Source organism: Hippopotamus amphibius, chromosome 10, assembly GCF_030028045.1.
Source record: "Hippopotamus amphibius kiboko isolate mHipAmp2 chromosome 10, mHipAmp2.hap2, whole genome shotgun sequence".
Lineage (NCBI taxonomy): Eukaryota > Metazoa > Chordata > Mammalia > Artiodactyla > Hippopotamidae > Hippopotamus > Hippopotamus amphibius.
This window is the reverse complement of record NC_080195.1, coordinates 115821906-115882044: the sequence shown is the minus strand read 5'-3', so window position 1 is coordinate 115882044 and position 60139 is coordinate 115821906. Positions and strand designations below refer to the sequence as shown.

General features: G+C 63.9%; 2 protein-coding genes across 7 annotated transcripts; both read right to left on the bottom strand.

The window, feature by feature from the left end:
- Positions 1-1743: 1743 nt before the first annotated feature.
- Positions 1744-28056, bottom strand: PFKL (phosphofructokinase, liver type). 6 transcript variants are annotated; one of them, XM_057696868.1, is made up of 23 exons: positions 27900-28031; positions 23901-24004; positions 22130-22203; positions 19592-19669; positions 17722-17911; positions 16915-17080; positions 16252-16296; positions 15893-16001; positions 13858-13953; positions 12890-12982; positions 11237-11362; positions 10145-10209; positions 9519-9582; positions 8209-8355; positions 7784-7854; positions 7237-7324; positions 6185-6337; positions 4547-4711; positions 4006-4067; positions 3684-3795; positions 2961-3060; positions 2769-2874; positions 1744-2296 (listed from the first exon to the last, which is right to left on the bottom strand). In XM_057696868.1, the coding sequence occupies exons 3-23, from the start codon at positions 22199-22201 to the stop codon at positions 2149-2151; spliced, it is 2256 nt and encodes a 751-aa protein (XP_057552851.1). In that variant the 5' UTR covers positions 22202-22203; positions 23901-24004; positions 27900-28031; the 3' UTR covers positions 1744-2148. The 6 variants fall into 6 exon arrangements, with proteins under 6 accessions (XP_057552851.1, XP_057552847.1, XP_057552848.1 ...); XM_057696864.1 differs by lacking the exon at positions 23901-24004 and adding an exon at positions 21332-21489 and having other exon boundaries at positions 16874-17080; positions 27900-27963; XM_057696865.1 differs by lacking the exon at positions 23901-24004 and having other exon boundaries at positions 27900-28056.
- A 9395-nt stretch (positions 28057-37451) lies between these two features.
- On the bottom strand, positions 37452-47498 carry AIRE (autoimmune regulator). Its single transcript, XM_057696451.1, has 14 exons — positions 47349-47498; positions 46688-46862; positions 46329-46484; positions 45916-45990; positions 45267-45380; positions 44319-44461; positions 44092-44172; positions 43074-43189; positions 41868-41982; positions 41118-41300; positions 40357-40478; positions 40113-40221; positions 38660-38728; positions 37452-37532 (listed from the first exon to the last, which is right to left on the bottom strand). The coding sequence occupies exons 1-14, from the start codon at positions 47496-47498 to the stop codon at positions 37452-37454; spliced, it is 1689 nt and encodes a 562-aa protein (XP_057552434.1).
- Between the last annotated feature and the right edge of the window lie 12641 nt (positions 47499-60139).

Here is a 60139-nt window from a genome sequence, read left to right as displayed (position 1 = left end):
ACAGGAACACCACGTGCGTCCCAGAGCCTGTCCTGGCTGCATCCCCGCTGAGCTCCCGGCTCAACAGGGCGCTGCGGCTTCAGGGGGGCTGCCCTGGGCCTCGAGGGGTGCTGTCAGGGTTGAGAGGGGCTCTGGGTTCAAGCCCTCGCATCCCTTCCCAGCCAGGCCGCCCTCGACCAGCGGGGCTGAGTGGGGCTGCAGGCGCAGGGGCTCCCGGCTGCTTCCCAAGGCAGTGGGTTCTCTCCCCTGCTCTGGACCATGTGGACGCTGGCCCAGCACCGCACTGCACAGTGGACCCCAATCAGGCAGCCTGAGAGTGATGCCCGTTCCCTGACTCACCCCATTCCTGGGCCGGCAGCACCCTCCTTCCCCAGCCATGTCCCCTGAGGCATGGCCTTGGCCTCACCCCCACCCCCACCCCGTTCTGAGAAACTGCTGTGCACATACGTTCCTGCAAGGGAGGCCCAGGAGTGCTGTGTATGGGGGCGGGACGCTCAGGTGGCCCCAGGGTCCTGGAGCCCTGGTGTGTGCCCCCTACAAGGCCCCCACCCCCAAGTGGAGGGCAGCATGTGACTGTGGTGGATATGCTGCCTTACGTGGCCAAGGGGAAGGGCTTTCACAGATGTAGTTAAGGCCCGTCATCAGGTGACTCTGAGTTAACAGAAGGCAGTGTCCTGGTGGGCCTGCCCTAATCAGGTGGCCTCAGCACCCCACCCCCATCCCCACCCCCGCCTCCCAGGACAGGGCTAAGGCTCAGAGCCCTGGGGCTCCCTCCACGGGGGACTGTCTCCCCTCGGCCCGCCCCAGGGCTGGCAGAGCACACCAGAGGGGCCCCAGCTCCAGAAACGGGCACCCAGGAGCCCCCAGGCTCTCGGCAACACCATGAGGCTGGCATGGGCCCCCAGCACGGGGTCACCCCGGCGGGGCCGACGGCGCCTGGCGTGAGCAAGGCTCCCTGCCAGGGTCTGAGGGAACATGAAGGCAGCCGGAGAGATGGTGGGCCCCAGCCTGGGCCCAGCCAGGAGGCCCCCACCCAGAACCTCGTCCGGACCTCTGTGGGTGCCGAGGGCAGGCGGGCAGGCGGAGCAGCCCTGGACAGGAGGCCCACGTGATCTTGGTGGCGACAGACGTGGATGTGCAGCCTGCCCAGGGGTGATGGGGACCCGTCAAGCCCATACCATGGGGTCGACCTCCAGCTCATCCTTCCGGGGACCCTAGTGCCAACACCACCGTATGGAGCGAGGTGCTACCTGCCCCAGCAACTTCCAGTGGACCAGCCCGCGGCCCCGGTGGTGGCAAGTTTCTGGCTGCCTCCCCTCCCTTCAGCCACCCCACCAGCGCCTCCTGGCTGGTCCCTCCCATCATCACCTGCCCCGGGATCCTTGGCTCTGCTCTGAGACCCAGCCCAGGCTGAGCTGGGGGACGTTCCAGGTCAGACTCGGGGCCCGGGGACCTGGCTGAGAAGTCCTCCCCAAACGGGGGGAGGCCGGGCCTGTCACCCCGCAGGATGCGGGGAGGGGTCAGGTCACCCCTCAGGAAGGGGGGGCATGGGGGGCTCAGGTCACCACCTGGACAGGGTGGAGCTGCGGGTCCCGAACGGGAGGGCAGCCCCAGAGGGCGCATGTCCCTGAGGCCAGAGGAGGGTCCCGGACCCGTGCGTGCAGGTGGGGGGCTACCAACCACCCGCCCATCCCCTCCCTAGAAGGTTCCACAGGCCCTGCTTTCCAGAGACTGAGGGCACTCCACAGTCGGGGTGATTTTATTTCTAGAAAAGGTGACAAGCTGTGCTCAGCCCCAGGGGCCAGCGCACACAGGGGCAGGGTCCCGGTGAGGCCCACGGGGGTGCGCCCCCCACCCTCCCCGCACGGAGACCCGGGCTCCGGCCCCCCCAGGGCTGGTGAGGGCGCAGGGCCGGCTTGAGGAGAGGCTCGGGGCCACGCGGGGTGCCGAGGCAGCGGGGCGGCGGTGTGGGAACCCCAACGCTCCACACGCCCCGCCCTGGAAGGTGGGTGTCCGGGGGGCGCCGCGCGGACAGCAGAATGGAACCGGGCGCCCCGCAGCCCGCGCGCCCCCGCGCGCCCGCCCGCAGGCTCCAGGCGGCGGCAGCCGGGACCCGAGGAGGCGGCGGGGCGGGGCGGGGACGCGGCTTCAGAAGCCCGTCTCCATGCTGAGCGTGCGGCGGGTGACGTGCTCCAGCTCCCCGGACACGTAGTCGGCCATGCTGATGCGGTAGTGCGCCAGCATCTTCAGCATGAGCCGCAGGTTCAGCCACCACTGCTCCCGGGGCATGCGGTGCCTGCGGCGGGGCGGGGCGGGTCAGGGGCGGGGCCAGGGCCAGGGGGCGTGGCCAGGGCCTGCGGCGCCCGCGGCGGGGCGGGGCGGGTCAGGGGGCGGGGTATTCGGTGCCTGCGGCGGGGCGGGGCAGCTCCCTGGCCGCGCCTCCAACCTGGGCCCCAAACACCCCCTCGAGACACCTGGACCTTGGGACATCTGGATGCTGGCCCTGGCCACTGCGCTTGAGAGGTGCCGGCGGGTGGTGCCTCGGGTCCCCGTCCCTCCGGGGCCGCCCCCAAGAGGGCTCGGCAGATCACGTGGGCCCTGGACCTGACCATCGCTGACCCCGCCCTCACCCTCTGCCCTGTCAGGAGGGACCCGGGGTCAGCCCTGGGGGGGGTCAGGGTTCGAGGGTGGCCACCCCGCTCTCCCGGCACACCCGCGCCAGGCAGGTCTGGGCCCCGCGGTCCACCCCTCTCTTTGGAGGGACTCACTCAAAGTCAGTGTCCATCTTGAGCTCGGTGACGGGGCTGAAGGCCACCGCCTTCTTCTGCAGGCCGATGACGCAGGCCGAGTCAGGGGCGTTGGCGAACACCCGCCCTGTGGACACAGGCACGTGCTGGCAGCCTCACACCCAGGGCCCCGGCAGAGGGCAGGTCGGCCGGCCTCCGGGTCCCTCTACGTACCCTTGCGGTAGACCGCCCGCAGCTTCTCTGACATCCAGAGTATGGCCTTCACCCCTAGCTTGGTACCGTAGTTCCGGTCAAAGGGGGTGGGAGCCCCGCCCTGGAAACACAGTGGGTGAGGCCAGGTTCTGGCCCTCGGAGAGGGGCTGGGCCGCGGGCAGCCAAGCCCTGGCCTGAGCCCAGCAACCGACCCTGCCGTGACCTCAGGGGAGCCCTGCTGGGCAATTCTGACACCCCACCCCCTCAACCTGCAGCACCCCGGCACCTTTCTCCATCCCAAATCCGGCCTGAAAGCCACCTCCAGGGGCCGGGCAGTGGGCTGCCTACTCATTGAGTGGGGGACCTCCGTGGGCCACTGCATCCAGCAGGCAGGTCCCCCCACCAGTGAGGGGAGGGGAGCCCTGGGGGTGCACACGGCCCTCCTGTCTGCCTGGGAACCCACAGCTCAGGCTTCCCGTAGGGCCACCTGGAGGCGGAGAAGGGGCGGGGCCGGTTGGGGTGGAGGCGGCCCAGCGGTCTCGGCCCCGCCCCTTCCTCGTGCGAGGCCTCCTGCCTGCGCTATGTGATGAGCCCTGCCTCCGGGGGTGTGAGGGCCAAGCAGCGCCTGCGGCCAGGTGCCCCACCAGGATGGGCACCGAGAAGGGTCCTCGTCCCGCCGCAGCCTCCTGGGGCCCCTCGGCCCAGGCGCAAGAGAGCGGCCTTCCGGGATCCACCCCCCCATACCTGCTGCAGGTGGCCCAGGACGTTGGTCCTGCAGTCGAAAACGCCCTTCCCCTCCGAGGAGTACAGGTTGTACAGAAACTCCGTGGTGTAGTGTTCGTGGCTCTTCTCGTTTCTGGGAAGAACGGGGTGGGGGGCCGAAGTCTCGCCCGGATGCTGAGCCCCGCTGGGCCGGGCCACGGGCTCTCGGGGAGGCCCGACCCCACCCACTCCTCCTCAGCCCCCCAGCCTCGCTCCTCCCAGCGGCCCCTCGGCAGCCCTGACTCGCAGCCTGGGGGTCTGGAAGCCCCCGCTGGGCCCGGGTGGGCTCGCCCCGCAGGCTCACCGGAGCACCAGGCCCCTCTGGATGTCCGTCTTCATCTTCTCCGTCATGTGCTCCACGTTGGCCTGCGGGGCGAGGACCGGGGTGAGAGGAGGCGGGGGCGGCCACGGCCAGCTCTGCACACCCCCTCCCCCGGCCTGAGGCCACCTGGGAAGGAATATTCCAGACTGACCAGCAGGCGGGCCGACACGACCCAGGTCGGCCTTGGGTGGGGCGGGCGGGGTGGGGGTGCCGGAGGCCTGTGAGGGGTGGCGTGGGTGAGGGCCTGCGGCTGGGCCGGGAGGCCGGGTGGGGAGGGCCGGGGCCAGGAGCCACGGAAGCCACAGGGTGGCGGGGGTACTGCACGGGCGTGGGGGAAGCGGTACAGGGGGTCATGGGCTGGATCCCCTCGAAGGCAGTGAGCCCCCAGCCTGCTGGGCCGTGGCTCCTTGGCCAGGGCCCCAGCGCCTCTGCCGGACCTGCTCCTGTGTGCCTAAGGAGGGGACCCCCTCCCCTCCGCCTGGCTGGTGGTCTGCAGCAGGGGAAGGGTGGGGGCTCGGCTCACCTTTAAGTCCTGGATGTTGAAGGGGTCCTCAAAGACATAGGCAGCGTCGGCGCCCACAGCGATGCCGGCCACGGTGGCCAGGTAGCCGCAGTAGCCCCCCATGGTCTCCACGATGAACACACGGCGCTTGGTCCCCGAGGCCGACTGCTTGATGCGGTCACAGCTCTGGGGGCCGGGGCGCGATCAAAGCCCGCCCCTCGGGCCACGGGGACCCAGGTCTCTCTCCCAAGTTGACTGAGGATCGGGAGGGGCAGGGACAGCCCTCGCCCCACGTGCCCAGGGCGCTGACAGCCCTGACCACGCGCCCTCCATGCGGCCACACAGAATCAGGTCCCCAGCGCGGGCATTTGTGCACCCAGGACAAGGGGGGTGTCACTAGCATCGAGTGGGTGGAGGCCGGAGATGCCCTCGGAGGCTCTCTCTGACCTTGGGCCAGGGACACACTGGGCCTGCCAACAGGGAAGACACCCCTGCCACTGCAGGGTCTTTGTAGACAGGAGCCGGGCCGACACATGAAGTGCTCAGCAGACACGAACGATAACATGACACGAGATGACAATCCTAACTCTGAGTGGTCCAAGGAAGTTAGAGCATTAAATAAAGAGTTGAGGAAAGAGACAAAACAGATAAGCAGGTTACTGGTGTCTGAACTATGAGGATAAGCCCCAGATAACAGATGAAGGGCAAAGTGGAGGAAACAGCTGCCATGTTGGGCAAGGGGTGCATGTCCCACATATGTAAAGAGTGCTTACAAATAAAGAAAATGTGCCCAGAGAAAAATAAGCAAATGATAGAAAAAGATAATTAAAAAAAAACAAACCCCAACAAATGGGCAATAAACATATAGAAAAATTTTCAACTTCACCAGAACTCTGAGCTTAGAATTAAAACAGAACACTGTCCTCCCCCAGCTGGTGAGGGGCGGGGCACCAGAAGGTTCACAGGAGCTATGGGTGACCCACAGCCGGTGCAGATGGGGGTGAATTCAAAGAAAGCCCCTGAGGATCATGGGACTCTGGGCAGGGAGATGTGGGGTGGGGGGGGTCTCCTTTAGTTTCTCGTTTCACTTATATTTTCTCCCTTATCTAATAACACACCCCCTTCCAGCTTCAGACCCCCCAAAACAGAGGTGCTGAACCCCTGGGGGAAGCTGGGCTCACGTGGGGTCACAGACGGGGATGGGAAAGGTCTAAACGGTGGGGAGAGTGTCGGGGACGCCCCCCTGGAAGCCCCTGGTGGGGCCAGCCTGCTGGGACCCCTCTAGGAACAGGGCTTCCACCTCCCACCTTCCCAGGCCCCAGTTGGAGCCCTGGGTTTCCCCCAGAGCCACATGTGGTTGCTTCACCAGATAGAACTGCGGCCCGCTGTCCACACCAGTATAGCAGCCCACTCAGGTCAGCCGCAGCCCTGACCGCCGTCATCCTCACACCCCGGTGATCCCAGAACCACACCCTCCCTGCCATTCATGAGGCCTCGAGGGGCGGCCAGGCCCTGCCCACTCCCCACGCAGGCAGCCAGCCTCCGTGGGGGCCCCACGCCCCGTGCCCCCCCGTCGGCAGCCCCTCTGGACGCCCTCCCCTCCCGGCCACCCCGTCTGCCTGCAGCTGACCCGCGGAGGGGGGCGGCCCCGTGCCCCACCTCCATGGCGGCGTTGACGGCGGTGTCCGAGCCCAGGCTGAAGTCCGTGCCCGGCACGTTGTTGCTGATGGTGGCGGGGATGACGCACATGACGATGCAGAGCTCCTCGTAACGCCCGCGGGCCTCCACCAGCTGCAGCACCCCCTCGTAGGCCTGCGGGGAGGGGGCTCAGCGTCGGCCCGAAGGGGCCGGGCCGCCGGGCGAGGCAGGAGGAGGGGCCCCCGGGTCCTGCTCCCCGCCATGTGCCTGGGGCTGGGCGTCTGGGCGCACCCGCCCCACCCCAGGACCAAGACCAGGCGGGCCCCGCCAGGAGCCCTGCAGCGCCGTCACCAGGGAAACCGGACTCCAAAGAGGACAGGAAGGGGGCTCGCCCGCCCTGCCTCGACCCTGACCCACTCCATGCAGCCTCTGGGGGCTCGGGCTCCTCCCGGAAAGGGCAAGAGTGGATGCCTGTCATTTACGGGGGCGGATCAGGCACCAGCATCACACCAACGTGCCCCCCGTGACCCGGAACTCCGCCGAGAGCCGCTCTGAACCGCCGCCTCGCCAGCGGGAGACTGAGGCCACTCAGCCCTGGGCTCTCCTGCCTGGGCTGCCCCACCCCCATCCCTCTCCTGTGGTCAGACGTGCCCCCCCCCCCCCCACCTCACCAGCCCCACCACACTTATCCCGGTGGCCCCACGCTCTGGGTCTCCTACACCCCCGCCTGTCCCCCTGCGGTGGCCCCTGCACCCCCGCCTGTGCCCCTGCAGTGGCCCCTGCACCCCCGCCTGTCCCCCTGCGGTGGCCCCTGCACCCCCGCCTGTGCCCCTGCGGTGGCCCCTGCACCCCCGCCTGTGCCCCTGCGGTGGCCCCTGCACCCCCGCCTGTGCCCCTGCGGTGGCCCCTGCACCCCCGCCTGTGCCCCTGCGGTGGCCCCTGCACCCCCGCCTGTGCCCCTGCGGTGGCCCCTGCACCCCCGCCTGTGCCCCTGCGGTGGCCCCTGCACCCCCGCCTGTGCCCCTGCGGTGGCCCCTGCACCCCCGCCTGTGCCCCTGCGGTGGGCCCCTCACCTCGAAGCCTCCGATGACCAGCAGAGCGTGGATGTTCCACGTGCGGACGTTTTCCACAATCTTCTCCATGTGGCCCTTGGGCAGCGTCCTGCAGTGGGAGATGAATCAGATGGACACGCCGTGTCTGCACAGACCACCGGGCTGGAAGGACACGCATGCGCACTGACTGACTGCGGGAGAAGGCAGGCCTGGGGCACGGCGGTACAATTCCCAGTTACACGTGGAAGCAGAGCTGAGGTACCCGGGGGCAGCCGGGCCCACCGGCGGGGCAGGTGGCCTGGCACCCACTCATAGTCCTCGCTGGGCACTGGCCACTGCCCTCCCGACAGCCTGGCTGTGAGCCTCACTTCCTGCCCGAAGGGAGGCCTTCTGTAGCGGTGGGGCCACCCGAGCACTTCCTCTACACAGGTGACCTCAGGGAGGCCCCAGGCAGGAGGGTCTGTGTCCTGCTCCAGACAGGCCACAGCCAGAAGGAACCCAGTCCGGGGCCAGAGGGATGGCTCCCTTGCGTCCCACCCCCAGCTGCCCACAGCGGCCAGTTGCTCACCTCTTGGTCCCCAGCATGGAGCCACCACGCCCCAGCCAGCCGGCCACGTCATGCCAGCCCACTTCTTGCACCTGCGGTGGGGAGGCACAGCTTCAGGGGGCAGGCCTGGGCACGCTCCACTTCTCCTAGGAGGGACCTGTGCCCAGGGAGAGCACGTCCTCGGGGCGGTGGCGGGGAGAGGCTGTGCCAGGCACTGGCCGTCGCGCCACAGGGCAGAGGGAGGTCTGGGGCCAGGGCTGGACTAATGTGGACCCCGCAACTCCCCTGCCAGCCCGGGGAGCGGACCTGGCCTTTCCCTCCACCCACGTGGTGAGCCCCTGGTCCTTGTTTGTTTGTAAGCAAGCCGCGGCGTGTCATAAACCGACCCACGACAGCAGGCCCACCACCTCCCCCGCTGCCGCAGACCCGGGCACGGCCGCACCTACCTGCCCCTTGGCCAGGCCTTCAAAGCCGTCGTGCACGACGTACACCGTGTGACCCTGGGAGATGCCGGTACGCACGGCCGAGCGCACAGCTGCGTTCATGCCGGCCGCCGGGGCCCCCACGTTCAGGATGGCCAGAGAGAAGCTGGTCTTCGGAGAAGGGGGGAGACCAAAGCATGAGCACGGGGCTGGGCGGACGGCCGGCCCGGACGGACGTCAGCGGAGAGCAGCTTCCGGAGCAGGGGCCCTGGTCCTCGTGCCAGCCTGGACACCACCCAGCAACAGCACTGCCCCGGACATGACACACACCCGTCCTCCTGAGGCCGCGAGGCTCTGCCCGAGACCGCGTGAGCTACGGTGCCGGCCCCGCTCATGACCGCGAGGTCCTCGGCAAGGGCAGGGGCGGGAGTCCGGCCGCTGCCCGTCAAGCGCGGCTCATGGGGGCAGCAGCGGCTCGGGCCAGCCTCCGCGCCTGCCTGGAAGCCCGCAGCCACCACCCCGCGGCGCCCCAGAGGGTCCCTGGCCAGCAGCACGGACACGTGGAGGGCGGGGGCCGCCGCAGCCACGACAGGAAAGGGCAAGGAAACCGGCGATGCTCATCTAACACCAGCGTCGACGGAACCCGACGGAACCGACACGGCGGCACCTCGACCCGCAAGCGATGTAAGAAATGACGATCGGGCTCTTTCACACCCGCGTCCCCCGCCGCTCCTCAGAACCTGCGCCGCGTGGCCCGGACGCGCACTTTGCTGGGGACAGCCACGTTCCCAGACGCCGCAGCCGCCTGGAGCCACTGGCTCCGCTGGGCAGCCTGGCTCTGGGGGGTCCTGGCAATGCCAGCCAGATGCCCGCGAGGGGGTCACGCCCCAGGCGGTTCGGGAAGGGGACGTGGAGACCGCTCGCCCTTGCCAGGGGCTGCTGCCCACCCCCGACCAGCTCCTGGGATAAAGTGGGGGCCAGGACCCCACCGTCCAGGGGTCTTGGTGGGACCCTTTCCTTGTCCCCATGACTTCAGAAACGAATCCCGCTGTCCCTGTGTTGAAGAGGGCCCGTTTCCGGAGGAGTTTAGCTATTGGGGAGCGCGTCACAACACTGGAGCCCTCCCCTCCTGAGTGACGCCCGTGGCCCTGACTTCGTCTCCGTCAGCCGTTTGGTGAGCCACGCGCCAGTGCGCTCCCCAGGCCCGGCCCGCAGCTCCCAGCTCAGACCCACACAGGAGGCGGGCTCCTGGCTCAGCGGGACCCTGGGCGGGGGCAGCAGGGGGGAGGCGGCGGCGGGCACAGCCAGGCGGGGGGCCGCGGCTCACCCCTCACCTTCTCCTTGGAGATCTTCTGGTGCGCGAGCAGCTTGTAAATGTTCCAGTTGTTCTCGAAGCTCCTGGAAAGGAAGCGGGTGGTGCACAGCGCAGCCTGCAGCCCAGCTCAGCGCACGGCCCACAGCGCAGCCGCGAGGCGGCGGGACACAGGCGCGGCCCACCTCCCCACTCCTGGAGTCACGGGGAGGCCCCACAAACACGCAATGCCAACACCCCTCAGCAAAGCGAGCGCCCCCGCGGCCTTCAGCCTGAGCGGTCACGGCGGGGCGGGGCGGGGAGCAAGGCCACGGGAACCAGAGGAACCAGACAGGCGGGTCCAGTCCGCCCGGTCCCTCCAGCCTGCCTCTGCTGCCTCCTTCTGTGGCCCCCCTCCCCCCCCAGGTGCCTTCCGTGTGCGGTGTCCCCTCCGCCCGCAGGCCCCGCCCAGCCCCACAGGGCACATCCACAGGGACCGTGGGCCCCACCCGTCCTGCACAAGGCACGCTCCAGGAGGGGGTCTCAGAGCGCCACCTCTGCAGGTGGGCACACCCCCACGTCCAGGGGTGGCCGTGTGCGAGCCACGTGGGCTCTGCCGTGGGCCCGCCGGGCACACAGACGCCCGACACGGGCCGGCCAGGCCCTCACCTGCCCCGGAGCTGGATGGCCTCGTCAAACCTCTTCTCGTCCATGGCCTTCTGCACCTCCTTGGTCTTAGAGGAAACAAGAAGCACAGGCTGGAGGCGGAGGCCCGGCACACGCTGGAGGTCTGCCCCAGGCACGCCCGGCACTGTCACTGCCCTCGATCGGGGGGCTGAGGAGCCGAGGGGACCCCACCTGGCCTGCCTGGTCCTCGCCTCCCTGGCAGGGGCACCCGGGCCTCAGTCCTGCTCAGCCCTGGGGGCAGCCAGCGCCTAGGGACGAAGGGTGAGGCTCCTCTGGCCCCCAGACCCACCACCCACCGACGACCACCCTGCCCAAAAGAGAGGCCCGGCAGAGGTCACCACGGAAGATCCTGCAGGAGAAGCACCAGGGAGGCCCCTCTTCCATGCCAGCCCACCTTCCCTGGGCAGTGCCCGCTCTGCCCCCAGCTGCAGGGCCCCCCAGACCTACAGAGTGGGAACTGGCACCGCCATTTCAATCAGCCTCTCAGCCTCTCTCGGCCTCCCACTCCCGCCTCCCGTGGTCCCTGCCCCAACCACATGCGACGTCCCAGTGGTTCTGACCACCCACTCGGCTTCCCCTCCCACCCTGGCCCCAGTGCCCCGCCCCGCCCAGGGTGCAAGGCCCGTCCCAGGCCGCTGGCCCTGGGCAGCTAAGTGACCTTGGCCCCCCCAGCGCCCGCCAAACCCTGGCTCCCCAGGCCGCCCCGCGGGCTCCCCCGCTCCCATGTCTCTCTTGGGGCTCATGGCACCTTGGGGACGTGCTCCCCCACCCGGGGGACTGCAGGCCTTGGAAGCCCTGAGGCCCGCTGGGGGGCAGAACACGCGGGAGGGACCACAACGGGGGGGGGCAACGCGTGTGCCGCCTGCTCCGTGTCACACACACGGAGGGGCAGCGGGACCCTGAGAGGGAGCGGGAGGGGACGTGCTGCAGGCCTGCTGACTGGGCCCCGAGAGGCCTGGGAGGACGGGGGACTCCGGGCTGTGGCCGGAAAGGGGGCCCAGCAGCGCCCAGCAGAGCACGAGGGCCCCGGGCCCCTCCCTGGGGAGCCCCCCCCCCGCGGCAGGCGGTGCTCACCATCTGCACGCACTCCATGAGGGGCAGCCGCACCGACTGGTTCCCCGAGAGGCTGACCACGCAGGCCGGCGTGTCGGGCGTGGCCTCCAGCAGCGCCATCACCGCCTCCATGCCCATCTTGCTGCTCTGTGGGGGAGGGCCTCAGGCAGGTGCAGCCAGGACGGCGCACGAGCCCCCGGCTCTCAGACACACACACGCACGCTCACACACGTGCACCAGAAGCTACCAGAGTAAGTGGCACCGTTTACTCTAGAAACGGGGACTCAGCGGGACCACCTCTCCCAGCAGCCCCCCGGCGCCGTTTCACGGGGTCTCGGCCGGCCCTGCTGGGGGGGCGCGGCCCCTGCAGCCCGGCTGCAGGCAGCAGGGCCAGGGCTGGGCCTGGGCTTCCGGGGTTCTCTCCACGATGACGCGGTTTCTTGCCTGGGGCTCCTCTGTCACAGCTGGCCTGGTGTGTGTGCACACGTGGGCGTGGGCCGGCGGGCCGGGCCGGCGCGAACAGGTAAGGACGGCCCTCCATGGGGACAAGTCACAAACCCGGGTCCTGGCACAGCCGACGGGCACAGACGGGCGCCGGGAGAGCAAGGTCCGTGACTCTGCTCAGGGAGACGGCGCGTCCCCGCCGCCGCCGCCCCAGCCTCCCGCGCTGCCCAGGTATGTCGGGAACGGCCTGGAAGGATGCTCCTGTGTCCCTCAGGACCCCCTTGCCCAGCGGCCCCTCTCCTGTAACCCACCGTGTGCGGGTGTCGCCCTGCGGGACCCGGGCTCAGGGGCCAGCACTCAGCTGCGCTCTGGCGGCCCTCTGTATCCAGGCCAGGCACCCTGTGTCTCCGCCCGCACCCGCCAAACCGGCAGACGAGCCCGTTCTCCTGCTCCTGGGGTCGGGGAGACCCCTGACCCGTCCTGGCACTCAACACCCCTGTCTGTGTCCCAGGCCTGGTGCAGGACCAGGGCTTGGCCCCGCTGCCCCAGCCCCCCCGCCAGGAGGCTCCCCGAATGCACCCCTGAAGCCTCACACGGGGGGGCAGTGGGACGGCAGGCCCTGGATACCCTGGGGCTCGCTGGGGGGGCAGCGACACCCAAGGGGGGCCACACGGAGGAGGTGGCGAAACCCGTGCCGCCCACTCCGTGTAACACACTGAGGTCCGTGTCCCCGCGGCTCTGTCCGGGATGGCGACGCACTGGGGCCTCCCGGGAGAGGTGCGGTCCAGCAGCTCCCCCAGGCCACGCGGGCCACCCGGCCTCACCCAGCACAGGGGCCTGGGCACCGCTCCCGCTGCCCTGCGGTCTCCAGCCCCCAGCCCCCAGCCCCAGGGGACCAGCGCCTCACGGGCAGGTGCTCTACCACCTGGGGACCCCCGGCCCTGGGCCCTGTCCCCGTGGGGCTGCAGCACGACTCCCACCCTGCAGAGGGGGAGGCGGGACCGGCAGTGGTCAGGACCCGGCACCCACGGGCCAGGCTCAGGACTCCCAGACATCAGACCCACTGCTCACCCCGCCCTCCTTTCCCAAGGTCCTGCCAAAGCCAGCACCAGGAGGGCCAGAGCCTGGGCTGCCAGGCCTTGGTCTCAGCCACGAGCCCGGGTGGCAGTGAAGAAACGCCCACACACACCCACGCACGCACACCCGGCGCCAGGGCGACGCCCCACCTACCAGGACGCGGTCGAATGCCGAGGGGGTCCCTCCCCTCTGCACGTGGCCCAGCACAGTCACACGCGTGTCGAAACCCAGCCGTTGGACCACCAGCTGCTCAGTGGGACAGAGAGTCAGGGGGTCCTGGGGTTTGTCACCCCACCCCTGCGGTCCCACCGCCCCATGGCCCCCTGCCCTCCTCCCCCCGCCCCCGCCTCAGGGATTTCAGGGTATCAACCCCCCAGGGGCCCCACAGAGCCGGCCCAGGGTTCATGTCTACGGCCTGAGCATGTAGGGGGCTGTTTCGTGAGAGTGTGTGTGGGTGTGTGTTTCCACAGGAGTGCCGGGGCGTGTTTCCATGTCACCGTGTGGCCTGCAGGAGCTCGTCATGGCCTCCAGCCCCTGAGGGTCAGGCCTGCCGGGCACTGTGGCAGGAAGCACAGGGCACAGAGGATGGGCACCTAGGCCGGCTCCTGGCAGCACCTGGCCGGGGACTCGAGGACACGCTGGATGGCCACAGGGAGGGGCACGGGGGCCCAGAGCCCCGGCAGAACCCGGCAGGTGGGTGCTGGTCACAGGGATGAAGGATTCCCTGAAGCCCCAGTTGTTCTGTGATGAATCTGGTACCAGAGAGGCAGTGGGCTGCCCTGTCACTGCGGGGCCGGCAGCGGCTGGACCCTGTCTCTGGGACACTGCTGGGACTGGACAGGGCCTTTAGGGTGCGGAGATGTTTTGATTAAAGACTGGAAACCAGAGGGTTGGGGACTGCCAGCAGGTGGGAGCCACACCTCAGCCCCAGGGGGCCAGGGCTTCTCAGGGGTCCGGGCCACACCCACCCCCCATCTGGCCATCGGTGGGGACAAGACAGCTCCCTCCAGGAGCTGGGGGTGGGGCCCCAGCAAGAGCACTTGGGGACTGGAGATAAGGGGAGCCCCCTGCCTGAGGCCCCGACCATCCCGCGTGACCCAGGGCCCCGGCCCCGCACTCACGTCCTTCACGTAGCGGGACGAGATGGGCTTCCCGCTGCGGTCGATGGCGCCCTCCGCAATAATGATGATGTTCAGCCGGGACCCTCGGCTCCGAGTCTAGGTCGGAGGCAGCGCGGGGCTCAGCCCCCTGCAGACGCCCGTCCCAGCACGCCGCCACCCGCGAGCCCTCCCCGGGGCCACGCCTCGGGGCGCGTGTGGGCGAAGGGTGGACTGAGGGGGCGCGCCCAGGCCCCGCTGCCCCTCCTGGGGGTGGGGGTGGGGGGGGGAGCTCGGGAGGACTGGGGGACTGGAGGAGTCCTCCTCCCCTCCCGCTTCCCGGCCTGAGGGAAGACTTTCTACATCAGCTGGTGATGCATGAATTAGCATCACTTACTAATTATTGCAAAGCCAAAGCTCTTTGGGGATTTAAAAGTGCTTTTCTTACTTCTCTGTTTCCTCAACAAACATCCGCAGGATTCACTCTGATCCACCAGCCCCATATTTGCCCTACAGCATCCAAAGAGACTTAGAGAGACTTAGGATCAAAGCAGCTCCTGCCAAGGCCTGGGTGCAGAGGGGCGGGGGAACTGGGAGGGGAGGGCTGCCTGGAGGAGGTGGTGGCGGTGCAGTGAAGTGCGACAGCCAGAGCCCGTACCTCCCTCAGCCTCACTCCCTGCAGCCTAGGAGGTGGGCGGGGCAGAGGGGGAGAGCTACACATAACAGGTGGGGAAACTGAGGCTCAGGGACCCCAGAGGGGGGTGGGCAGTGAGGGCCTTACACAGAGCAGGAAAGAACCAGAGTGTGCGAGGCCAGGCCTGAGTCCAGGCCACTTCCAGGAAGACCAGCCCCAAGTTCTCAGCCAGTAAGCCAAGGCCAAGGTCAGCCAGGGACCGTCACCATCAGCTCCAACCAGGCAAGGCCACCCGGGGGTGCAAGGACTCCACCCACGGAGAAGACAGAGGCCTCTGGCCAGCTTCACCGCTGGGCTCAGCTTGGCCCTACCCCTGTCTTCACTGGGGAAGGTTCCAGGAGTCAGTCGTGACCCTCGGCCTCGGCCCCTCCCACTGCCCCGGGCAGGGACACAAAGCCCTGGGGCGCGGTGGCGGGGGGGGGGGGGGGGGGGGGGGGGCAGCGTCCGGCAGGGGATGGGAGTGACGCCACCTCCTCGGTCACGTGGGGACCTGGCGCTCAGCAGCCAGCCCCAGGCCTCCCACCCCTCCCTCCGGAAGCCGAGGACCCGGCCCTGGCCTTCCAGGACTCCAGAACAGAAGGCTCAGCCCAGGCAGCCTCCTGTTCGTCCTGCCCTTGGGCTGGGCTGCAGAGGACACTGCGGGTGCACACCGCCGCCAAGGCCCCAGACCGGCCCGGGTGTGAGCCTGGGGCCCAGTCTCAGAGGCTCCCCTGCCTCACATACAGACTACGGCCCTGGAGCCTCCGGATCTGAAGGCGCCTCTCACCCCCTTCACGGCCCTCCCATCCACCACTGGCCTGGCCGAGGGGCCAGCCTATCCGAGCTGGGGGCCTTGGGGATCCCCAGGGCAGAGTATCCGCCTGTGCTGTGCCCCCAGCTCCATCTCGAGGGCCGGAGAGCCGCGTCCCAGGCTCCCCATCCCAGGCACCCCTGCTCACCTCTCCGGAAGAGGCCTCGCCCGCCACCCGCCCCCACCTCCACGGCCTCTTCTGCTGGAGCCAATGCCCACGTCCCCGTCCACCCGCATCCGCAAGGTCACCCCCCGCCCAGGCTCCGCGGTCAGGCCCCGGACAAGCCAGCTTGACCGCATCCCCTCTCCCGCCCCCGCCCCAGGTCAGCGCGGAGCAGGCGGAGCCGAGCCCGGGCAGCAGCCTGAGTGTCCCCTCGGCCCTCTGCCCTCCGGGGCTTTCCTTCGGTGTCGGCACGGAAACCCCTCCGCTCCTCGCGGTGCCGCCCCCAGGGGGAAGCGCACGGGGGACGTGAATCGGCCGAAGCTGGCCACGTGCCCCCAGGGACCCTCTCGTGGGGGACACGGGCCGCACGCTCACGGCAGGGACCCTGGGAGGAGACCCCCGGGCCGCTCACCTCGCCGAGCCGCTCGCACATGAAGTTCTCCCAGCCGTCCTCGGGGGGCGCCTCGGGAATGAACAGCCAGTCGGCCCCCGAGGCCAGGGCCGACACCAGGGCCAGGTACCTGCAGGGGCGGGACGGGCAGGGGCTGCGGCGGTGGGGCCCCGACCGGGCGCCATGGACCCCAGACCCTGGGTCAGGGAGGGACAGCTCTGAGCAGCACCCAGCCCGAGAGTCAGGCGTCCCCACGCCCCGGCCCTCACACCCACAGCGTCACGCGCGCACCCGCCCCGCTCCAGGCCCCGTGGAGGCGCCGCGCCCTGCGCCCACTCCCAGAAGCCCCGGGCCCCCGGCTGACCCGGGCAGCCCCTTACCCGCAGTGCCGCCCCATCACCTCCAGCACGAAGGTCCTCTGGTGGCTGTGGACACGGAAAGGGCAGAGGGCATCAGTGCCGAGCCGCCCTGAGCGGAGCTGAGCCGTGCGGCCCAGCCTCCCGTGCGACGCTGCCCACGGCCCCGGCTCCACCAAGGCCGTGCCCAGGAGACACAGAGGACGTGGGAGCAGCCCAAGGACAGACAGCTCTTGCCGTTCCCAGGGCGGCCAAGGCTCTGTGCTGAGAGCCACCTCTGTCTCGGGCTCACGAACAGCTTCCGGCGGTCTTCACGGATCTGCTCCCGAGGCTGGAGGCCGTTCACCCAGCCTGGGCCTGGCTGCCACCAGCCAGCAGCCCGCAGCCCCCCGTGGGGGACACCATCATCCCAGGGCCGTAGGAGGCCGGTCAGAGCCGCGGCCCACCTAGGGCGCCAGGCAACCCGGCAGGGTGGGGACCAGACCCCCCAGCCCCTCCGCACACCCCGCTGGGCCCCTCCCCCTAGCCGGGGGCCGGGGGCAGCCAGTACAGGCTCCTACGGACGGAACGCTGGCAAGCCACTGACCCTGAAGAGCGGTGGCCTCAGCCCCTCGCTGCCGGGGGCTGGGGTCCCAAGCGCGCTTGCCTGGCGGCTTGGCCGGGCTGGGGGCGGCGGGCCTCGCGCACCTCTGGGCGGTGGTGGTGATGGCGTCGATGACCTCCATGATGCGGTGCAGGGCCGAGTCCGTGCCGATGGTCATGTCCGTGCCGCAGAAGTCGTTGTCGATGGAGCCCACCAGCCCGGCAATGTTCAGGTGCGAATAGGTCTGCGCCGTGCTCTCTGAGATCTTGCCTGGGAAGGAGCCGGGGCCCAGGTGCAGCCTCCGCGGCCCCACCCGGCTCCCTCGGCCATGCCTCGGGGCTCGGACCCCGATCCCCACCCCCGCCCCCAGCCCGCCCGGCAGTGCAGCCTGCTCCGGTCCCCAGGCTCAGCCTCCCCGGCCCCAGGTGCTGCAGCGGGGGTCCCGGGGGTGGGGGGCCGTGGCTGAACCGCGGATACCACGTGCAGACCCGTCACCCCTCCGGGAGACGACCGGGGGAGCCCTGGAGAGCGCACCCCTCACCTCTCAAGCGGCACAGAACCAAGGACGCTCCAACAGGTCACTTTCCAACCAGTGACCCCCAGGGCTTTGTGTCTTATGTTACCAAATCGTAACTATCACACGTCTGCAAACTGTGACGAGTCCGTGGCCCACATCCGGGACTGAGTCACACAGCCCAGGAGCGTCAGCCTGGGAACCGCGGCCCGGAACCAGGAGGAAGGCACCGCCTGGGGGTCCCTGCCGCCGGGTCCCCAGGGGCCTCACTGCCGGCCGAACCCGGGCCCGCAGCTGCCGGAGCCGTCCGGGGGCGGCCTGACCTTGGGCACCGCGCCTCCCCCGCCCGGCCCGTTCCCACGCCGAGCCCCTCCGTCCGGCGGGGCCGCCGACCCACCTGCGCTCAGCAGCTCCTGCAGGAGGCCGCCCCACTCGCTGCGGAAGACGCTGGCGCCCGTGAGGCTGCCGTCGCCGCCGACCACGCACAGGTTGGTGATGCCACGCTGGACCAGGTTGTAGGCGGCCGCCCGGCGCCCCTCCCGCGTGGTGAAGGCCGTGCAGCGGGCACTGCCGATGACGGTGCCGCCCTGCACGGAGGAGGGGGGGCCTGGGTCCACGGGGCACCGGAGGGACCCGGGTACGGGGCGGAGGGGCCTGGGGGACCCCAAAGCATGGAGAGAGCCGCGCCCAGGGGCTCCCCGGAAGCCTGGGCAGGTGTCCGCCTCGCTGGCCTTTCTCCTCACGTGTGCGAGGGGGAGACGGTCCACCGTCGGGCTCGGGGGGGCTCGAAGGGGTCAGGGGCGAGCAGGCGCCGAGATCTGTAAGGCGCGCACGTGCCTACACACACAGGCACACACACACGCACGTACTCTCACGCACACGCCTGGGCACCGACGCAGGGACCTGCCTGGGCAGCTCACGCCAGCGTCCACAGGGCCCCTCCCTGCTCGGCCTCGGGCCGGGCTCCACAGACCCTGTCCGCAGGCACGCCTGCCGGCCCCCCGCCCGCGGCCAGGTAGTGAGCACGTGGCCGGGCCCCACCGTGCTGCTCCCGAGACCACCAGGCTGGGCCCCGCGCCCCGGGCTTCATGGAAAATGCAAATCAGAGCTGCCCCTGGCGTGACCCAGCTCCCTCTGGGAGCCGTCCCTGCCCCGCCCCCCCCCGCCCCCCGCCCCGCCCCCATGCTCTGTGCCCCTCCCCCCTCCCCAAACACCAGCCCTTCCCTGCATCCTCACCTGCCCACCTTCCATGCAGCTACACACCCCGGCTAACACTTGGCCTAAAGCCCCTTCCCCGGTGCTCTCTCAGGACCGAGGCCACAGCCATCCTCAGACACAGGGTCAGAGCACAGCAATGGCCGGATCCAGGCCTGAGCAGGACAGCCACCCTCCCTGGGGCCCTGGGGTGGAGGACGAGGTACCCAGGCCGCAGCCCCACCATGACAGGGTCAGGGAGCCCCGTGCCAGAGCAGAAGGACATGTGGTGGGGGGTCTGATGAAACCCAAGGACAAGGCCCGTCTGCACCCCGCTGGACCAACCAGGGCTCGACACACTGGCTTGTTCCCACGAGCACCTGCAGAGCGTGGTCCCTTGGGGACATCCGCCCTGGGTAGCATGGGCAGCTGGCACCGCAGGGTTGGCCATGCCTGGATGACTCAGGGTCCAGGCCCGTCGCCCACGCTCCGCTGACCCATACATCGCATGTGACGATGACAGGCTACTTAAATAAGCAGGTGTCAGCTGGTGGCCTGGGATACACAGGTGACAGGTGCCCCACAACAGTCCCTGCTCTGTGGGAGGACTAGGGCCTCCCCAGAGACCTGGTTCAAAGACCCCCCCCCCCCCCCGGCTAGGAAGCTCTGGCCCCAGCGCTCGGCCCCCTGCCTTCAGTGAGCAGGATGATGAAGGGGAAGGCGGGGGAGGCAAGGAGAGGCCGCCGAGGCCGGGCACACCTCCTCCAGGGTGTCCTCTCCTCCTGGAGCCCGCAGCAGGAAGCTGAGACATCCCGGGGCCCTCCCACCCCCGCAACCTCCCACCCCCACGACCTCCCACCCCCATGACCTCCCACCCCCAGGACCCCAAGGCAGCTGGACCACATGGTCAGCCTGGAGCCAAGCCCCTATGGGATGGTGTGTGTGCCTGTGTGCCCGAGTGCGTGTGTGTCCCTCCGTATGTCTGTGTGCCTGTGTGTGTGTCCCTCCATGTGCCCGTGTGCGTGTCCCCGGTGCGCACACGCTCTCGTGGCGGGAAGGGTCGCGGGCCTCACCAGCTGGATGATGTTGGAGACGCTGAGCCAGCTGGCCGGCCTGATGTTCTCGCCTCCCTCCACGAGGCCCTCGTAGCCCTGAAAGCGAGGGGACAGGCGTGAGACAGGAACCTCGGCCAGGGGCTCGGATCAGACGCGGAGAGGACAGCACAGCGTCCACTCTGCGCCTGGCCTCTGTCGCGCGGCTGGGTGTCTGCGAGGCCCCGTGGGGCCCCGTGTGGCTGTGTCTGCGCGCGCTGCCGCGCGGGAGCCCCCAGTGCACCCGCGGTGCATCATCTGTCCGCCACGGATGGGCCCTCCGGAGGGGTCCGGGCTGGGGCTCCTGGAAACCATGCTGCTCGCCTCCCGCGAAAGGACTCCAGGGTCGCTGGGTGTGCGGCCGGCCGCGGACAGCACGGCCACACGGTGCCCCCAGGTGCGTGTGCGCAGGGCCTCTGGGCGGCCCACCCCCCGCGCCGGGCCGTGCGGGTCACCAGGCTGCAGGCTGCATGTAGTGCCTGCAGGGCATCTCCCCCGCTCTTCCCAGATGACCACACACTGCTCCCTGTGGTGTGAGCCACCAGCCACCCGGACAGCCTGTGTGAGGGTGGCCCGTTCCAAGTGCTGCCCGTTTCTGCTCTCGTGTGGCCGACCCCTTCATGTTAGCAGGAGCTCTTTATACAGTCTGGGTAGAGAACGTGTGCTTTCACAAATGGTGAAAAGACAAGGCACCACTGAGCCGAGATGAGCAGGGCCACCTCCTCTGTGCAGCCCTCCCGGCCCCTCCAGTGAAGCGGCCATGAGCTCCTGCCAGGGGCTCGGCTCTAGGCACCTGCTCTGCAACCTGCCTCCTCCGTTTCCACCCCTGTCATTAGATCAGCCGGGGCCTGCAGGGTCCTGGGCAGCGGGGCCCGGGGGCAGCTGGGACTGGAGGCGGAAGCAGCACTCGGAGAAGGTTCTCAGGGCCACAGGATGAGGCCCCTCCCCACATGCCTGAGGGACTATCAAGCTACCTTCTCCAGCTCAGGCCAGGCCCGGTGCCCGCTCCCCCCCGCCTCTGGTCATGAACTTGGCCCCTAGGCCACACGTCACCACCCCCACCCCCACCCCGGCACGGAAAAGCAGGAGGCTAACCTGGAAACCCACGGATGTTGTGCAGGCCGAGCAGCTACAGAAGAGGCGGCCCGCAGTCTGCAAAACCCCAGCACAGTGCCAGCCTGGCCCCAGCCCCACTGTGCGCCCCCGCAGTCCCCGGAGAGCCCGCGACGCTGGCCTCCCAGCTCAAGTCAAAGTCTCACAGACACCACCCTCCTTTCCTGGCCCGGGAGCCTTCTGGAATGTCTCTGCACACCTCCATCCACGTTGTGTCACCTCTCCCCTCTCCCCTCCCTGCTCCTGTGCCTTCTCCACTCCCGCCTGGCAGGGCGCCCAGGCAGCCTCAGAACTGGCCACAGGCCCAGCCACTTCTAGAAGTCGTCCTAGGGAAGCTCTGAGCCCACAGGTGCAGTGTGGGCTCTTAGGTGAATAAGAGCAGCCCCGCTCCCTGAGCCCTTCTTGGCGCCAGGGGCTGTGAAAAGTGCCTTAACTCTCCATGCTGCGTTAGCTTCTGGCCCTAAAATCCCCACTTCATAGAAGAAGAAACCGAGGGTCAGGGAGGTGAAGGACGCCCTGCCACGTGCAGGGAGCCAGGCCTCGGACCCGCCCCACCCTGACTGGAGGTCACGTGTCCACAAAAGTAGGCCACTCCCTGAAGAATCTCACCCTGCCCTTCAGAAGGTTCTAGGCCATTCAGGGTGTGGGCTCCATCTGCCCGGCTCCTGAGGCCACAGGTCCCTGAGACTGAGGAGACGTGCTCCTCAAACATGGCCCGAGGCTTTGCAGGGTCCTGGCCGTCCAAGCCTGGTCTGAAGGTCCGGATCCTGCATGAGGAAGGGGCCTGCAGAACTGCCCGCCTGTTGTCCATTCAGACAGCCCTGCACATCCAAGGCTGGGCTGGACAGGCCTGACCTGGGCCAGGGTGAAGGGACAGGGACCCGGACACGCCCAAGGTGGGGAGGAGGGAATCTCTGGGGAGAGCAGAGCAGGCTGGGGTTTGCCACAGTCTAGCAAAGAGTGAAAACAAAGTAACACACAGTGAGAGAGGGCGAGAGACAGAGAGAGAGAGAGAGTATATGCACACGCCCCAGATCTGAAACAGGGGTTTGGGGGAATAGGGATTGAGGAGGATGAAGTAAAGGGGGCACCAGCTTCAGCCAGAACAAAACAGAACCATGATTCTCTGTTGCTTTGCACAAGGAGGCTGTTGGCTGCTGTCACTAGGGTAACTCAAGGTCGGGTTAGGTGATGAGGGTGCAGGAGAGCTGGGGGTCAGAGGATGGGCGGGGACCGGCCTCTCTCTGGGCCTGGGCCTCAGGGGCTGAACAAGGACCAACGACCGCGGTGGGACAGGCTCGGCCGTCCCTTCTCCCTCCCCTGCCTCACCCCTCTCCCCACCGCCGCTCCCGCCAGAGCACAGGGCCCACCCACCAGCGCGTGGGGCGAGGACCCCCCGCACCTTACCTCATAGATGAGGAAAACCTTGGCCCCCACGTAAATGCCCATGCGCGTCACGGCTCGGACAGCAGCGTTCATGCCTGCGAGGGGTTGGGGAGACGGCCATCGGTGCAGACTCGCGGCGTGGGGGCCCCGGCCCGTCCCCCCCAGCATCTCGGGGGCGCCCAGCCAGGAGCCCGAGTCCAGACCGGGGTGAGCCCCCCAGTGTTGTTTCAGCTTCACATTTGGAAATAAGTCCCCCACCCTGAGTTGAACTGGGAACGTCCCCACCGGGGCCTGATTCCTCCTGCGCCTGCAGCACAGGCACCTGCAGACCTGCCACGTCATTTCCAGCCACAGCCTCGTGCCCGCGCTCACACAGCCCCCCACCCCGGCCCTTGACCTGGGGGCATCGGCCCCGAGGTGAAAGAGGGGGCAGGTGGGATGCAGAGGCAACTGCCTTCCAAACCCACCAGCATCCTCTGCTAGACTCTCGGGCCACCACGTTGTGGGGGCAGCTCGGGGAGCACCCTGAGGCCGGTGCCTGTGGCCCTGGGGCCCTGAGCCCCGACCCTCGGCCTGGAGGGTGGGCTCTGTGGGGCAGGAGAGGAGGACAGCACCCGCTACGGCCATGGTCTGGCTGCGGAGGGTCTGGCAGCCCCAGGCAGTGCCGCTGAGTGGGCTGGTGGCCCTGCCCCCCGGCTGCACTTGCACACTGGGGCCACCAGGCTCAGTGGGTCGCCCCTCTGCCCTGTCCCCTAGCTCCAGGCCCCTCAGCCCCCCAGCCCCGTCCACAGCAGCCACCCTGCAGTATAGGCTTCCTGGAAAGATGGACATTCATGGGGCGGGAGGAGGGGCAGCTTGCGGGAAATGCTCAGAAGAGCCCAGAGGAACCTCAGCCCCCTGCCCTGGTGCTCAGTTCTGAGACCGAGACCCACAGAAGGCAGAGGTGCCCCTGAGGTCCCTGCACAGGGTGGGGGGCTTGTCCCACTGTCCCCAGGGCCCGGCGCACAGTCAGGCTCACAAGGCACAACCTGAAGAAGCCCCCACGGGCAGCCCCGAGAGCCACGAGCACCAGCAGTGGCCCCACGCGGGGCCCCTGCCGTCGTCTGTGGGTGGGACGAGGCCTCGCCCAGGAGCAGGGCTGCAGCTGCTGCGGGCCTAGACAATGCCAGCTCAGGTACCAGGCCAGGGGCCCTGCGCAGGCACCTAGGGCAGGCCCAGCCCCACACTGGCAGCTGGCGGGCAGCCAGACCTGGGGCGCAGAGACGGGCAAGGGGCTCGGAGCCCAGGAGCAAGAGCCTGGAACCAGTGACTGCAGGCACTTTGCCTCCAACCGTCTTGCCCATCACAGGAGATGTTGGGGTTCAACACAGAGGGGTAGGTGGGGCGGCCCCACATCCTCAGAGAGGAAGACAGCTGGCTAATCACCTGCCCTGGGCCCCAGCCTCCGATGCAGGCTCTGGGGGCCGGATCACGGACGTGACCTGTGCTTGGCCTGGCCCCAGGAGACCCTGCTCCCCCTGCCCCCCTCCCGGTGGTCCTCCCGGGGGTCACAGGTACATCCCATGGTCTGTCCCTGAGCTGAGAAAGCCTTTCCCTGGAGGGGGCGGGGCACCCGCCAAGGGTGGCCAAGTCCCCAGGAGCCCTGCCCCCGAGGCCCCCCTGAGCTGGGGGAGGGGCAGTGCCCACCAGCTGCGGCGTCCTGCAGGAGTGCCATCACCCCTAGGGTCCCCGGTAGCACGTGTGATCCACTGGCGACCCCGAAGTGATGACCCTCGACCTTGACCGTGCTTACCCAAGTCTCCCCCTGTCTCCAGCCTGGAAGGTGAGCCGAGGGGGAGCGGGCGGCTCTCACGGGACCCTCGAGGGCTGTATAGCGCGTGGCGCCTCAGGAAGAGCCTGCGGGCAGAGCCTACTCTAGCGTGGGCTCACAGCACAGGGCTCCCAGGAAATTGGTCAGGGCATTTGTCACTGTCCCCATTCCGCAGACGAGAAACCAAGGTCCCAGAGGGAAGGCAGGGGAGCTGCTGGAACCCCAGCAGGTGACGGCAGTGCCAGGATGTACCCTGGACCCCTTCTTGGACACAGCAAGCTGCCCTGTCCCCACCCGGCAGCGGAGGCTCCTGCTGTCTGATGTCCGGAGCCAGGGTTTCCCAGGGCAGGGGCGCCCAGAGGTCACGGCTGGCAGAACACTGGCCACACTCATGGCTTACACACTTGCCTTTAGCAAGAAAATCCCATCTCTAAAGAAAGCATATCTCACATTCCCAAACTGGATGGAAGTGGGGTTGCCGTGACTGAATTTAGGGGCAGGAGCCCAGAGAGCACACACCCCCCACCCCCAGACAGCCGGGCTGCCCCGGAACTGGATCTTAGGGGCTGACGGTCCTGCTGCCTGAGGTCAGGGGGCTGCGGCCTGCAGGCTCCCTGTCCTGCCTGCCCTCGCTGGTGGGGGCAGGGAGGGAGGTGGGACAGCTGCACAGCTGGCCCCCGCCCCCCAGCAGGCCCTGGATCCTGCGGAAGCCTTCACCCAGCCCAGGCTTTTCACACTCAGGAATCTGCCTCCTCGGGCGCCCTCGCTGGGCTCACTGCGGGCCCAAGGTCCAAGCTCCACCTCTGGCAGCAGGGGGGAGGCCAGCAGTTCCAGGTGGGGGGTGGGGTGGGGAGGGCAGTGGCCAGAGACCCAGACCACCATCCAACCTAGAGGTCACGGCCATCTCACTAGCCAGCCTGGTGGGCTTGTCTGGAGCGCCGGGGACTGCAAAGGGCCCCAGGCTTAGGGTAATGTTTTCAGGTTTGCAGAAGAGAACAAATGACCAAATTACAGGAAAACTCTGGAATCTCAGAATGGGATCGTGCCAGCTGCCATGGAGACAGAGGCCTGAGTGTGGGTTTCCCTGTAAACCTCACTGTAAGCTGCCTTCCTAAAAGCGCCTTTTAGATTGCCCTTTAATCTGCTTTTCTTTCTCAACATAAGCCCGGGGCGGCAGCCACAAGCCCCACAGGGTCAGAGGAGCGGGGAGGAGGACGGCCGCATCTACTGCTGACGGACCAGCCTGGACCCCTCCACCCTCCATCCTTGAGTGGGCCAGGGAGACTGCAACCCGTGACTTCCTGTTGGAGGAAATCGACACCACAACCAAACTGTTATCTGAGGTAGATGCGTTTGTTCAGGTGACTTTTCATCACAATTAGTTTCCGGAAAAACAAAACGTACAAGAGAGAGGTGACCCTGGGAGCACACGGGGCCCAGCAGATTCACACTTAACCATCAGTCAACCTGAAGAAGTGGGGCCCGGCTGGGACATGGTGAGGTGCGGGGTGTCCTCACCGGCAAACACAGGACCTCAACGTCCACACGATCAACCCGGGAAAGGCAGGTCCTGCGCACTGCTGAGGGACAGGGCGGGGGCCGCCCCAGGTGCGAGACTGAGGGGTGGGTCCGGTGGGCGGCCTGGCTATTTTATAATCTTCTAGCCACTTTTGCACAAAGTAATATCCTTAACAACCACCTTCCCTCAACTCACAGACACCTACTCCCGGCAATGGGAAGGGCAGAGGACGTGACATCCAGGCTGGCTGGAGGGAACCCACCAGGTGGCTTGTCTTGCCCCCTCCCCACTGTTTACAGAAGGGGAAACTGAGGCCTGAGAGACATGCTCGGGTCAAGTCACAGAGCTGGTCAAGGCCGGCCCAACCAGGATGGGGTCTGGCATCCCCACCACGAGGCTGGCTGGTTTCCGCTCATTTCAACAAATGCAGACTTGAGCATCTGAGAGGCAAGTTCAGGGCAGGGTGGGTACCCGTTCTCCACCCTGGCTCTCAGCCCCGCGCCCACACGGGATGGCACGCGGGGAGGGCCCACCTGGCACCATCAGGTCCCCAGAGGTCGGCCTCTATTTGGAAGGCAGTGGGGGCCCCTGAGGTCAAACTGAGAACCCAGCGTCTGGAGCCAGTTCCCCGGAGCGGTGCTGGCGAGAGGGAGCCGGCCGGGGGCGGACACCCACGGGCTAGCTTTCAGAGCTTACAAAACAGAAAGGCTCCCTGCTCCCCAGAGAGCCAGCTGGCCCCAGCATCTTCCCCCCAGGCATCAGCCTGCGCCCTAAACTGGGGAAGTGTGTGGAGTCCTCCTCTCCTGCAGCCCCAACCAGAAAACCACATTACACGCAGGGGTCTAGGGAAGCGAGGGCATGCAAGAGGCGAGGGGGCCAGCGGCCAGCCCAGCCCGTGGTGCGCGGATGGCCACGCTCCACGGCGTCCAGGAAGCACTGCCTGTTCCTCGTGGGGCACCAGGGCCAGGCTGGCCGAGGGGAGACCCTCAGCTCAGACAGGCTTTGCCCTCTGCGGGCGCACCTGTGCAGGCCGGCAGCCCCTTCCTCCCTGGCCCTTCAGCTGCCCCCACTGACCCCTCGTCCTGTTTAGTCTGCGCCACCCCCTCGGCTGGGCCCCCTGCCTAAACGTGCGACGTTTATCTTGCCAAGCCCTCCCTCCAGTGCTGTTGTCTGCATGGTGCAGACAGGAGCCTGGGTGGAGACCCCTGTGCCTGCACGAGCTGGGGCCTCGCAGAGGAAAGGCCTCTCGGGATGTGTCTGTCCTCCATACACTGGGCCTTCCCATGGTCCAATCTCATGGGACGCTGCTTCCCCACGACCACCCTCCAAGCCCACTCTCCTGCCCGGCCCCGGCCCACCGGCCACACTCTAAAAGGGAGCCGCCACTGGACAGCAACAGGCAACGCGCCGTAGAGCACCCTGCCCGCCCGCCAGGCCAGGTCCGGAGGGCTCAGCCGGCACCCGCAGGGGCCCCCGGCCCCCCACCCCCCCCCCCAGGCTGGGATGCAGACAGAGGCTGATGCCTCCTGCCTTCTTGGGCTTGCTTCCTCCTCCCGGCGCTTCCCCGCTTCCGAGTGGGGAGGGGAGTCAGGGGAGCCGGGGGCCTGAGGCAGGGGGAGGAATTTCTGATCTGGAAGGAGGCAGGTCAGGCCCGGCTGTACAGCCTGCGGGGGCTGGCTGGGTCCCTTCCAGGCCTGCTTCCTGGGCTACTGAAGAGACGTCTCTTCTGGGGTTCAAGGTGTGTGGTGTGGCCTTGTGGCCAAGCCCAACAGGTGCGACACTGGCTATCCTAGACGAGAGGCGCTGGGGAGCCGCAGTCAGGACAAGCCCAGGGCGCCAGCACAGACCCCAGGTACACCCCCAGGCTCCGCCAGGTCCTGGCTGTAGGCCACCCCCTGTAGCAGGCGGATGAGAACAGGTCTGCCCTGAAGAAAATGCCCCAGTGCCGCCCTGGAGGCGGTGGTTTGGGGGAAGTTCTGTGCCCCCAGGTCGTGTTTCAGAACCAGGAAGAGCCGGTCTCTCTGGGCCTGCGGGGACCTGCCCAGCCCTCGGCGGCCTCCGCGCTCAGCGTGGCCTCCAGGAAACGGGGTTTCTGACACGCGCCACCAGGAGGGGATGCGGGGAGCGCCTGGGGCGGCAGGAGCAGCGGCGAGAGAACCGGGTCCCCTCCCTGGCCACGGCCACGGCCACGGCCACGGCCGGCCGCGCAGACACACCCCCGGCGGGCGGGCGGGCGGGGCGCAGAGGCCTTGGTGGGAGGCACGTCCGCGGGCCCCGAGCGCCGGGGCGGGTCCAGGACGGGGCCGGGGCCGGGGCCGGGGCGGGGGCTGGAGGCGCAGCCCGGCAGGAGGACCGGCCGACCGCGTGCCCCAGGCCCCAGCCGAGCGGGGCGGGCGCGCCCCGGGGACCCGGGGACAGCAGAACCCCCGCCCGCCGGCGACCGGCCGCGCGCCCGCGCCCACCTTGCGCATCGCCGCCGCTGGTCAGCACGCCGATGGCCTTGCCGGCCCCGCACATCCGCAGCTTCTCCAGGTCCACGGTGGCCATGGTGGCGCCGACTCGGCCGCGCTCGCTCTCCCGCCCCGCGCCGCCGCCGCCGCTGGTCCGTCCCCGCGCCCTGCGCTCCGCCCCGCGCCGTGTGAGGTCACCGCTGCCCACGCCGGGGGCGGCCGGGGCGGGGCCGGGGCGGGGCGGGGCCGAGCGGGGGCGGGCGGGGCCTGGGGCGGGGCCAAGCTGGGGGCGGGGCCGGGGCCGGAGCGGGGCCGGGGCCGAGGGGGCCGGGCCGGGGCGGGGCCGAGCAGGGGGCGGGGCCTGGGGCGGGGCCGAGCGGGGGCGGGGCCGAGCGGGGCCGGGGCGGGGCCGAGCGGGGCCGGGGCGGGCCGGGGCGGGGCCGAGGGGGCCGGGCCGGGGCGGGGCGGGCGGGGGGCGGGGCCGAGCGGGGGCGGGCGGGGCCTTGGGCGGGGCTGGGGCGGGAGGGGAGGGGCGGGGCGGCGGGGCGGCGGGGCGGCCGGGCCGGGGCTGAAGTGCACCCGGCTCCCGGGAGGCTGGACTGGGCCGCCGCCGACCGTGCCAGCCTTTTTGTTCAAGTTTCTAAATCTGTCCAGTCTAGCAAGGGGCGCGTTCACTGAGGGGGCGATCGCGGCCGCCCAGGTCTGCTAGACACAGCCTGAGGCGCGGCTGGTCAAGCTCGGTGAGCAGACCCGAGGGAAGGTCGGCGGAGGGAAGCCTGACGGGTCCCGTTACCAACCGCCGCCCGCTGCTCGCAGGAGTTTGTGATTCTGGGCGCCTGTTTCCCCTCTGCTCGTCGCGGGAGCCGCAGGAGCCCCACCCGCACGCAGGGCACCCGCGGGGACCGCCCTCCCGCCCGGAGGGGCGCGTGATTAAGATGCGAAAGGAATTAAGACGAAAGCCAGCCAGCATGCATCCGTTCATCCCTTATGTCAGTAAATGTCTGCTGGACCCGTGGAAAGCCTGCACGCCGGGTGTCGTGTGGGGTGGGCCCCTGGGTCAGGACAGCGGGCTCGACCTTGGATGGTCGCTGGGCCAGTCACTCGGAGCCACGAAGCCCCTCCCCTGATCCAGGCCCACCCACCCACCCCCAAGGCCGGGATCCAGCCCAGTCACCAGACAGACTGGACCCCTGCCCTCAGGGAGCCTGGTCGCCAAATCAGGGGCTTGGAGGAAAGGCACCCATCCTGACAAGGGCTGGCCCGGGGCTGGCACTCGGTGGGCCCAAGACGCCCACTGGGAGGCTGGGGGGCGGTCACATTCTGTTTCTTGAGCTGAGTGCTGACACAAGCGTCTGCTTTGTGAAGATTCAGGAAGCTGACCACCTATGATTTGTGCGTTTTTCTTTATATATGCTGTGTTCTAACACAACGTTTACCTAAAAATATTCCATTGTGGGGGGAGGGGAAAGGGGAGGTGTTAGTCAAAGCGGGAGAGTTTCAGTTCTGCAAGATGAGTGTGTCCCAGAGCCCACTGTGCAGCCCGGTGCTGGAAGTCACTCTGTAGCGGACACTTAAAACGTGGCGCAGAGGGTGGACCTGTGTTAAGTGCTCTTATCACAAAAAACAAAAAACTTCTCTCAAATCACCACAGAGGGGAAAGAGGGACCTCGTTAAGTCACGGCTGTGTCAAGTCAGGCGCACATAAGGATCTGGGCCACGTGACTGGCCTTCTGGCCTCGGGTTAAGAACATGGAAGGATGGCGGGGATTCACAGACAGCCCTCAAACGGTCTGCGCCCCGAGGCCCCCGCCCCGGCGTGGATGGTGGCCTCGCTGTCCGGCACACAGCTGTCGTCCTGGGGTCTCTGTCACCAGCAGTTTCCCTGTGGACCTCGTGGTCACCAGGTCCCAAAGTGTCCTCCTTTGTTTGGGTGGGGCACATCCTCCAGGAGCTTCCTGAGGAACGGCTCCGGGCATTTTTTGAGATTCTGCATGTGTGAAACTGGCCTTTCTGGACCCTGGCACTTGATTGAAGACTTGGCTGCATGTGGAATCTTGGGTGAGTAATCAATTTCCTACAAAACTTTGAAAGTGTCTTCCATCGTTCCTTGCTTCCCGTGTTGCTGTTAGAAGTCAAAGCTGCCTGACTCCTCCGTGTTTGCACAGGACCTGATGTTTCCTCCCTGGAAGCGTCCAGACCTTCCTTTTGCGGGGGCCGTGAAATTCCACCGGAAGTGCCTTGTGCAGTCTGATTCCCAGTATGGGGCCGGGCACGTTCTGGGTCCTTCCAAGGCACCACGCGTGTTCTGTCTGGGACGGGTCTGCACCATTTCCCTGACGGTTCCTTCCTCTCTGCCTTTTCCCTTTACTCTTTCTGGAACGCCTGGTATTTACACGTTGGACTTGCCAGGCTGATATCCTATATAGCTTTACTTTCTATTTTTAGAAAGTCTTATCTTGACTTTCTTATTTTATAACTCATTTTTGCTGTACCTTCAGAGAGCTTTCTTCAGCTTGCTATCCCAACCTGGTGTAAAGTTCTCTGTTTCTGCCGTCATGGTTTTGATTTCCAACAGCTGTTCCTTTTAACCGTCTTGTTCTAAGACGCTTCTAGTTTTGTTTGTTTGTCTGTAACATTCATTCAGAGTCTCTTTTCATCCGTGCTGCTTTCTTTCTTTCCATTTGTCTTGTTCTTGGACACCCTCGGGGCTTCTGTCGTGTCTGGGAGTCCTCGGCTGTCTGTGATTAAGAGGCAGAACTTCTGAATGTGAAGGGGACTTTCGGTTGTTGAGTCTTGCTGGAGGCTGAGCTTGCTGGACCATTTTTCGGGTAACCCCCAGCACCATTGTCCCTTTACGTTGGTCAGATTCCAGAAAAGAATCTTCCAGTCTCTTGTCTGGAGAAGAAATTGGGTCAAGAGCTGAATGAAGAGGGGGCGGACCCCCGCACACCGCCTTCTGCCTGCAGGGACCTGGCCATGGGCTCTCCATGTGGGACCCCTCCCTCAACTGTGGCATTCCCAGGTCTACACGCTCTGCCTTGCCCCGCCCCCCCACCTCTGCTGGGGCGAGGGAGCGGATGTGAGGCTCCACTCCTCAGCCAGCCTGACCCCTCCTCTCCAGCTCCCTGGAGGTTCCTCCACAGAGCTGGGGTCTCCACCAGGCACATCTGCTGAGGCCTCAGGACCTCTCAGCGCTTAGCCTGGGGGGGGGGGGGGTGCTGCGTTTATGCCTGGGACTCTTCTGGAAGACTGTGGTGAGTAGGTTGGCTTGCATCCTGGGGGACCCTGGCCCTGAACTGGCCCAGCCTGGTTGTCTGCACTGGCTGCGAAGCACCCCGGATCCCAGCCCATCAACCACAGGGAAGACCCCCTATCCTGGGCTGCCACCACAAGCCTCGTCTGCCTGCTCCGGGCTCATGGTCTGTGGGCCCAGGAGACACAGGTGCTGTACACGGGGAACAGAGCTGCACAGAGACACAGGGCGGTGGGCGAGGGGGTAGACCTTGAGCGCTCAGGACAGCTGCCCTGGGGAGGGAGACAGGGCAGACCTGGCTGTAGCAGAACAGAGGTTTTTATCATCCCCCTGTAACTTGGGAGAGCTTCAAAGGCCTGTGGTCTGGGGTTCATTGGCTTGCTTTTCCATTTTGCCGTGGAGGATTCAAGCGTGCACTTAGGTAGAGAGACCAGTAAAATGACTCCATGTCCCCACCTCCAGCCCCCCGAAGCGTCCATGCAGGACAGGGTCTGCATTTCAGGAAGATGGCTCTGTGTGGAGGATGCAGGGAGGGGCGCGTCTGGGGGCCACGAGCAGTGATGGCGGTTCCAGGGGTGAAGGTGGAGACATGCACCTGTGAGGTGCGCCCGTGAGGTGTCTCGGATGCCCAGCAGGAGGGCCTGGGCACGGGGGTGGGGCACGAGGGAGGGGCCCTTCACGCCCGTGGGAGGCGCAGGGGCAGCCAGGGCTGGGGATCCTCTTCCTGAGGGTCTGCTCCCCCTGCCGCCCTGCCCTCCTGGGCGCCGCCTTAGCTCTGCAGCACCGCTGCTCTGCCTGTCCCAGCCGCATCCCTGGGGCTGCCCTGATCGCCCCCGAAAGGAATGCCCACTCCCCTTGGGATCCTGGAGCCCTTTAAAGGCAACAGGGTGCCGGGAGTTCTGCCTCCTTAGGCGGGAACGCTGCCCTTCAACACGTGGGAGGAGGATGCCCGTGGCTTTCACACACCCCCTCACGCAGGGATCCGCGGGGCCGGGCGGCCTGGGCTTGGGGCAGAGGGGGGTTGACCGCCGGCTCACGGTCATGGAGCACACAGCCTGCCGGCCTGCAGTGACACAGGGACACGGGGGAAGCGTCTGTGCCTTTCAGAAATCATACTTTTTAAGTTATTTAAAAGTTAACTAAGTGACAGAGCAGTTTACAAAGGAAAAATCATTTGCAATCCCTGTTTTAACACAACTGTCTTCATCTTTTCCATGTTTTCTTTCAGTATTTGCCTCTATACACACACACGCATATACACGCACATATATACACACGTACATCTATGTACATGTGCTCTTTTATATATATTCTGCCTATATAAATACACACATAAAAATATACACTTTCTAAATGTATTGGGTTGGCCAAAAAGTGTGTTCTGGTTTTTTGACAAGCTGTTACAGGAAAAACCAAATGCACTTTTTGGCAAACCCCCATATATGTGTGTGTATCTATCTATCTATATATAGATAGATAGATAGATACACACAGATGACCCTTGGGTACATTTATATGCAGATTTTTTCAATAAATATATTGTAAACATTTTTTGAGATTTATGACCATTTAAAAAAACTTGCAGATGAACCACATAACCTAGAAATACCAAAAAAGTTAAGAAAAATTTAAGTACATCATGTATGCATAAAATACATGTATATATACATATAACATACAAAATACATGTTAATCAACTGTTTATAGTATCGGTAAGACTTCTGACCAACAGCAGACTATTAGTACTTGTTTCAAGGGAGTTGAAAGTTACGCTCAGGTGTTGGACTGCGCGGGGGTAACCCCTGAGTTGTTCAAGGGTCGACTGTACATACTCTGTCATTCATAGGTAGACAGGTAGATAGATAGATAGGTAGACACTCTCTAAATACACACGTACACGCTCTCTTTACATATAAAGAGATAGGGAGATGGATAAACAGTGCATATACATATATATGTACTCTGCGTGTATACATAGATTTTACATATATATGCATATCATTTGAAACGTATCTGTTCACCGACCGGGCCTGTGTTTATCATTCTTACTGTCTAGACAGCACCCCAGTCTCTGGGACTGTTTCTGCTTGGATACTGAGCACTTAGTTCCTTTTCAGAGTCGGACTCACTGATTCTGCGGCGCTGGCCGTCCTGGGCTCTGTGCAGACCTGCTGCCGGCAGACACGGTCTGGAGGGGACGGTCAGAGAGCAAGTGACCAGACAAACAGGGCCGTGCCCTCCTCTGGAGGGGAGGCCACGGTAGGAATGCGGGGCTTCCCTGAGACGCGGGTGTGTTGTGCTGCGGACAGGCGTCCTCTGGCGGCCGGTCTTTGTTGGGGGGCTGGGGGGCCGCAGCGGGGCCCGTGCAGTGCGTCGTTGTGGACGTCGGTTACCTGGCAGCTTCGAGCCGGGCTGCGGGTGGAACGGAGTGGCCGTCAGAGCCCCCAGGGCCCTGGTCCCCACTGAGCGCTGGTCCCCAGGACCCCTGTGAGACCCCTGCCTGCACGGCCGCCACCGACCTCCCGGAGGGCCTCCGCGTCCCAAAAGAATGAACGGAGGTGGAGGTGAGGGCAACTGTCCTGGAAGCTGCAGGTTGACAGACGACGGGCGCTCGGGTGACGGGGTGTGAACGAGGCTGGTCCAGTCCAGTTCGGAGCATGAGTCGGGAGGCCAGCCCCGCTGGGTCAGCTTGAGTCTGACCGTGTCCGGAGCACTGTCTGCTCCCGAGCCCCGCGGGCCCCACGCGTCCGCCCGCACCAGGCTCTTCAGCGCTTGTTAGCGGTGACCTCCGACCCCGTCCAGGGGCCCAGCACAACGCAGGCCGCAGGTCACACCCTTCGTTCACAGAGTGTTAACCATTTCAGAGCAGCGACAGCTGAGCTGCCATCCGAGTGCGGGTCAGTGAGACCTGCACCAGCCTCGTGCGGGTGAAAAGAGCCACGTTGGTGTCGTGGCCAAATCCTGTCCCTGTTAAAGGAACAGGTGCTCACGACGACTGCTACGGCGGTGAGAGCTTTGTTCTGGGGGGACCTCCGCAAGGGGGTTTGCAGGCGGGGAGAGAGGTCCAGCTCCACTCTGAGTACGACCTGGAAAGTGGGGATTTATGGCCAAGGAGCAAGGTGGGGCCCGTGGGTGGAAATTACAAAAAAGCAGACATCCAGGCGAGGGGAGTCAGCTAAGCCCCCGGACAGGACTCTTCCTGAGGGCGGGCCCGGTGACCAGCTGTCAGGGTGGGCATAAGAAAGGGATCAGATACCGAGAGAGAGCAGAGTCCGAGGCTGGGGGGTTCCCCTCAACTGACTTGGCAAGATTCTTGCTAAAACTAAGGACCAAGGACAGAGACCAAGGTCGGGCCAACTCAGAGGAGCCTGCCTAGAGTGTGGTCAAGGAGAGAGGCCGCGTCCCCCCGCCCCCACACCCAAATTCACATGCTGAAGCCCCAGCCCGCCGCACCTCGGAACGTGGCTGTGTCTGGAGACGGGTCTCACAGAGGCGGCCAGGTTAGATGAGGTTGTCAGGATGGGCACTGGCAGCCTCATGAGAAGAGGAGGTGAGGATGCAGACGTGCACAGAGGGACGACCACGTGGGGACACAGCCATCTACACACACAGGAGAGAGGCTTGGGGAGGGACCAGCCCTGTCACACCGGGATCTCAGACTTCAGCCTCCGGGACTGGGAGAGAATAAAGTCCGTCATTTGAGCCGCCTGGTCTGTGGCACTTAGTCACGGCAGCCCAGGAAACGAGCCCGGGGACGGGATGTACACATGTAACCGCTGGCCGGTGCCGCTCACCCACCGGGGGACACATGCTTCAGGTGTTACGTGGCCAGCCGGCACTCGGTGCTGGATGAGCAAGGCCAACTTCCAGCCCCACAGAGAGACAGACAGGAGCAGCGGATGGACGGCCAGCCCCTGAGGAGCAGAGCAGAGCGCGGGGGCTGCGGAGGGGCAGGCCTGCTCTGGACGGGCTTTCTCGCGTCCTCGTATCCACTACGCTTAAAACGCGGGACAAACACGATGCCAGCACGCAGGCTGCTGCAGGCGGGCACAGCCTGGAGGTGCAGCTCACGGCCCCCCCCCCCCCCGCCTCCCCCGCCCTGCACCTCCCTGCACGCACACCATGGGTGGACCGACGGGACTCGGGGCGGCCGAGCGCCCCCCTCCCCGCGCTCAGCTCCTGAAAGTGACATTTCCTGAACTTGAGGGAAGTGACACAGGTGCCGTGGAGGTCACTGGGCCACCAGTGGGAGCACTGAGCCCCCGGGGGAGGGTCTCCATGGACCTGTCCGTAGAGGGGGTCTGATGTGGCCGGCTCTCCAGAGCCCAAGGTGAGACCCTGTGGTCTGAGGAGGGCCGGCCACATCTGTGCTCAGCAGCCAGGGGTCCCCAGGAGGGCGTGCCCGCGATGGGCTGGGAGCCTGTGACACCGGGGCTCCCCTGCTCAGCTCCCTGGCATATCCCTTCATGGCTGTCGTGGTCCCCATTGTCACCCCCACTGTCACCCCACCACGTCACCCACCACGTCACCCCACCGGCTCTACAAACTTCATGCAGCCCTGCGTCCTCCTATGGGGTGGGGGCCTGTGCAGGGACACCAGCTGGGCTCCGTGGGGGAGACAGCTCTCAGGTAAACAGGCCCCACCTGGTGGGGAAGGCCCCGCTCCATTGCCCCCTGCGTGCCCCCCACCCCCGCTCCAGCGCACCCTGCTCAAGGCGCGCCCCCCACAGCCCTCCTTTCAGGTTTCCTCCCTCCTCTGGGTCTTTCCTAGTCCACACATGTGACCCGGCCTCCAAGCGGGGACCTTCTGCACGTGGCCACGGCTGCCGCGTCCCTCTTGGCACCGCTGTCCTACTGCTACCCGCCTGGCCCAGCCAGGCCCGGAACAGCTGCCCACTCCGTCATGTGACACTAGCGTCCTCATCGTGGGTCCCTGTGTGAATAAACAACTCAACCTTGCGGCCTGGGGCACCTACACCCTGCGCTGGAGGGCGTCGGCCTAACCCCCCGCCCCACCCCCACAGAGGCTGCCTACTGTGTGCCCAGCACAGGGGGATTCCAGGGGGGCTGAGGGAGCTGCTAGGCCCCCAAAAGTCCAATGGCTGTGGGTCCCAAGCTGGGGCCCCCATTCCTGCTACCGCTCCCTGCCTGCCCCCCCCCCGCCCCGGGTGAGGACACAAGAAACAGGTCCCAACTCAGCACACATCCCACCCCTGCCCCCCACGCACAGCGAGGCCTGCGGCCACCCCTTCCCGTCAGGGCTTCTACCACGGGGTCCCTGCAGGTGGGGGGCAGCCCTGCCATCCCCTTCCACCAGCACTGACCCAGCAGCTGTGCCAGGTCCTGGGGACAGGGCGAGAACTAGACAGGGTCCCGGGTCCCCCGGCCGCCGCTCTCGGGGGAGACAGACAGCACTGGGAAAGAACTCCGTCCGGACCTGACGGGCCATCGTCGGCGGCGGATGCCATGAGCAAAACAAGCACAGCCCCGTCCACCGCAGCCCATGGTGCCTGTCACCCGACCAGGTGTCTGTCCCAGACAGACCGCGCCAGCTCCGGCCCCCTCCCCAGCACCCTCCGGCCCCGTGGCCCCTGTCCTGTTTCCTGCTTCTGTCTGAGGTCGCCCTCCTCTTGTGAGTGACCTGTCACCGGAATGTCCCTAATGCTCAGCATATAAAAGAGCCATGGTGATGGCTTCCCAAAGAAGCGACTCTGAGTGAGGGACTGTGGAGGTGGCACTGGAGCTGAGACCTCTCACGGATGAGAAAATGCAAATGCGAAGCACCGAGGCCGGGGCATGTGGAGCAGAGGGAGCAGTGCCATGCAAAGGTCCTGGGGTCGGGGTTAGCTTGGCCCTTGAGGAGCAGAGGAGGTAGGAGCCATGTGGGGGGTGGGCAGAGGTGAGCGGGGCCAGACCACGTGGGGCAGGGGCTGTGCTGGGGGCAGGGCAGAGGATGGCGCAGAGGGGTTCCTGCCCACAGCATCCTCTTTCCATTACAGCCAGCTCAGCCTCCACGATGGGCACCAGAAACACGGGGAACGGATGCCCCAAAACAAACACACCGCACTGGCGAGCACGTCGATCCCACAGAAAGTGACTTTAATTCCAGCACACGTGACGTGCTGCCACAGACAGGGCGGCTGACAAGCTGAGTGCCGACGGCACTTGCAACACCTCGGTTCCTGGTGCTGACCTCCCCCTAGGTCCCGTTCCGAGCTGGTGGCCGTGAGCCTGAGGTCTGCTCCAGCTCCGGCGGCGTCCACGGGTGCCTCCCCTCCCTCTCCCACCCTGCCCGCAGGCTGGCTCCTGGCTCAGGAGGGGAAGGTGGGCGCCTCGGCCAGCGGGCGGGACATGCTCTGGATGGCCCACTGCAGGATGCCGTCAAAGGAGTGCTGCGGGCAGAGCGGAGAGCGTGCTCGGGCCTTTCCGGAACCTCAGGGACAGACGTGCCTGCCCGGCCCACCTCCGGCCCGCCCCGGCCTCCTGAGCCACCCGAGGCACAAACATTGCGGTGGGAAGGTGCCATCCCACCCGACCCTCCTGTTCAGAGCTGCGGGGACAGGCCCGAGGCCCCACCGGACGGTCCGTTGGGGGCCCACCTGATCCCACGCTGCTCCGAGCGTCCCATAAGCCCGGGCACAGCCACCACAGCTGTTCTGCCTGCGCGTGGCTTCTTCCCGGGTGCCTTGGCAGGGCCAGCTCCTTCCCTCACTCTGCGCAGGGCCTGATGCCCCGACAGGATTGGGGGGGCCAGGGGAATGCCCGCTATTCCCACAGAATGGGGGTGACCTCTCTGTCCACCTATATGGGCACCTCCGGTCACCCCTGGCCCTCCTGGGACCCTGGGGGCTCTAAAGACACCCGCAGTGTCTGGGACCTGCCCACGCCCAGCCCACCGCCCAGGGCAGGGCCCCTGTGGTCAGCTGGGATCCCCAAGGTGCCACCCCAGGCTCCGGAGGAGGACACACGCTGGCCACCTGGGGTCTGGGGGTGGCTGGAGGAGTTTGACCGTTTCTAAAAGCCACCTCCTCTTCCCTGTGATTCTAGCTGTTCATCGTTGGATGGAGAGGTCTGGGTTGAGAGAGAGGAGGGAGGGATCTGCGGGGGTGGGGGGGCAGGGGGGCGGAGGCGTGTTCCAGAGTGCCCAGCCCTGCCCCACACCCAGGAAAAGTCACGGCCTCCACATCAGGCTTCAGCGGCCCTGGTGCCAGGATTCTGTAGTGACCAGCCCTCCAGGGTCCAGGCTCCCGGGACCCCCAGGGCAGCAAGAAAGGGGAACAGCTTTGGGGCGCCCTCTGACGCGTGGGGGCGTGGAGGGGCCCCTGTCACCTGGGGTCACAGGGCCTGTGGTGTTTGATGTGCCCAGAGCAGGGGTCTCCAGCCCATCCCCCCCCCCGCCCCCACCCCCCGTGGCCTGGGTGCTGGCTGCTGCAGAGGCCGTGGAGGGGGAGGAGGAGGAGGGGGAGGAGGAGGAGGCCGCGGAGGAGGGAAGGTGCGCCCCGGCCAGCTGCCACAGTACCTCACTCAGGAGCGACTCCAGGTCATCCCTGTGCACAAGCTGCTCGGGCGCAGCAGAGCCGTCCCCCACCTGGAACCCAGAAAAGGGAGGCAGTCAACCCACCTTCCACAGCCCTGCTGGGGTCCTCCCCACGGAAGCAGGACTCCCTACAGAGGCAACGGGGCTTGGCGGCCCTGCCAGGGCCGTGGGGTGCTGTGGGCTCCTCCAGGCGGGACCCTGGGGGGACTGAATTCTAACATCCAGCCCGGGGGGAGGGGCGGGCGGCGTGGGCACAGGCGAGCTTGGGGCTGCCTGCCCAGGGCCCCACCACCCCTGGGGGAAGGACCAGCTGGAAGGGACCCTGTCACCGATGGGACCCCTGAGTGCCGGAGAGGACGGGGCCTGATCCCACCCCAGCCCTTCAGCCATCCAACAAGCCTGCGGGGCCAACCGTGCCCTGAGGGACGGGGCCAAAGCAGGGGACACGGCACCCTGGCCCGGCTCACAGGCCAGGAGGAGAGGGGCCACACGCAGTGGAACCACATGAAATTGCCTGGTTTGTAGCTGAAAACAGCCAGAGCTTGGTATGTCCTCTGGCCCTTGGAGGTGCCGCCAGCCCCGGTGGGGGCTCGGCACACACAGTGCAGGTGGGTGGGTGGGGATGAGCAGAGGGGCTCCCGGAAGGAACGGGACACCAGCAGGTGTGAGCCCTCGCGTGCCCAGGGCCTGGGGTGCCCCGTCACCCACAGTGTGTAAGGGGGAGTACCAGGCGGGGCCAGGGACAGGGGTAGGGCACCACCACCCTGGGCCCCCAAGGATTTTTCGGGGGCAGGGCTGCGGTCAGGAAGGCTCCTGCCCAAGGCAGTCAGGACAAGGTGTGCCACCTTCTGGAGGCTTCTGAACAGGAGACACACAGGGCCCCCAGGTTCTGAGGGAGCCCGGGGAAGGAAGGGCTCCGTGAGTGAGGCTAGAGGGACTCCTCCCCAAAGTCCCGGGCCCAAGGCTGCTGGAGGACAGGGGCGCGATGACCCCAGACGCGGGGCCACGCGTGCTCACCTGTGCAGGGTGAGTGCTCACACCCGGTGCGGAGCCTGCTTCCCGCTCTCCCCCGCCCCGCCCCCACCCCGGGATGGTGCTGGCGGCACCGGTCCCTCCGCGGGATGGGGAGGGGCCCGGGGGGCTGCGGGTGCTGGGGGTTAGGGGAGCCCTGGGCCTGGGTGAATTGCAAGACAGGCCTGCAACCAGCCGGTGACTTCACTGTTGCTTAGAAGGGTTTCCTTTTCAAGGAGATGTAAGTTACCAAACAGGAGTGGATTTAAACTAAAACATTGTGTATACTTGAGCAACACGTGGTCCGGAGGCTGGTGCACTCCCGCGGAGCGGGCGCCCGCCCGGGGCCTCCGCCGGAGCTGTGCTGCCCCCACCCCGGCCCCGCGGCATCCCCCCTCACCTGCGCCCCGGGGCCGGCGGCGGCACCGAGCTTGGGGGTCCCCGGAGGCGGGCGGGCGGGGCTCGCGGCGGGCGCCCCCTCCCCGGGGTCCGGGCCGGGGTCTCCGGAGCAGGATCGGCAGCGCAGGGCGGCCCTGGCGAGAGGAGGCGAGGCTGCCGGGCTGCCTGGGCTGGGAGCGCCCACTATTGCTTGGGGGGGGGGGGGGTCCAGAGCGGCAGGGGGTCGGGGGCGCCGGCCCTCCCCGCCCCCTCCCGGGCCCCGCACTCACCCGGGCCGCGCGGTGCCGGCGGGGAAGTGGCAGCGCCAGTGGAAGGCGGCGGCGCAGAGAGCGCAGCGCAGCGCGTCCGCGCCGTCCCCGCACACCCCGCAGCGCGCGCCGGGCGCCGGGCCCTGCGGGAGGCGGCGGCGTGACTGGGCGCCGGGGAGAGGCCCCCGGGGCCCCGCCGGGGCTGAAGGGCTGCGAGGGGCGCGCGGCGGGGCGGCGGGCCCGAGGTTCCGGGATCCCGGCCTGGAGAGGTCAGGGGCACCCCAGCACCTCTGCGCGGCGGCTCGGTCCCCCTCTGTGGGCCCGGACCGCCTTTAGGGCTGGTCGAGGGGCCGCCGGAAGGGCCCCGCTCCTGAGGAGGCAGGAGGGGCTGGGAGACCGGGGGCTGTGAACCACCCCCCTTCATTGTCCTGCCCTTGTGAGGGGGCCGTGATGGGGGTGTCAAGAGCAAGGAGAGAATGGTCCCCCCCTGGGATCCCTCCTGGGTCCCCTCCCCTCGCCCCCCAGAGCCGCCTCCTTGTTCTGGGTCATCTCACAGCCCCAACGGCCCCTGGGCGGTCCTCCAGCGTCGCCGCCCCCCACCCCCCGCCATGGCCAGCCTGGCTGCTCCTGGCTGCGACCTGCCCCCAGCCCCGCCCCGACCCCCCACCTGACGCCCACCTCCTTTCCCTGCCTGTTGCTGTCCTGTTTCAGGTTCTTGCCTGGCTGACCCCCTGGACCCCGAGCTCCCTGAAGACAGCCACCCTGACCCCAGCACCCCTCACCTGCTGCCCCTCGGGACCCACACACAGGATGGGGCGCAGGGCTGAGGGGTCCAGCACAGTCAGGGGGGCTGCAGAAGGTGGGGCCAGCAGGTGCTTGTAGGTGACAGCGGCATCCATTCCAGCGGGGGGCTCCCCGGGCGGTCCCCTCGCCTCCTCTCCCACTGACCTCAGGCCCAGGAGGACCTGGAACGGGACGGTTGGTTCTCGGAGGGGCTGCAGGGGGCTTACCCAGCACCACCCAGGAGTTAATGACCCTGGGTCCCTGGGAACCGGGGGCTGGTGGCGTAGGAGGAGCCCCACACTAGGTGGGAAAAGCCAGCTGCAGCTCCTGGCTCTGTGCCCCAGCAAGGTGCCCGACCCTTTCCCCATCTAAAGGCGGGGCCCCGTGGCCCTCACGGGCTGTCAGAGTAAACACAGAGCATATACTGGGGCACGTGTCACCTCCCTCATGTCTTTGTGGCAACAGAACACGTAAAACATTTTTGGAGAATGTTATCAGTGGTCGAAGTGCATCCCCTGTGTCGGGTCGACAGAGCCGAGGGGCCCCAAATCAGAGTACTGAGAAACAGGGCTATTGTACAGGCCGCTTCCCAGTGGCCTGCGCCCCCGTGGCCCACAGGAGAAAGTGGAATTGACGGGGCCAGGCTGGGGTGGGGGGGCACGTGGCTCTCTGGTTGGGGCAGGCCCGACCCACGGGAGTGGCCAGCAGGCACTGTGGACAAGAGGCCCTGGGAGCGGGCCTGTGCGTACCGGCGTCTCTGCAGGCGGCTCCTGGGGCCGGGGCTCCTGGGGCCGGGGCTCCGCGGCCCGGGGCAGGTCCCGCTGGGCTCCTCCCTGGAGGCAGCGGGAGCACCTCCAGGTCCCACTGCTCGTGTTGTCCCCGGCCAGAGGCATGCAGGGCAAGGCAGGGGAGACAGTAACTCCCAAGCCCCCGGTGCAGGGGCGGCCCGAGGGCTCCTCTGGTCACCCTTTCTGTGCCCAGATGGGGAAACCCAGGCCAGCAGGGCAGTGGGCACAGCCGCTGTGGAAGGGCCCGCCCGGCCGGTGAGCAGGAGAGCCCGGGATGCTGGCATGGTTACCCTGGTGAGGCAGCCCTCGCCAGCCTGGCATGTCCTTGAGGGCTTCTCGGACGCGCCCCAAGAATTCCCAACACCCGCGAACCAGCGGCGGCCTGTGCCCACGCCCATGCCTGTACCTGGCTCTCTCGGGCCCTGCCCTGCAGGCGGGGCCTCCTGGGCTGGCCCAGGGACCCTCCCTTGATTCCATGGGCGGGGGGCGGGGGGGTGCCCCGCAGAGCAGGAGCCAGTCGAGGGCAGGGAGGAAGAGGACGGAAGACGGGCAGCGTTGAGAGGAGCCAAGGGGTGACCCGGCCAGAGCCCCTTGTTTTAGCTCAGAGAGGTGTGACCTGGTCAGGGTCGTGCGATGAGCGGGGCAAGGCCAGGGCGCGAACACCCACCCAGTGCTCCTCCCCACACCCAGGCCACCCTGACCTGCGGGAGCTGGTGGAAGTGGGAAGCGCTCTCCCAGGGGGCCAGGGCAAGGGACCTCGTGCTGGACCGAGGATGGGCACCCACTGGCCCTTGGGGGGCAGCTCTGTGGCCTCTGTGCTCCCCGACCTGACTTGGAGTCACACTCTGCTTAGGGCTGGGGGTCAGCTGCTCGTGGGAGTTTGGCCTCGGGGGAGATGGGATGAGATGGGACAGGAGGGCCATTCCTTGCCTTGGGCCTCAGGGCCCCGCTGGCCAGGCTGGGGGGACAGCGCGGCCACACAAGGAGGCGGGGTGGAAAGATCCCAGCCCCCAGCCCCACCGACCAGCGACCTGGACCAAGGCCCCTTCCCAGGCCGGCCTCCCTGCCCATCCCTGGAGCAGAGAGCCTTCTGGGCGGCCTCCCCCTCAGGGCGGGCGGGTGAGGAGGCTGTGAGGCCAGGAAGGGGCGGCCCGGTGCCAGGCCCACCTGGGGATCTCCCTGAGCGGCGGGGTCAGGCAGGCCAGGTGGAAGGCGCGGGGGCAGCCGTCGCAGCAGAGGAGCTCCCCGCCGTCCCGGCACGCGGCACACTCGTCCTCATTCTTCTGACGCAGGCGGGAGGCGAGAGACACGCATGTCCAGGAGACCCAGGACGGGGCGGCGCTCTCCCTGGCAGGCTCCCCTGGCCCGGTCCCCGCTGCAATCCCGCCCAGCCTGCCTGCTCCCAGGCTCTGCAAGACCCCCCATCTCTGAGTCTCTGGCCCCGAACACCTCCTGGGCCGTCCCTCTTGGGGAGAACGGTCCTTACGCACGCCTGGTTTCTCGCGGGTGCCTGCGCTCCAGGCGGGCGGAGACTGCACGCCCACCCCCACGCAGCCCCTTCCTCACGGCCCAGCGGTGTTCCCGCCGGCCCTGGGCACCCGCCGTCCCTTCCACCCGAGGCCTGCTTGCGCCTTTGCCTGGCTGGCACCCACCGTGCCCCCCGGACGCCACCTCTCGCAGACGCCCCCCGGGGCTACAGGGCTGGGATGCGCACACAGGCTGGAGCCGTCCCCCGGGCACCCGGGAGCTCCTGGGGGCGGCCTTGGGTCCCGCTCGCTCCGGGTGCCCGGGGCCCAGCACGGCGCCTGGGGGACGTGTTGGGATCTGTGGCCAGGTCCACCTCCTTCAGAAAAGGCGCTGGGAGCCCAAGAGCGCATGTGAAGCTCAGGTTCCTCCGAGCAGCGGCCGCCGCCCCACGCAGGGGCCCACCTGTGAGGCGCAGGGCAGCCGGCACCTGGGCCGCACGCCATGATCTTGAGAGCCGGGGAGGACTCACTTGCTCTGACTTATGTGAATTTTTACAATTGTGTGTTATCAGAAAAAGATACTATTAGAAACAAAGAGCTCCGCCCTGTGAACAAAGCTTAGACCTTTGTCCTCCAGCCCCAGGGGTGCCTGGCCTGGACAAGGGGCAGAGCGGCAGAGGGCCCCACCCGCAGGAGCCTGGGGGCGCCCCGGGCGTTACCTGGTGCAGCTGGGGCTCACCGGGGAGGGCAGGGGGGCCCGGGGCCCTGTCCCGCTGGCCTGCCCGAGGATCACCTCCACCCTGCAGGGAAGAGAGGGAGGGTCACCAACGGGGGGACGTCCAGGCGGGGGGACCGTCGCCAGCCCCCGGTGGTGCTGCGACCCCAGGTGTGCTGGGGGAGGGGGCGGGGGGCCGGGCCTCCCCCCGGGGGTCCCGGCAGCGCTTACAGGGGCAGGAGCCTGGGTCCCCTTGGCTCGGACCAAGGTCTTCAGGCTGCCGCTGCGGGTCTTGTTCTTTCCCCCACCAGGGTCTTCAAACTTGCTGGGAGTGTAGAACTCCCCCCCAACCTGGATGCACTTCTTGGAGCCACCTGGGAGGAGATGGGGGGGCCTGGCAGGGAGGCTCTACAGCTTGCTGTTCCTCCCCCCCAAACCCCGCCCCCAGTCAGCTCTGGGGCCCGGGTCCTGGACACAGGAGGGATTCTCTGCTGGGGGAAGCACATCTCCCAAATTCACGTCCACGTGGGATCTCAGATTGCAACCTTATTTGGAAACACGGTCTTTGTAGATGTTAAGATGGGCTTGCACCAGACCTAAGTCCAAGGGCAGTGTCCTCATGAGAAGAGAGGAGGACGAGAGAGCCACCGGGCGGGGGCCTGTGATGACTGAGGCAGAGGCTGGAGCGATGTGGCTTACAAGCCAGGGCGGGGAGCTGAGGCCGCACCAGGAGCTGGGGGAGGCGGGGAGGCTCTGCCCTGAGGCCCCTGCGGGAGCAGGCGTGGCCCTGCCCACACCTTGATTTTGGAGTTGCTGTCGCTTGAAGCCACCCAGTCTGTGGCAATTTGTCAGAACACCCCTGGGAAAGGACTGCAGGGGTCCTCGGGACCTCCCTGGTGGGCGAGACTGGAGCCCGCCTCAACTCCCAGGGTCCTCAGCGTTCCCAGCGGGGGCACAGCACAGCGAGCGGGGGTGGGGGGGATGCAGGGGCAGGGCGGGCCGGGCGGGGGCCGCAGGGCTTCCTGCTCAGAGTCCAGAAGTCCCCCAGGCCCTGCCCAGACCATCCTCTCCAGGGCCAGCAGACCCACTGCAGGGAGTGGGGGCGCCCACAGCTGTGGAGCCCCCAGGAGCTGAGCGGGGACGGGGCTCCCCTGTGCCCCCTCTCCCAGAGCCGCCTACCTGACTCAAACACCTGCTGGATGAGGACGCCCTCCACGGCCCCACGGGCTCCTGCGGCTCCCGCAGATGACACGGCCATGGCTCTCTGGACCGAAGTGGACATGGTCTGAATTCCTGGGGCAGGGAGCACACATGGGGGGTCATCTATTGGGAGGATGGTCCCTGAGCACGGGCAGTGAGGAGCGAGGGCGTCTGGGCAGCAGATCCTTCCTTCCTTCCACCTGGGGCAGGCCGGACACAGACAGATGGACCACCCGCGTGTAAGAGCAGAGACGGGCCATGGTGTGTGTGCGTGTGTGTACACGTATGTGGTGTGGTCTGGTGTGTGGTGTGAGGTGTGCAGTGTGCGAGCTGACTGAGCCCAGCGGGCGGGAGTGAACGGGGACCCTGGGACGTGGCCCTGGGCTGTGCTGGGAAGGAGGCAGGGTCCCCAGGGCCTGCCCTCAGGTCGGCACTGGATGACCGTGGGAGGTCTCCGGGGTCCCCGGTTGTGTCCAGCCGAGGGACAGGGAGGATTCTCTGGAGGAAGCAGTGTCTGAAGCTGGCCCTGAAGGACGGGGCACTCAGATGGACACAGCTCGGTGGCCTCCGGCCAGCAGGGTCCCAGCTCCAGGGGTGGCCCTCACCCTGGGCCTCGGGCCTGGCTCACCATTGCCCAGCGGGAGGCGCTGGGGCTCTGCGGTGCTCTCTGGCTTCTTGGAGGGCTTGACCTTGACCTGGGAGCCTGCAGGGGAGAAGGGACAGCCTGGCCCTCCTCCCCCTGCTGGACCAAGGCTGGGGGGCAGCAGGAGAGAGCCAGGTGGGGTCTCCCGGACTCTGCTGGGTCCCTTTGCTGCACCGGGCTCCAGTGCCCACCTGCCTACTCAAGGGGCCTTGGGGGCAGCAAGGGCTGCCAGGCTCATCAGTGTCCAACCAAGTCCCCAGAGGGACCTCTGCCAGGCTGGCTCGGGGCCAAGCAGGAGGGACAGATGCTCCCAGAGGAGGTCAGGGAGGGGTGTGGTCAGGGGGTGTCGGGCTCCCCAGGGGGATCTGTGGCCCCCCACGGCTCCTCAAAGTGGGTACCTGGGCTGGAGGTGCCCCTCGGGGACAGGGCTGCTGGTGGGGTGGCCCGCAGCTCCTCCAGGGCCTTCCTCTTGGTGGGGGGCCTGGGCAGCAGCGCGGTGGCCTTAGGGCCGGCTGGGGGCCTCCTCCCCTTCCGGGGCTGGCTGAGGTCCACATCTGCGGGGTGTGCACAGGGCCAGGGGCCAAGCCTCAAGCCCAGAAGTGATGCCCCATTCAGGCAGGTGAGGCCTCAGCCCTCTGCCTCTTAGAACCCAAGACGGTCCCGGTGATGTCAGGGTCTCCCTAGACCACCCCCTCCCTCTCACAGTCCAGCTGGGGCTCAGAGGACGACCCCCATGGCCCAGCCCCCGGGGCCCCACCTTTTGGGAAGCTCTCTAGGATGGGCTGCAGCCGGGCGTATCTCTCCAGGTTGTAGTCCTTGAAGAGAACCCTCCAGAAGTCCAGGATGGCGGCGGTGTCCTGGGTCAGGAGCCACGAGAGGAGCGCATGGAAGGCCTGTGGGCAGCCCTCCTTCTCCTTCAGACGCAGCGTCTCCTGAAGCAAAGGTAGGAATGGGGCCCTGCCCTGCCCTTCCCAGGTACCCCAGCCCGCCGCCTCCACTGCGGGACCAGAGGGCGAACGTTGACCCCGCAGAGGCAGCTGGAGGCCTGGGCACCTGTGTGCTCCGGGCAGGTGTGGGGATGGCACGGGGGTGCTGGGGTGAGGTGGGGGGCCACCTGGGATTCCTTTTAGGGGACTGTGCTCAGCCTGGAGGGAGGCTTGGGGAGGGTTGGGTCGGGGCTTTGGGGATCTGGGTTGGAGGAGGCACGGGAACCTGTCCTAGAGGCCATTCGCTGAGCTGGTGGGTGGGGCGTGGGGGCAGGGACCAGACCCCTGGCGCTGGAGCTTGGGGGCGGGGCGGGGCGTTGGGGGCGGGGCGGGGGAGGGTCCCTCTGGAGGGGGTCCTCCGCGACCCTGCAGGCTCCCGGGCGCGGGCTTGCGCGAGGCTCGGGCGCGTTGCTGGTCTGCATCGGGGCCCACCTGGAACTTGTCCTCGGGGACCACGTCGTGGTCGGCCAGCGCGTGCAGCAGCGGGAAGGCGCTGTCCACGGCCACGGCGATCTCCGTGCGGTGCAGCCGCAGGAGGCGGCGCAGCGCCGCGTCCCCGGCGGCCCGGGCCTCGCCCGCCATCGCGGGGCTGGGGCCCCCTCTCCCCGCCTGGGGTCCCGCGGCCTCGGGGAGCCGCTGGACTGGGGGGTGCCCGGGCCGTGTGTGCCTCCCGGCCCTGGCTCCCCTGCGCCGCCGAGCACCTGGGCCGACACACCTGGCCGGGGGAGAGGGAGCCCCGCGCGCTCCCTCCGGCCTCCGCAGCGCAGAGCGCCGGCCCGAGTCTCTGTTATACCCGGCTCTCCTTGGAGAGACCGAAGGCCGCGCCGCCCGAGCCAATCAGGGCCCAGGGAGCTTCCTGGGGGCAGGATCGGAAGCTTCCCTGTAACCGAGCGCCAGAAGGTCCCAGCAACCTGCCAGCCCTCTTGCGCACCTCCAGCAGGCTGTTGGCTTTCCTTTGCTTTGTAAAGAAGCCTCTGGACTCCATTCCCAAAGTGTGGTTCCGGCCGGCATCCCACAGGGCCCTGTTTGAATGGGGGAAAGCCAGGACAGATGTCTTCACCTCCCCTGGGGCCCAGTGCCAGGCACCCGCAGGGGCTTCCCCGGGTGCCCCGGCAGCTCCGAGAGGCCAGCGTGGGGAGCCTCCACAGGGCTGCGCGGGGCAGCGTCCCTGGCGGGGAGTGGGCCTCTGCACCAGCTGCTCAGGGTCCCAAGCCTGGGCTGGAGGAGGGGCCTGATGGAGGGGTGCCCGCCTGATGGAGGACCTGGGGTATGACTCGTGTGCGTGCGCGGCGTTGCCTGGAGGCTGGGTGGTGCCAGGCAAGTTGCTTTCCTTCTCTGAACGTCAGTCCTCCCGCCTTTAAAATGAACACATTCTGCTGGGAGTCCCCCTGCTACCCACCCTCTACTTCCTCCAGGTATGTTGGAAAGTAAAGCTTCTAGAAGACGGCTGACCCCATGGACAGACGTGCCTGAGTATGGGCCATGGGAGCCTCTGTCTTTGTCTGGCTCACAGCGGGGAGGGGGGGGTGCGGCCCAGGAGACTTCCTAGGGTGCGGGACAGAAGCTTCCGGGGGCAAGTGGAAGGCTTCCTGGAGGGTCGCAGCGGGGGTCCCTGGGAACAGCGTCCCAGACGACGCGTGGGCAGGGGCAGTGGACTGGGGCGTCCAGGGCTGCCGAGCTCGCAGGACCCCAGACGGCACGGACTGGGTGGGGGGCAGGGACAAAGACGCAGTGGGAAGGACCGTCTCTGTGGTCAGGCTGCAGAGCTGGGAGGACTTTTGGAGGAAGGGATCTGGCCAGCTTGTGTTAGGGAGAGAAGCTGGGCACCTGGGGACGGGGCTGGAGGGTGAGTGGGGACTGCAGGAAGCCTGCGGTCAGGGCCAGCACTGGGCTGGGACTGGCCACTCAGGGCAGGGGACGGGGGCTCAGGACCCGCGGGGTGGGGGGTCACCGAAACGTCTCATGTGCGTCAGGCCTCGTGTGTGACACTGAGGTGGGAGTTCAGGGTGGGGTGCTGTGGGACCCTGTCTTGGTGTCCCCCCTCTAGGCCCGGGCCCCTGACGGTTCAGTTCTGGGCGCTTGGGGGGCTCCAGGCCTGGGGAGGGGGTGTTGGAGGTAGAGACGTGAGTCGTCAGCCTGGGGCCGGTGCGGGGGCGGTGCTGAGGGTTGAGGGGTTGTCCTCTCGGGGGCCGGGGCCTGAGCGGGGCGTTCTCAGGCTAGCTCTCCTGTAGAGTGTTTTGGGAACAGGGCCCTGGTGCTGCCCACCTCCAGGGTGCCAAGACCACCGGCTGCAGGGCTGTGGGTGCAGCCGTAGAGATGTGCGGCTTGGGGGCCAGGTCTGGCGGTCCTGTGTGGCCCCCAAATTCACGCATGGGGCACCCAGACGCCAGGAAGCCATGTTTGTGTTCTTGGGGTGACCGGCCCAGAGCCCCCCACTCCTTCAGCATCATGGTCTGCCAGCGTCACTCTGCACCCAGTGCGTTTTCTCCCGAGGGGCTGAGTGGTCATCAGGGGACACCTAAGCCGCAGGCCCGCTGTTCAAGGGAAGTGAAAAACTGCCAAGAAGGGCAAAGTCTTCCCTTCACGGTTTAAAGCCCCGATACCCTCGCAGGTGCCTCTGCGTCGTCGGGCCGGCCTGGCCGCTTTGGGTGTCGCCCAGCCTCTGGCCTGGAGATTAGCAAACAGGCTCCTGTAGAGTTTTGGACTTTCCACCACGCCGGGGGTTTCCGCGCAGCCCCTTACCTGCTGGCGACCCGGAGCAGCCAGGGGTGTGTGAGGCGTCCTGTGCGACCACAGAGGGGCCCCTCGAGGGCCAGCGCTGCCTTCGGAGGTCACTGCCTTCGGGGCCTGAGCCTCAGCTCCTTCTCCAGGCAGCGAGCGGCCCGGCGACGCGCCCACCCCCTCAGCCGTGGACCTCTGAGCCTCTGTCCTCACCTGCGAGGGAACGCGCGCGGGAGCTTCTCCTGCCGCGTGGTGGTGCCACGTGCCAGCCCCGCCAGCCCCGCCACGCACCAGGCACTGTTCGGAGTACTTTGCACTCACGCACCCCAGAACTGCCTGTCCGGTCAGCACTGTCATCATCCCCATTCTGCAGATGGGGGGACTGAGGCACAGAGAGGTTAAGGAACTTGACCAAAGTCACACAACTAGTAAAGGCCCTTGGATGGATTGTGTCCAGGTCTGTGCTCTCAGCACTCAGGACGCTCCTCAGGTGCCCAGGTCACGTCAGGCACGCGCAGCTTGCAAGGAGGAGGACATGCTCCCTGTGTGACATGCGCAGAGGCCGGGGAGGACGAGGCCCCAGTGGCAGGTGGCAGGGTGGGGACGGGAGGGGGTCCTGCCCCTCGGCTGCTTGGCCTTGGCCCCTCCAGGAAGCCTGGACGCTCCGAGCGTCTCCTCTTGCCCCAGATGGAGGCTTCCGTCTGTGTGGCTCCCCCAAGAGGGCTGGGGTCCCAGGGGTCAGGAATCCCGAGTTAGGATGCCCTCGGGGGCCTCAGAATGCCATCCCAGGCCTGAGCTGGAGAAGCGGGGCAGGAGGGGGCCCTGGGCCTGCCCCTGGGGACTTCTCGGCTGCTGGGGCGCCAGGGAAGGTGCCTTGTCCTGGTGACTCTGCCAGGACTCGAGCACCCCCAGAGCTGTGTGACCCTCTCTGGGCCTGTTTCCCCAAGAGAAGATGCTCAACATTATCACTCATGTCGAAAATGCAAACTGAAGCCACGTGAGGTCCCACTTCACACCCACTAGGATGGCGGTTCGCAAGTGTCAGAGAAGCTGCGGAGACGTGGAACCGGCCCCCGTGGACGGTGGGAATGGTGGGAGTGCAGAACGGTGCAGCCGCTCCAGAAGAGTGTTTGGTGTCTCCTCAGTGAGTTCAACGGAGTGACACTGTGTGACCCAGCCATTCTACTCCTAGGTGTACACCCGAAAGAATCAAAAACAGACACTCAAACGAAAGCTTGCACACAAATGCTTATAGCAGTGCTGTTCACAGCAGCCAAAGGGTGGAAACAACCCAAGTGTCCAGCTACAGAAGAACGGAGAAAGTGTGGTCCATCCATAGGGTAAAATACCACTCAGTCACAAAGCACATGAACCTCCGAAACGGTAGGCGAAGTGCAATAAGTCAGACATAAGGGGCCACAAGTGTGTAAGTTCATGTGTGGGAAACACCCAGAGGAGGCAAATCCATAGAGACAGGGAGCAGGTTTCCAGGAAGGGGGAGGGGGGAGGAGAAGTTGCTGCTTAGTAAGTACAGGGTTTCCATCTGGGGTGATGAAAAGCTTTGGAAATAGACAGTGGTACAACATTGTGATGCTCCCAAATTTTAAACTTCCAAATAGTTAAAATGGTAACTTTTAATTAATTAAAAAAATCAGTTGGGCATATTTGTGTGGCTCTATTTCTGGGTTCTCTCTTCTGTTCCATTAACCTCTGTGCACGTCCATCCATCCATACCACAAATACTTGACTGCTGTAACTATATGATAAATCTTGAAACCCAGTAGACCAATTCCTCCCGTTTTATTTCTTTTTTCAAAATTGTTTTAGCTACTCTTTCCTTTGATTTTCCATATAAATTTTAGAATAATCTTGTCTCTATCTTCAAAATTATTGCTAGAATGTTGATAGAAATTACAGTTTGGGGAAAACTGGCATCTTTATTATGTTGCGTCTTCCAATCCATGCTTGTACGTTTCTCCATTTATTCAGAACTTCATTGATTTCTTTTCTCAATGTCTTGTAGTTTTTAGCACACAAGTTCTGTACCTATTTTGTTATACTAACACCCAAGATTTAATTTTTTTGAGCGTGTGTAAGTAGTTTTGTGCTTTTTATTTTAATTTTCATGTCTCTGTATTCATTGTTAGTATTTAGAAATACAAATGATTTTTCACATGTTCATCTTTTATCCTACAACCTTGCTGAACTCATTTTGTCTGTTCTAGGAGTGTTTTTGTTTTGTTTTGTTTTGTTACAGAATCTTTAAGATTTTTTACACAGACAGTTGTATCACCTGTAAATAGGAGCCTTTTGATTTCTTCCTTCCCAATCTGTATGTGTTTTATCCCCTTTTCTTGCCTTATTGCACAGGCTAGAACTCCCGGCACTATGCTGAATAAAAGTGATGAGAGTGGACGTCCTTGCCTTGTTCCTGATCCTAGAGGGAAAGCTGTAGGGTTTTTGTAGATGTCCTTTATCAAGTTTAGGACGTCCCTTCTATTCCTATGTTTATGGCAGTTTTTATCATGAATGGGTATTCATATATGCTTTTTTGGCATTGATATATATGATCATATGATTTTTTCTTCATTATCCTGTTAATATGGCAAATTACATGGATTGATTTTTTTTCCTTGCAGTAGGTATTTGTTTTTGGTTTGTTTTTGTTTTTTAAATTAATTTATTTATTGACTGTGTTGGGTCTTCGTTGCTGCTTGTGGGCTTTCTCTAGTTGCGGCGAGCAGGGGCTACTCTTTATTGTGGTGCGCAGGCTTCTCATTGTGGTGGCTTCTCTCATTGCCAAGCAAAGCCTCAGCAGCTGCAGTGCACAGGCTTAATAACTCCATGGCACGTGGGATCCTCCTGGACCAGGGATTGAACCCATGTCCCCTGTATTGGCAGGTGGATTCTTAACCACTGTGCCATCAGGGAAGCCCTGGATTGATTTTTTTTGTTTGTTTGAATATGGAACCAACCTTGCATCCCTGGAATAAACTCCACTTGGTCATAGTATATCTTGTTGAATCTGACCTTCTAATATTTTGTTAAGGATTTTTGCATTTCTATTCACAAGGCGTATTGGCCTATAGTTTCCTTTTTGTGACGGTCTGTTTGGTTTTGGTATCAGGGTGATATTAGCTTCATACAATGAATCAGGACATATTCCTTACTCTTTTATTTTCTGGAAGAGATGGTGTAGAATGAGTGTTAATTCTTTTTTAAATATTTGATAGAAACCCCAGTGAAACCATCTGGGCTTGGAGATTTTTTTTTTGAGGGGGAGGGGGTTAAATTAAAATTTTAATTTCCTTAATAGTTACAGGCTGTTTTCTAGTTATTTTATATCAGGTTAGCTGTGGCAGTTTGTGGTTTTTAAGAATTGGTTCCTGTAAGTTGTCAGGTTTATGAGAGCACGGTTGTTCATATCTCCCCTCATCTTCCTTGTAACGTCCTTAGGGTCTGGAGTGACACCTCTGGTGTCAGTTTTGATATTGGAAATGTGTGTCTTCTCTGTCTTTTTTTCTGTCAGTCTTTCTAGAAGTTGGTTGACTTTTTAAAATTTCCCAAAGAACCAGCTCTTTGTTTCACTGCGTTTCCCTCTGGTTTTTCTAGTTTCTATTTTACTGATTTCTGCGCTCAGCTCTAATATTCTACTCCTTCTGTTTGCTTTGCTTTAGTTTGCTCTTCTTACAGGTTCTTGAGGTGGGTGCATAATTATACCCCCTCTTCTAATGTCTGCATTTAGTGCTGTAAACGCGTTTCTCAGCACCCATGGATCCACATCCCACAAGCTTTGGTATGCTGTGGTTTCATTTTTCATTCAGTGTGTTTTTCTCTTTCATCCATGGATTCTTTAGAAGTGTGATGTTTAGTTTCCAAGTGTTTGGAGACGTTTCTGTTATCTTTCTGCTATTCACTTCTAGTTTGATTCCACTGTGATCAGAGAACACACGTTGTATGGTTTCAGTTCTTCTAAGTGTGCTGAGGTTTGTTTAACCGCCTATCTCGGTTTATGTCTGTGGACACTTGAAGAGAACGTGTATTCTGCCATTTTGGGTGGTGTTCTATAAAAGTTAGATCCTGTTGGCAGATGGTGATATCGAGCTTCTCTCTGCATTTTGTCTCATGTTTCCATCAGCTGGAAGGGATTTGAAGCTTCCACTTACACTGTGGACTTGTCTGCTTCTCCTTCAGCTTCTATTAGTTTTGCTTCACCTGTTCTGCTGCTCTGTTGTTTGCTGCATACACATTTAGGCTTGTACGTCTTTTTGGTGGATTGGCTGTTTCATCATAATGATAAAGGGTCAATTTTCATCGTTCTGGTCATTGTCTTTGCTTTGAAGTCTACTTTATCTGATCTTAATGGAGCTATGCCTGCTTTCTTTTGATCAGTGTTTGCATGGTATATCTTTTTGTCCATCCTGTTTTTCCAATTTACTTTTATGCTTACATATGAGGTGAATTTCTTGTGCACAGCATATAGCTGGGTCATTTAAAAACATCTACTTTGCCAAATTCTTTTCGTTGGCATGTTTAGAACATTTGCGTTTAACGTAATTATTGATATGTTAGGGTTTCAGTCTGCCACTTTACTTTTGTTTTCTGTTTGTTTTCTCTGATTTCCTTTTCCTGCCCTCCTGTGGGTTGCCCGAACATCTTACACAATTCCATTTTGATGTATCTATAGTGCCTTTTGAGTGTATCTCTTTGCCTAGCGGCCATGTGAGAAGTGGGGTGCAACCCAGGAGAGGGGAGGCAGGCGAAGGAGGTGCTGCAAGGTGCACAACCCCTGCGAAGGGGCGGCCGTGTTGGGGGAAGCCCAGGGCGTGGGCACCCAGGGAGGGACCCGGCCCAGGCGGGATCACGTGGTGGAGCGGAGGGAGGCCTGGAGCCAGCCATGGCCTTGGGCAGCCCCGGGCAGGCGTGGCTGGGAGCCCGGCCAGTTCACAGCTCACCCCTCGGTCTGGCTTGGGCATCCTGGTCACAGTGCGGCCCCCGGGGCATCTGCACCACCTGGGAGCTGGAAATGCAGCGTCCCAGGTCTGCAGGGTCGGATGCTCCGGGGAGGGCCCGGCAACCTATGTTTCTGATGGGGCGGAGGGGGCTGGGGGCTGACACTGGGGAACTGGGGGGTGGGGGGGCTCCGAGCGGGGGAAGGGAATAGCCGGCAAAGGCAGCACCAGCCACCCTCTCCTGTCCTGTTCTTAGATCACTGGTTCTATAAAATCAACCTTTATTTTAAGTAGAAATTCTAGAGCACCACAGCCATGACGAGATGAATCTGCAGGCTCCTCTCATCAGTGAGCCCAGTCTGGCCTTTATTGGGGTATAATCCCTCTGCGGTGACGTGCACAGATCTGAGTGCCCGTCTGAGGTTGGTGGATAGGCCCACCCGTGTAACTCACAGCCCCATCACCATGAAGAGCATTTCCATCTCTGCAGAAAGTTCCCTGGTGACGCCTCCTGGAAGCAACCTCTGATCTACTTTGGGTCACTGGGGATTTTTTTTTTTTTAAATTTATTTTTTGGCTGCTTTGGGTCTTCATTGCTGCATGCAGTCTTTCTCTGGTTGTGGAGAGCGGGGGCTACTCTTCGTTGCAGTGCGTGGGCTTCTCAGTGCAGTAGCTTCTCTTGTTGCAGAGCACAGGCTCTAGGTGCATGGGCTTCAGTAGTTGTGGCACATGGGCTTGGTAGTTGTGGCTCGAGGGCTCTAGAGTTGTGGCACATGGGCTTAGTTGCTCCACGGCATGTGTAATCTTCCCAGACCATGTCCCCTGCATTGGCAGGTGGATTCGTAACCACTGCATTGCCAGAGAAGTCCACTGGGGATTCATTTTGACTGTTCTGGAACTTTCTATAAAGGGAACAGTCTGGTATGAAATCTTACCCATTTGACTTCTTTCACTCTGAGTACATCTGTGTTCCCTCATGTGGATGCGAGTACCGGTACTTCATTCCTCCCACTGTCCAGACCTCCCAAGCTTGTCCATCTGCTCACCTGTTGAGGACATCCGGGCTGCTGTGGACAAAGCTAATGTGAACCTTCTTGTCCAGGTCCTTGTTGGACCAAGGTTTTAATTTCCTTGGGGTAAGTAAGTAGCTAGGGGTGGAATTCCTGGGCTATAGGGTTGATGTGAATTTAGGGAATGCAGAGTTGTCCAAAGGGACTGCACCATTTTCTGTTCCCACCAGCAATGCATGCGTTCCAGTTGCTCCACATCCTCGCAACCCCTGGCGATATCTGATTATGGCCATTCAGGTGGGTGTGTGGTGGCGTCTCCCTGTGGCTTTGATTTGCATGTCCCTGATGAGTAACATTCTCGAGTCTCTCTTCATGTACTTATTGGCCACTGGTGTATCTTCCTGTGCAAAATGGCTGTTCAAGTCTTTTGCCTGTTTTAAAAAATTGGTTCGTTTGTATTATTGATTTCTAAGAGTTCTTTACGTACCCTAGACACAGGTTTTTGTCAGATGTTGTGAAAGTGTTTTGAATATTTTCTCCAAGTCTGGGAGTTGCCACATCACCTTCTTAGGTTTTAGAATCTCTGGGCCACAGACTGTAGCCTTGCCTGGCCCCCACCAGGCCTGTCCTCTGCAGGATCAGGATGTGCTGAGTGGCCAAGAGGATGAGCCCCTGCCTGGCTGGGGAGCCTGGGGAGTGCTGATGGGCTGGCACTGGGGAGAGTGTGACCCTGGAGCAACAGGATGGGACCTGGCCCTCACTGTGCGAGAGCAGAGAGCATGGAGGGAGCTCCCGGGTCAAAGGGCCTGTGGCGGGCACCGCCACACCAGTGTCCTGAGCGTCCCCCTGTGGCCCCGAGTCCCCTGGGCGGATGCTGGCCATGCACTGGCCCCGCCGGGGGTCTGGCAGGCTGGGACCTGGGCCACAGTGGGTCATGGAAGTGCACACTGACACCCTGCACACCTCTTCCGACAGGTCCCCACCAGCTCCTGTCCTGCTGAGTGTGCAGGGAACAGGCAGAAAGGTGACCTGCTCCTGGGTCAGAGGGGAGTCCCCTGCAGATTACATGTGAGCGTGAAGGAAGGGAAACCCTCAAAACGTCCCTCAGAGGACACAGGTTAGCGTCAAGGCCACCCCTCTGCGGATGACGGCTGAGCCAGGCGGAAGGTGGGGTGGGTGCAGGGCCCTGCCTGGTGTTTACTCTGTGCTGCGAACTGCCATGCAGTGTGTACAGGGTGACTTGGTTATTGTGAAGAAAACAAGAGAAGGCAAAAGAAAACCTCTCCATCTGGAAGGAGACATAACAGGTGTGAGCCTGGGGTAGGGGGACACAGTGAGATGGGGCTTCACTATTTCATCCATACACGTAAGTGTGGTTTTAATTTAATAACATGGGCAGATTAATTTTTACATGAAAAGTAAGAAATAAAATGTAATGGAAAATATTCATAGCACCAAGCAAAATATCATATAATTAGGAATAAAGATAGGAAGAAATCTGCTATATCCACATTTCATTTTATTTATTTTATTTATTTTTATTATTTATTTATTTGTATCTCTTTTTATGAAGGTATAATTGACATATACAATTTTTAAAAAAGAAGAAAGAAACAGAAAGATAACCATGTTCCTGGATTTAATTTCTTAATTGCATTTTAAAATGCAGTTCTTCCTGTCTAGGGAACAGAAACAGACTCACAGACACAGAGAACAGACTTGTGTTTTCCAAGGGGGAGGGGGTTGCGGGAGGGAGGGACTGGGAGGTTGGCATTAGCAGAGGCAAACTATTACACAGAGGATGGATAAACAACCAGGTCCTACAGTAGAGCACAGGGAACTATTTTCAATATCCTGGGGTAAGCCATAATGGAAAAGAATATGAAAAAGAATATGTATCTGTATAACGGAATCACTTTGCTGTACAGTAGAAATTAACACATTATAAATCAACTATACTTCAATAATTTTTTTAAAATGCAGTTCTTCCTAATTGGTCTCTAAAACTAATATCATTCCAATCAAATTCCTAAAGGGGTTTTAGAACTTGAGTCTCATGTTCTTTTGGAAGATGGATGAATAAGAGACAGGACACTTCAGAAGAGGATCAAGCTGTCCAGATAAAGTATTAAAAAGCCTCAGTGAGGAGGGCGGGAGGACTGGTGCAGAAAGAAACACACCTGCAGCGGGTTATTAGGTAGTAAATGCGTCGCGTGGAAGACATGGTGGGGGGGGATGGATGGACCTGCCGATAAATCATCTTCAGATCATCTCATCTGTGCAAAAAGCATACCAAATACCAAAAAAAATCCTGACTAGGATAAAGATATGTTTAAAAAATGAAATAAAATCCTAAAATAAAGATGAATGCTAATATCATTTAGTGATGGAAAGGAAATTTTTAAGTATGATAGGAAAAGCAAAAACCATAACAGAGAAGACAAATGCAAGATAGTTGTGTATAAAAATATTAAAAAATTAAAATTGATATAAGAAGCTGAAGAAAATATTTGTGACATGTATACGAGGATTAGGGAATATCTTTAATATAGAGAATTCTCTAATCAATAAGAAAAAAACAAATACTCAAGAGTTTAGGAAGAAGACGAAACAGAGAAGAGAGACTTGACTTTCATGAGTTTTATTCCACAGCCCAACAGCAGCAGGGGCTGGAGTCCAGCACCATTTCACCGTCCACTTTGGGACTTCTGAACATCGGGCTATAAAAACGTGTCACCTATGGGGCTTCCCTGGTGGCGCAGTGGTTAAGAATCCACCTGCCAGTGCAGGGGACACAGGTTCAATCCCTAGGCCAGGAAGATCCCCCATGCTGTGGAACTACTGAGCCCACGTGCCACAACTACTGATGCCCACACGCCTAGAGCCCGTGCTCTGCAACAAGAGAAGCCACCGCAATGAGAAGCCAGCGCACCACAACAAAGAGTAACCCCCGCTCACCACAACTAGAGAAAGCCCACGCGCAGCAATGAAGACCCAACGCAGCCAAAAATAAAATAAGTAAATAAATAATAAAATAAATCTTAAAGAAAAACTATAGCCTGTGCACAGATAATAAAAATGGTGTTTTACACGTAGTGTTTATAAATGTACCATAAAGGGACTACTTTGGTGTAAGTGGGCTTGGAGGAAGGGAAGGTTAAATCCAGCAGGCGCGTTGGTCATTGCCTCATTCTCAGCGACGTCAGTGCGGTGACACCCCCAGGAACCATGAACGGGGGTCCTGAACGGCAGCCCTGCTCCCAGGGCTCCCCCGCCGCAGCTCTGGATGGGGTGCTGTTGGCAAGGGGGGGTGCAGGCCCTGGGCATCTTAAGACATCTCGTCCAGCAGCAGGGAGGCCGCGCAATCACCCTTTTAGCCAGCAGGGGGGGATGTCTGGTCACTTTTGTGGGTGGCAGAGGCCCTTGCTTGTGTGCTCACATGGCCTGGGAAGGGGTCTTATCTTTCCCACTCTCCCCCATCACAGCCCAGAATGGCCTGTTTGAGGTTGTGCTCTGTGAGGCCCTTGGCATTCACCAGGAGCACCAGGAGACCTGGCTGTGAGGCCGGCTGTTAGCAGCTGCCTTCTCTCTCTTAGCATATTTAAAGCATCATTAATGGCCAAGACTGTAGGCTGGGCTGGGGGTCGGACCAGAGCCTGAGGACAAGCGGGTCCCGTTGTGGTCCTCTCCAGGTCAGGCCAACGAAAGGGCGAATTCCTCTTTTACCCCCACTGCACTTTGTCTTGGGGAGAAGAATGAATGTTTGTCCATCCATCCATCCATCCATCCATTCCCCTGAGGGCATCACAAAACACCTCCACTCCCCGCCCACTAGCGTGGGGGAATCGAGTGACCTGATCTGGCGACGAAAACATGGGCAGGTCACCGTGTTCCCTTCCCCTGCCCTGGCCACACGTTCCAGATGGAAGAGAGCACTGGCCATCAGTGTGCCCCACCGGGGCCGGGACCGTGACCGTCAGGAGAAGGGGGCGGGACGCCAGCTTCTGCTGCTGCAGCACTGGGCTCTGGGCTGCTGAGGCCCACCGGCCGACACCCCCGGCTCAGGCCGGCAGCCAGCAGCCTCTCCCAACCTCCAGAAGCATGGCCGCGGGTGCCTTGGGAACAGGGTGCCCTGGTCAGGTGGGTCTGGGCCAGGCCTGTGCCATCCCTACTTGGAGGTTCACAATTTCCATCGCTGCACAGAGGCTCTGATATGTCCTGCAGGAGACGTGCCCACTTAACCCTCCACTTCCCCCAACGCTGCTTCAGCAGAGGCTGTTCCCTTCGCAAGACATTTACAAGCGCTGCACCCGGAGTTGTATGTGTGAGGTACCGGTCGGGGAATCAGCTCCAGCAACCTAAGACGACTGAGTCCAGCCAGTCTCCCCAGGAGCTTGCCATCCAGTGAAAGCACAAAAGTCTGGAGTACGTGCGCCCACTCGGGTGGGGGTGCTGGGCTTTGCACCTCCCGCCTCATCGCACAGCCCGGCCCACAGCCCGGGAGGGGCGGTCTCCGCATAGCCTCCGCCTGAATGACCTA

Excerpts from the sequence above, each read along its gene's own strand:
- PFKL (XM_057696864.1), bottom strand. Across the intron at positions 3,061-3,683 it reads TCCTGGGCCACCTGCAGCAG|GGCGGGGCTCCCACCCCCTT; the intron begins GTATGGGGGGGT and ends CTGTGTTTCCAG. Across the intron at positions 2,875-2,960 it reads GCGGGCGGTCTACCGCAAGG|GGCGGGTGTTCGCCAACGCC; the intron begins GTACGTAGAGGG and ends CTGTGTCCACAG.
- AIRE (XM_057696451.1), bottom strand. The coding sequence starts at position 47,498 with ATGGCGGGCGAGGCCCGGGCCGCCGGGGACGCGGCGCTGCGCCGCCTC. Across the intron at positions 40,222-40,356 it reads GCCGGCACCGCGCGGCCCGG|GGCCGCCCTGCGCTGCCGAT; the intron begins GTGAGTGCGGGG and ends TCCTCTCGCCAG. Across the intron at positions 38,729-40,112 it reads CGGGGACCCCCAAGCTCGGT|GTGGGGGACGGCTCTGCTGC; the intron begins GCCGCCGCCGGC and ends TCTGGGTTCCAG.